A 64,521-nucleotide genomic window follows, 5' to 3' on the forward strand; every position below is an offset into this window, starting at 1 on the left:
CGCTTTGTAAAATGCAGACACACAGCTGGGAAGATGTTATAAGCAAGCCAACCTCTAGTTTTATTTGAGATCCAGTCCTGAAAGCTGATCTGTTTGAGTGGACTGCTGGTCTTGCATGTATCCCGCTAAAGACCATGGGTCTCCCTGCCAAGAGAAAAGTCCACCCACCTGGAACAATTTGCAGAATTGGGGCCTTTTATATCTCCAAGAAAGAAAAAAAAGTTAACATCTGTGTGACGGGGTTGGGACTCACCACCTGGCGCCTCCTACTGGTTGTCTCAGGAATTAGCTCACGGCATCCTCTTCCAGCCACTGCCCTCCAGCAGTGCCCCTTAGTCCATCCTCGCCCCCTTCCGGGGGGGGGGTCAATCAGCTGCCTCTCTATGTCCTGGCCGATGTGTCCAGCTGCACCCTCAAAGTCACTCCCCTCTTGACAGAGGGTTGGTGCAGCTCTAGATGGCCGCTCCGTCGGCTGGGTGCAAGGCAAGGAGGAAAGGGGGGGACCCAGGCCTGCCCACTACTCTGGGTCCCAACCCAGGGACCCTCTAGTGGCAGCCGTCCTACCCACCTTCTCTCCCTCCGTCTGTCCACATCCCTGGGCTGCTTCCCCTTCGGCCCCTCGCACCGGCTAGGCCCTTCCCTTCAGGGCCTGCAGCCTGACAGACTCCGGGCTGGAGTTACCCTCTGCTCCCCTGGGACTGCCCAGCACTGCGCTGTCATGGGTGCTAGTTTTCCAGCCTGGAGACAGACCTTCCCCTGTCAAAGGCCTGGGACAGCCTGACTCTCCTCTCCCTGAGCAGCCTTCTTATAGGGCTGAGCCTGGCCCTGATTGGCTGTCTCCAACCTGGGCCCTGATTGGCTCCCAGTAAGCCCTTCTCCCATTAGCTCCCTGTCTGTGCAGGCCCACTGGCCTGCCGCAGCTCATACTCTCAGGGAGTGGGGCAGCCGCCCCACTACAATCTGAAAATAAAAGTTACTGGGAATAAGAATCGGAATATGCAGTCTGATAACGCCAGCAGGTTTGCCTCTAAAGTAAGTAGCCCCAAAGAGAAACATTTGAGAATTTTCCCTATCTTACATTAACCGTCTGGATCAGACAATGTCTTTTCTTAGTTCTCCCCATTTCTACATTGTAATTAATCTCTTGATATATGGTTCTTCCAGGAATGACTAGTGCTGTTAGACTATGCTGAGCAATTAATGGTTTACGATCATTCTCAGAAGTAATGTGTTGGTTTTGAGGTGTTGAGACAAGGTAAAGTCGTAAGTAAGCATTATAGACAGTATTTCCCTCCCATCCACTAAAGCTTATCAGATCTCTCTCCCTGCACACAGAAACCTAGTGTTCTTATAAACTTTCCCCGATAATTAATATAGTAAAACATTATCTGAAATACTGTATGGCCTTTATCCAAGGATCTCAAAGCAGTAATTAAGCATGACAACACTCCAGTGAAATACATAGGTAGCGACAAAAATTACATACAACAATACCTTCCAAATGTCTTTGCTTTTTCTGGTTGTGTCTCAGACCATTCATCATATCTTACGTTTTGGGAGAAGGGGGAAGGAGTAGCTGGGAGCATCAGGTTTGCATTCACATACTTTTTTTTCATTTTTGCCTTTTGGCTTGTTTGTCTTTGTATAAACCTTCTGAGAGCTGATCAAAATGTATCAAATAATTTTTTATAAAAAAGAGAATGCTCTGGTTATTGATGAAACCCAATACATAAAATTTTGTTACCATTTTCCCATCAACTCTAAACCATATATTTACTTTTGCTGCATACGTTTGTATCAAGGTCAATTGAGTTTGTGTGTCTGGTTTAGTGAAGAATATTTCAGTAACAGCTCAGCTTATAAAGAAGAAAGTACATTTTTTAGGAATGTTTTGCAGTTGAAATGGTTAATATTACCTTGCTACCTTTATGAAACACATAACAATGCATTTTTTAAACAGTAGTCAGACTAGATTTAAACCAAAAAGTCAAAATGATATTTATATAAAAGTATTTATATACAGGCAAAATGATATTTAAGTGTGTCTGTGTATATGTGTGTGTATATATATACACACACACACACACACACACACACACATTATATATATATACACACACACACAAACACACACACACACACACACACGTAAACCATTCCAAAGAACCTTTATAGTGCCCTTAGGTGAATACTTTTTTAAAAAGTAAACAGACTATTATATAGCCATTTTTATTGTACTGATGTCATTTGCAAAACTATGCTGGAGACAAATAGGGAAATGTATGCTATTTTAAAACCAATGAGGAAGTCAAGTAAGATGGATTACATTTTAGGTGCAGAATACACAACTTTCTAAAGGCAGCTGAATGGACATCAAATAATGTCAGAATGGATAGTTTAAAAAATATTTATTTCATGTCTGCCTGAATTGTTTGATTATCAAGGAGATGCAGGTTTGGGGATCATGGATCAGATGAACCTGGAAAATGCATAAATAGTTTTCTTCTTTTTTCCCTTGATACGGAAGAAAAGTGACAGGTTCAAAATAGAGCCATTGGGGTTAATCAGACAGGATTTGCCCCCTAATATATGCCTGTAACATAGTCACTGAGTGATTGGTTATAGGGTGAATGAAGTACAAATTCAGAAGCACACTAGCCTCACTATACTACTACCAATAATGACTGTTCACCGTTATGTCTCTCACTTCCAAGTACCTCACTGTTCTACATCACTCATTTGGATCCAAGTATCCTTCATCATCTCCATGTTAACTCACTGCTTATTACAATACAACCCAACCATCAGAAAACCTCAGTTTTAAAACAGAGTTCAAAAGAAGCAATACACGTGATAACGAACAGAGTCCACATTCTTCATTTCTATCCTCCAATTCCTTTGCTATTTTTAGCTCGTTTCCTCTTTCTATGTTTTTCTCAAATGTGCACACAGCTGGACTACAGGAAAGTGTACTCATATCACCATCTACCTCGTCCTTCCTTTCCCCCACCTCTAGCCATGCAGTTGTTTCATCCACTTGCTGTGTATTATCAATGGCACAGATTGAGGGCAGGGATTGACTCTGACCACATTTTTGTACAACACCTAGCACAAGGAATCCTAGCTGTTACTGTAATATAAATAGTTAAGAATGTAAATGCACCCACTGCACTTAGTTTACCTCTAAGAGCATTACAGAATTTTCACATCCAACACATCTAATGACAAGGGATCCCCCAAATAGGACAATACGTGAACTCTAGATGTTACAAAAGAAAAACAGCAATATTTTTAACCTCTTAGACTAAACAACAGTGCCCAGCCTAGCCTCTCCCATCTCCTTGATAAAATCATTTGGCACTTCGCTTCTGGTCCTGCCTGGAAACTAGAAATTAATAAACTTTCACCTGAACATTTCAGAGCCCCAGAAAATGTTGGGATCCAGTTTGGAGAAGCACATGAAGGTACTGGAGTGGCAGGGGGTTGTAGGGCAGCATCTTCTCTCTGAATCAGTTTGTCCAACCTTTTGTGGGAACAAGTTTGTTTTGTTTTAACAATATTTCCAGTGCAAAAGACTTTACAGTGTCTACCTAAGGGGCCAACCCCCTCAGCTAAGAGGAGCAATCTGAACTTTGAGGAAAGTTTGGATCCAAACTTTGCAGCTCAAGCCTATTTCTAGTTTTCTTTTTTCCCCATTTTAAGAGTGGTAATGGTCTTCTTTGCTCTCACTCACAAATAACATGGCATAGCTTGAGGAGTAACAATACGACATGGCAGTAATTACACTCATCCATGCCCTCAAAAAAGGGGATATATAGTAATTCCTGTCAACCAGCTTTCCTCCAGTCTCAGTTGTGCCCGCTGCTCGGAGTAATCCTCAAAGTGTGCATTCCACAAGTCTTTCAGCAGCTTAAAGGTTGGCATTTTCTAAGAATTCTGTTATTGAGAGAGCAAAGCTGTTTGGACTGGCTTAGTTACTGTTGGGCCAATACTTCCATTATCAGCCCTGTTTTCCAGGGGAGTTATAACATGGTCATAAAAAACTGTCCCATGGCTAAACATGTGCATTTAGGATGAAATCTTGACTGCACTGAAATTAATGGCAAAACTCCTATTGACTTCAATGGGACCCCGTTTCATCCACATTACTGGATGTTTTATCATTAATATTTCGGCTGTTTAAGTTTTAGTGGCACACTCAGCTGCTAGAGTCTGGTGGTTTTGCAGGTATGAAAAGCTCCTATATCACTTGCTCTTCAGGGTCGTCCCAAAAATAGAAATGCAAACCAAGCCCTGATTTGTAAAAAGACACAATGCACAAATCCATGTACATTCACATGTATGATTACGCGACCACATGTAGAAATCAAGGATTTGCATCGACCAACGGCCACATATAAGCAGCTGGCCAATTATATAGTCCCGCATATGCTGTGTACATGCTTTCAAGGTAATCACACACACAGACTTGGACTGTTAATGCAGAGTCTTTAATTTATTTATTTATTTATTTAGATGCACGTGCCTGGTCTTTTGAAAATCAGGCCCATGCTTTTCAAATCACTCTGGAAAGTGCTGATGTGGTATCAGGGCTTGGCTACCATGCGTCTCCCTTTGTGTTGCGCAATAGCAAAGGACAGCGGCTTTTACCAGCTTCCTGTGGATTTCTCTGGCCCTATGCCACCCTCCCTAGACCCAGGACAGGGGGTGCATCAAGGGCATGGCTACAGCAATGCTCTATTCTGGTGAAATCCGGCTCCTTGAAATCCTTTCGAGGCTGTTATAGCCGGATTCATTAACTGAAACCCTGAGGTCGCTCTAAGTTGCCCTGCTGACCAGACTGGTCCTTAGCAAGCCCAGAAAGGAAGCATAAAGCCACCTTTGTCGCTCCCCACAGTTGCACAGAGCAGAACTCAGCCACAGCTGAGCATTAAAGCTCAATATTTCTGTCAAAACAAAGGCCTCTTTCAAAATAGGAGGCAGGTGGTCAGAACAACTTGTCTATTTGCCTTCACTACAGAAAGTTAAATGAGTTTGAGCAGTCACCTATCCCCTGCTTCATTGCTGAGGGGGACCTGCAGCTAGAGCAGAGTTTAAAAAAAAAAAAAAAGATTTTGGCTCCCATGGTTTCAGCAAATTCAAACCATCAGGTCTGGTTACGCAGCTCCATATGCTGAGGTTCACATGGCACTTAACAATTTCCACCTGTTGGCAATCAGGAACTCATATAAGACATTGCCTAAGTCAATAATGGCAGTAGGGTCTATTCATCTTTTGCCATTTGATGACTAATTGCTAGGAAAGGCCCTAGGACCCAATAGTTCCTGATTAATTAAAAAACAAAAACAAAAATACTACATGTTCCAGCTGGCATCAGAGCAGAGCCAACACTTAAGTTTATGTATAAGAACATACAGCACGTAACTGCAATTCCAGCCTTTTGGCTTAAATCAAGTGTGGAAAAACTTAAATCCCTACATGTCTTCAGACGGGAGGCTGTATCACACATTTGCAGGAGGATTAACTCTGTGATCTAATATGTCATTGTCATCTCTATCTTCTATGACTTGCCTTTACGACTTCAGCTTAGCTAAATCAGCAAAAAACCTCAAACAGAGACTAGATGTGTTTCTAATGATCTCCTCTTGTACAAAACAGTAATGTCCTCAACTGTGTTCCCTCTAAGCTGCGGGGTTGATCGGCCATCCAGGAGAGATTCAAGTGTTGCCCAGTTGATTAGCAGCCATGTTGCTCTGTCCTGCAGCTGCTCCCGGGACCCTCCTGCTGGCTGTGCAGAGCAGGAGGGGAGGGGGGTGCTGATGTCAGGGTGTCCCCCTGCCCCTGTACCCCATCTCTGCAGAGCAGGGGAGAGGGGACAGCCTGGCTCAGGACTCAGAGCTGCTGTGGTGTGAGGTCTGAACAGTAGGTGAGTGCCTTTCTTAAAGAGACAGTGCATGGTTTCTGAGACTTCCCCAGTAGCCAGCTCACAGTCTCTGTCGGTCTCTCTCACACACACACACACACACACACACACAGACAGACAGACAGACAGACACACAGACAGACACACACACACAGACAGACACACACACTCTTTCTCCCTCCCCCCTGCCCACATACCCCATCTCCATGGAGCGGGAGTGGGGAGACAGGCTCAGGACAGAGTAGGAGCTTTCAGTGAGTGCCTTAAAGAGACAGCACACGGCATCTCTCAGAAACTTCCCCAAAAGTCAGCACACAAACAGTCTCTGTGTGTGTGTGTGTGTGTCTCTCTCTCACACACACACACACACACACACACACACACACACACACTTACCTCCCAACACATTATTACTGTTGTTGTTACTTCTTGGTGCTTCCTGCACATATATTCTCTGTAATTTTATTCTTTCAAAGTGTGTTATTTTAGTGTTTGGACTGCTCTATGCATTTCATAATTATTATTTCTCTTACTCTTAAATTTAATTCTTTGAGTAGAGAGTTCTAAAATGCCTAACCTGTCCTGGCTGGAGTAATTATCCCTATGGTAACTTTTTAAAAATATATAATACATCTAGGTTTTTTTGTTTCTACTGGTGGCACACATCCGCACATGCCTCGGTGCACATAAAATTTATTCCGCACATGGATAGAAAAAAATAGGAAACATTGGTCCTCTGTGATGGAACTGTGCAGGTAAAGAAGGATAATCCTGTAAGGCTAGCACTGAACTGGGGACTGGATTCATTTCCAAGCTCTACCACACAGCTCCCATTTAAACACCAAAACACGTGGCCAGAGCTTCAAAAGAGCTTAAACCCTTTGGGTGCTGATAGCCTTTGAAAATCTGGCCCTACATCTGTGTTTCAATTCTGCCTCTGTAAAATGGGACTACTACTACATCTCTCCCACGCCTTCTCTATCTCATCTATTTCTGTTGTAAGCTCTTTGGTACAGTGACTGTCCTATAGTATGCATTTATAGATTTGCCTATTGGCTGGAAGAGCTGTGAAAAACTGCAGAACCCTCCCATACTGACCCTTGCCAAAGGAAGACGACTTGCAAGGGACCATTCAAGATGGAAGCCCACTGTACACACACCCACAGCTACATCATAGCTACATAAAGTCTCTTGTTATTTTCAAATGGCTCCTTGACTTCTCTGACTGACAACATGATCCCAAGAGCCTCCAGGAAAAAAGCAGACATGCCAACTCTCGCAAACTGATTGTGAGAGTCGCAATTTCTAAGTAAAATTAAGCCTAATTCCTGATCTTGCAAGAGAACTCTCAAATGTTAGGACCCCTTTGGGGTTTTTGGGGGGGGGGTTTTTGCGCAGCTGCAGCACAAATGTGTTTGCAGTCAAACAGGAGTTATCCCCACCCTAAACAAAGGAATATGGTCTCTCCACGGGGTAGATACTTCCAAAATACTGTGAAAGACAATGAGAATTCATTTATATATTAGAGAAGCAAAGCTATCAAGCTCACAAGAGATAGCATGGCTACACCCTAGCCAGGAACAGAAACTTCATCTGAGAGAGAAGTGGGGGCTGGCCAATCCTCAAATAAGCAGTTGAATCAACTGGGGAAAAAATCCTGACATTTAAGAGTTCTAAAAGTGAGGGTTAATTTTACTCAGAAATCCTGTCAGACTCCCTGAGAAGTGGGAGAGGGGACCCCACTGTAGTCCCCTCAGGCTTGGGGAGGGTGAAGAAACCTAAGGAACAGAGGTGAGACTGTGGGCTGCAGAGTGGCTGAAGTGAGGAGGGCGGGGCTGATTGGGGTTGGAGGGCTGTAGTGATGGTGGGTTCTGAGCAGATGGAGTGAGTGCTGGGAGGATAAACTGAGGGTGTGGGGCAATGGGGTAGAGGGGCTGAACATGAGGGCTGGGGGACCGAACTGAGGGAGGTCTGAATTGAGGGAGGGTTGGGTGGAGAGAGAACTGATGGGGGACTGAGGAACAGGATTAATTGCTATGCAGGAGATGGGCACATGTGGGGGTGAGAGCTTCTGTATCAGGGGCCAAAAATCACCTTATCCAGTACACACAGAAGAGTGGGCAACGTTAATTGTCACATGCACACACCCTGGGGAGGGGGGTGTTTTTTAAGTCAATCTCTTGATTTTTGAACACACTATAAACTTTTTTTAAATGTCATGATTTGGGGGTCAAGCTCATGATTTTTGGGAGTCCGATTCCTGATTTTTTCTCTTTTGAAGTTGGCAATACTGAAAAAGTTAACAGAGAAAAGAGTGTAAAGGCAAAAAAATATTTGCCAAACTCTTTCAAGTCAGTAACAAGTGTCCCACTGCTTTCATAATCCTTGCTGTGTCAAAGGCCATTCATGTTTAATTAATTAAAAGTTAAGCCAAGAAAGAACAAACCAGTACAGAAAAAAAGAAAAGGCTAAGGGAGCGGAAGGAGGGAGAGCAGGAATAAAATGAAGGGGTGGGAAGCATAAGCAAAATGGAGTAAATGAGAAAAAAAAATAAAAGACTAACATGACTCAGCGGCACAGCTCCCAGATGGACTCAAGACCCATTTCTGGAGATGGAAAAATGTGAATGAAATCACATTAAACAAATGTTACCCATGACATTTTTCACTCATCCTCTCACACATTTTCTTGAAATTTTCCATACCAGCTGTAGTTCATTCTGAAGCCTAAATCCATCAGCAACTTGAAAGATATAAATGTTTGAGCCTATTCCGTTTTTCTAAATAGATAAAATATAGCCCTGCTGGGAGGAAGTAACTGCCTCATTTGTTAGGGAACGTTCTTCATTTGAAGCGAGTAGCAGGTCCAAATGCTGTATTTCAAATCATACAATAAGAAAACAAGACTATAAAAAAAGAAAAGGCTTCTGTTCATAAAGCTACATTTTTCAATAAGAGATTTAGAAAGAATTTGAATTACTTCTCAACTGAAGCATCATCAAGATTAGATAATTCATTAACTTGCCAATAGACCACACTGATATCACCCAAAGAGAGAGTGCAGGGAAAGGAGAATGCTAAAGCTGCAACCCTGATTGATTCCTACAGAAAGGAATAGCGCCTCCAAGTGAAATGCTGAAAGAATGGCCAGGCCAGTTTCTAGCAAAGTAGGAGAATATAGAGTCACACAAAAGCTTGAGAAGTTTCTACTAGAGAGATGTTCATATAACAAAGAAATTTCCATAGCAGATCAGGCGAGCATTTAATATACTCCAACAGTCTGACCATGAGTGGAATCAAAGAAAAGCCCATAATGGGTAATTATGGATCATCATCTTTCTCACTAACCATCACAATTTAGCAGCTGGCTTGTGCCCGGAAATAAAAGGATTCATATTGTGTTTTTCCCCTGTCTAATCTGATTGAGACCTTCTCGTTATCCAGATAAATATCCAGTCTTTATTTAAGCCTACTCAGCTTTTGGCCTGTAGGATATCTTGTGGTACTGAGTTCCATAGGATAATTATGTTCTAAATAAAAGTATTTCCTTTTGTTTAATTCAAGTCATTTCTGGGGTATAAATCTTACTTTCGTTACTGTAACTGAAGTCAGAGTGAGGACAACCTTGCACACTCCCCTAACTGTACATGTAAAAAAATAATCCATCTTTAGTGCAAGCACCTCTTTTTCAATATGTTATGGTGAATTCCGGTCCTACTCACATTCACAAAATGCTTTGCTTCTATGGAGAGCAGGAGGGAGCATGGTTATCTCAAAACAGTGCCCAGCACCGATCCATGCGTTGTGGGGTTTATGATTGCATCAGTACTGCAACATTGGTATGCCCCAAACTTTTCCATCATGGTGCAACATTATTGTAATTCCTGCCCTATCTGCCTGGCCCACAATAGTGGCAGACCGGTGCGGGCCAAATCAGCTGCTCACCCAATACCATGGGGACCTTTTGTAAATATCCAGATTGATTTTATCAATATGCTGAAATGTTGTTCTTATGAATATATTCTTGTCTGTGTTTGTACGTACTCTGGATGGATCGAGGGCTATCCCTGTGTTAAGGCCAATTCACTCACCGTAGCAAAAAGATTGTTAAAGGATTTTATTCCCCGGTTCGGTCTACCAGTCTTTATCAATAGTGACCGAGGCACCCATTTCACAGGCCAAATCATGCTGCAAATTTGCAAGGCCCTTAACGTCATGCAACGTCTGCATTGTGCTCACCACCCCCAAAGTGCCAGGGCAGTCGAACGAAAAAACAGGGAATTAAAGAATAAAATTGCTAAAATCTGTGATGAGACTAGCCTAAAATGGCCTGATGCCCTGCCCCTTGACCTCATGTACATGAGGGGCACGCCTAGGCGAAAACATGGCCTATCCCCACATGAAATCCCTATGAGGATGCCAGTATCCCCTCTCCCGCCCCCTCACCAACTGGATTTGCAACTGAATGATGACACTGTTATGACCTATTGCAAGACTCTAATGCGGTGCGTTAGATCTATTCACTCACAGGTCCAAAGTGCCCAACCTGAACCAGCCGATACACCGTGCCACCCATTGCAGCCTGGAGATTGGGTCTACATCAAGGTATACCAGAGAAAGTCTTCCCTGGAGCCTCGCTGGAAGGGCCCCTACCAGGTCCTGTTGACCACCCACACAGCAGTCAAGTGCAAGGGACTCACCAGCTGGATCCACGCCTCCCACTGTAAACAGACAATGCAGCCCTTGGACCCAGACGCTAAAGGATTCCATCCTGTGGACTCTGCTCTAGGAAGCAACCTGAGTGACAGCAACGGTGACCTCGCTCCAAGCCCTGAGAAGGAACCCAGAGATAACCTCAGGAAACGGAGGTAGACCCCAGCGCCTGGACCCATTGGTCAACAGCAGTCGGGGTCACTGCACCCCCACCCCCCCGCTAGTCAGCTGGAGCTTCGGCTCGCTGACAGAAGAAATAAGAAGATAAAAGGCCAGAATACTGCCTTTAAAAGCCCAGTGGTGAGCCTAGCGCCCACTGGCACCCCAGTTGATATGACCGATCCTGCTTCCAGAATAAAAGAATCAGCCATGGTGCGAAAGTGGCTCATGCCCTCTATCTGGTTCATGTGTGTGACTATGCTTTTATTACTACTGTTAAACATCCATGACAGCTTTATGTTTTTTTGGATGTCCAAGACCACCACTGATTCTACAATGAAATCCAAAGGTGAAGATCCCTTAAGGTCACTGGACCTGGATCTGGGTTATGTGCCAGTGACCTCTTCCCGGTACAATGCTAAACCATGGCTGTTCCAAGGAAGAAGAAGGAATGCTCACGCTGCTGTGACTCCCAAAGTTCAGGAATTCTTAACAACGGAGGACATTAAAAACTGGCCCGGGTGGAAGAAACGAAGTATTGTAAAGTGGCAGGGAGGGAATTGGGGAAGCCATTCTTGGGATTGTGGTATTGATTGGATTTTGGGGTTTATTCCACAAGCTGCGCCCTGTGTTTTCGGGCAAGTACCATCAGGATGTACTGCTCTCCCTAATTGGCTTCCCGATAATGAGTGGGGACACCAGAAATGCCTTCCCACCACAATTATTCCTCCTACCATCCCATCCACCTCTGCCCCTATCCCTGTTGCTGACCCTAGAGTGTGAGCATACTCAGATGAAACCCAATGGCCAAGACCTTCACATATTAGTAACCTACTAAATTATTGTTCAGACTACATATATTTTAAGATCCAAAATGTTTCATATTGGCGGGTGATCAACTGGGAAACAAATGGAACGGCAATAACAACACCAGAGCTATCTCCCCAAATGCACCCCGTGATGCATGACTGTATGGGTCCATGAGGTTCCATGACCGGATAGATATGGTGGCCGCCCCTGGACTCTGCAGTATGACAGGTGAAAAAGGCCCTTACTGTTATCTGATCACCCAATTAGTGAATAATCAAACATATACCCAAAGGGCTTGCTCCACCATGGGAATGTATGTTTGTAGTGGAACATGCCCTGTAGTTAATAACTTAACTTGCACCTTATTGCAACATGTTCCTTCCTATGCATTTGATGCTAGTGCCTCCCAGAAGGATGTACAGTTGTTCAGCTAACAAATGTGGTACAATCCTTCCTGAAGGGAGGATGTGTTAGGATTTTGATGGACCATAGTTAATACTACTGTAGGAAATATAAGGTTCACACTGCCCTTATCTGGCTTTCAGGTTACCTCTATATACCCAAACTGCTCAAAGGGAGCCGCTATTAGGCTAGCACAGCAGAGGGCCTGGGCTTCCCCTAGGAATAAGAGAGACTTGGCCAAAAACCTATGGGATGGTGCCAACAATGCGGCTGCTGTTTGGAACATTTACAAAGGCCAACAACACGAAGAAAGATTGGGGCAATTGGAAAAGGCCACAGGTCTTATTACTGGAGCACAGCTAACTCAGGTGCAGGCTGGAGTTGGTGAATTACGGGTTATATCTGCCCTTAGATCGATGACTCAAAAATTGTTGACAACAGTGGTACTAAATATCATTGGAGCTGGGAAGGCATGGCAGTGGGATCTGGCATGTGCAGCGGTCCAAGGCTTCCTGAATGACCAGCTGATGAGCATTCGGAATGATCTTGAGCATCAGGCCTGGCCCACTGCCCTTACAGACACTTCAGGAGTACCACCTGATTTGTGGTCCTGGAGACTTGCTTGGAGATTTTCCAGGTGGAAGTGTGGGCTTTCACAATGCTCCTTCCAAGCATATGGACCGATTGGAGGAGCCTGGGCTCCCGCCCACCGAATCCTACCAGGCCCATGGGGAGGGTGCATGTGGGATTGGGTAATTCATCAAGATGAATACCTAGCCTTAACTGCAAGCATTGGGAAAGCAGTTAACCGCAAACAAACAGATCCTTAATCTACAGGAAAAGCTTGCATTCGGTATACCTTATAAGGGGTTGTTTTTCTGATTTAGGGTACTTCTGTATTCCAAATAAGGGGTTGTTTTTCTCTTTTGGGGAGTTTTGCTCATGAAGAAATGTGCTTGACTAATTGTGGTTTTAAGCTTTATAAGCCTCTGTCTGTCCGTACATCGGGGGCACTATCTTTGATGGTGACCCCGAGTATGTTCGGTAAATAAAGAGCCTCAGGCTGTTCTGGTCCAAACACAACGCGTGGTTAAGGCTAGGTATCATAAGACTGGCTATTGCGAATAATTCTACAAAAAAAAACTTTTTATACCACCCTTTGCCCTTTGGTTGTACACACAGCTAGCTGTAGCTTACCAGAATTTTAGGCCAAAGTTATCAGGCCTACTAAATTTCTTCCACACATGTTACCGTGACAAAGGAATGCAACTGTAAATGGCCTCCACTTATGCTCCCTATCGCTGAGTCCTAGCCGGCACATGCCACCAATTTACATGTAGCCAGGGCGGGTACAAGGATGTTTCGCGCCCGAGGCGAAACTTCCACCTTGCCGCTCCCCCCCCCCCCGAGCCCTGTGGCAGCTGCCCGCCCCCCCCCCCCTGCCCTGAGGTGCCCCCCCGGCCGCCGTGCGGCAGCTCCCTGCCCCAGCTCACCTCTGCTCCGCCTCCTCCCCGAGCACGCCGTCGCCACTCCACTTCTCCCGCCTCCCAGGCTTGTGGCACCAATCAGCTGTTTGGCGCCGCAAGCCTGGGAGGGAGAGAAGCAGAGCGGGGCAGCGTGCTCAGGGGAGGAGGCAGAGCAGAGGTGAGCTGGGACAGGGAGAGGGTCCCCTACGTGCCGCCCCCCCCCTTACTTGCCGCAGGCAGCCCTCCCCGCACCCCCTTGCCCCAGCTCCCTCTGCCTAAATGCCGACGACAACCAGGGTGGTCGAAGATCCGCGGTCGCCGCCGAAGGACCCAAAATGCCGCCCCCCAAATGCTAGCGCCCTAGGCAACCGCCTAGGTCGCCTAATGGGTTGCACCAGCCCTGCATGTAGCTATTGCATTTATTACAGTAGTGCGTAGAGGCCCCACTGACATCAGGACCCCCGCTGTGCTAGGCACTTTGGGGCACATAGAAACAACGCCTGCCCTGAGGAACTTACAATTTAAATAAGCAAGACAAATAAGAGGCCAGGGAAAGGATACACAGAGAGCGGAAGTGACTTGCTCATGGTCACAGCTGTTCAGTGGCAAAGCCCGGAATAAAAACCTGTAAGGATTGTGTTATGGCAAGTTATATTTTACCCAGGCTATGGCCACAAAGCTGTTAACTGTTAAATGCATTAATGCTTTCCCATTAATAAAATGCAACTGCATGCAGCTGGTATAAGCTACTGCTTTGCAGTTTCTCTCTCCCTCCAGTTGTCTGTCATTTTGAGCAGCGTGGCTAGAGAGAGAGAGGAGGAGGGGTGATGGGGTATAAGTGTAATGGCGCTGCAGCCCCCTACAACTGAAGCAAAAGCTGGGATTACAGGCTAAAACCCACCCAAATATTTCATAATATCCTTCATTATAACAAAGATGGCGGAGCACATCTTACCCAGCTGAGATGCTGCATCCTCCCCTCATTCTTCTGTGTGGGACCTGGTCAACCCACTGTGCACTTCCTAACCTAGCTCAAGGAAAAGATCTTGAGACTCAGGGCCAAGGTCCTCTCCCTCACTGGGGGTGGGGGGATGCGGTCTGTCCAGGGGTTAGGGAGGTTGTTTCCTGTTCAAGTTCCAAAACCACAGCCATTCCAGCTCCCCAGATAAATCCATGCTGAAACGGGGTTCCAGGCTTGGGGCACAGCTCATGGTCCTGCTTGTTGCAAAATGGGAACTCGTCAGAGCAGCATTAGACCTAGACTTGTTATCTTTGGCCTTCCAGTAGCTCAGCTTGAGCATCTTTACTTTCTCCATGCACTGCTGTCCAGTCTCCTGAATCCCATGGTCAGCCAGTGTCTGCCAAGGTACATCATTGTACAGAGAAGGCTCCTTTTTGAGGAGCCAAAGTTGCGGTTTTAGTTTGCTTCAGCCCAAAGATGCACAACATTTTGGTGGCAGTCTCTGGCCAGATGGCTACATGCTCATTCTTACCAGGCATTCTGCTGTATCAAAACACTGGAAATGACCAAAGCTGGAGAAACTGCAAGCAATGTGGGACTGAGGACACTGAACAAAAGCATATGAAGGTAGGCCACTTCTGGTCCGGGGTCAGACCACAGGTAGATGGGAAGACAGTACATAGGACTAGATGCCCAGGGGGCATGTGGGAATGTTTCTATTGACATTTCCTCAGGTTAGCAATATGTGCAATAAACTAACTTGGTGTCTGCCCAATAACTCAGGGCATGGTGTCTGCTTCGCCATGAGGCATGACTAGAGGCATGTTGACATGTGAAGGTAGAACATGTTCAGGGGAAAGCTTGCAACTGAACCAGAGTTAAATCTGCAGTGAAGACAAAGCTTGTGTCTCATGACTCTGAGTCCAGTGCCAGGCACTCTTCACTACGTTACCTTTCTAAGCTTATGTAACAACCACAGTGCATTTGATGGCATAGACAGGTGCCATCCCCAAGGGGACCCGTTGTGGCCTGCGGGCACCCTACCTCAGTTACCTTCCAAATTCCCAAAATAATCCACTTACACCCAGAGTCTTTAAAACAATATTTCCCTTCGCTTGGGGATCAGATTAATCAGCTCCCCAAAAGAGCTCCCCTTTTTAGATCCAGGGCTTCACAGCCCTCCCTCTTGGGGCTGGGTGCTTCTAGCTCTGCCCCCTGTAGACTCTCCCCTCAGGTTCAAGGCTTGCGCAGACCTCCTTTCTGGGGCTATGAGCTTGCTGAGTTCTTCCTCTTGGCAGCTCCTCCTGGACTGGGCTTGGTGCCTTCTTTTGAGTCACCTGCCCCATCAACTAATCAAGCCCTTGATCCTCCCCAGGTGGGTCTAATAACCCTGTCTGTGCAGGGTTGGATGAGAGAAGATCCTTGTCTCACCTGCTCTACAAGGTCCCAGCTCTTAAAGGAATAGTGGTGTGAGATGGCCCTACACCTTCTCTCTCCTAGATGCTAACTGTTCCCCAGGACCATCTTCCCCTCTCCCAAGGACTGCTTCACTTATTTTTCCAGACTTCATCTTCTTTCCCTGGACCCCTTACTGGGGTAATTGGCCTCCCACTTCCATTTCTCTCTCCTGGCCTTAAAGGACCCTCTTGCAGATGGCATAAAAACAGGACATGCGATATTCAAATGAAATGCAAATCATTACAAAAGCCTTCTGTGAAATTCAAGATGCATTTGGCCACTTTGTCAATAACTGCAGAGTATCAGAGGTCACCACAACACCCAGAACTTGCTGCTTAATGTAGAGAATTGTGATAATTCTGCCATGTATATTTCCTGCAATCTCTAGTTCTTTAGTTTGCACTTTTTAAGACACACCTTGAAAACTTTCACGGCCTTGCTTTTACAAAGCTGGGGAACTACGCACTGGATACTTCTGGAGAGATTGCACAGCTCTAGGGTGCCACCAACAGACAAAAAAGGGATAGGATTTGATTATTACAGACACTGGCCTTGCATATCTCCACATGCTACAGAGTGGGTGTGTATGATATACATATTTTCTGTTTTAATAGTGGCAGTGATCTGTTTATCATTGTCCTCACAACAATATCTCCTCACAGCAGAGCCTAGGACTGTACTTGCTATTGAGATGCCTTGTACAGAGCCCACGTTCTTATTCTTCCTTTGGGATGGAGGGTTGGATGAAGAGGCCTTAGGTGATACCACATTCAATATCCTGACCTCCCAAAGGTGCATGATTCCCCCCTTCCTCACCCAGTTTTCCTGCCTCTCTGTATATCCCTGGGAACCCTAAAAATTACATGTAGTCTGGGACTAAATACAAGTATGTTTGTGTTGGGTAGAACTTCTCTACATTGTGGACAGCAATCCTCAAATGATTTCATTAAAACAAATTATTTATTGTAAGGCAACAGCAAGAATATTTCATTGTTTTATTTTGATATTTGCGGATTATTTTTAACCAGTAACATTTACAGTAGAACCTCAGAGCTACAAACACCAGAGTTACAAACTGACCAGTAAGCCACACCTCTCATTTGGAATTGGATGTACACAATCAGGCAGAGCCAAAAAGAAAAAAAAAGGCAAATACAGTACAGTGTGGTGTTAAATGTGAGCTACTGAGGGGGAAAAAAAGGGAAAGTTAAAAAAAAATGTGACAAGGTCAGGAAGCTGTTTCTGTGCTTATTTCATTTAAATTAAGATGGTTAAAAGCAGCATTTTTCTTCTGCATAGTGCAGTTTCAAAGCTGTATTAAGTCAGTGTTCCGTTGTAAACTTTCTTTCAAAAGATCATAACTTTTTGTTCAGAGTTACAAACATTTCACAGTTACGAACAACTTCCATTCCTGAGGTGTTCGTAACTCGGAGGTTCTACTGTAAATGGCAAAGGAGTAGCACTAATAATGAGCAAACATACACAGAACAGCTGGCGCTTTTACGTTTCAGGGGTTGCTCTATTGAAGGGGGGGCAAGAATCAGACTGCTGGGCAGAATATTCTCATTGCTCCTATTTCCCACACTGCTCGGGATCCATTAGGTCTCTTTTCCTGCAGCACTAGAAGTTTGACCCCCATCCCCATCTTGCTTGCAGGCCTAATTCAGTGCAGCATCTTGCCTCTGCCCAGAAAGGCAAGAGAGTTAACTTGCTCTAAATGCTATCAAATCTTTCTGACATTGTGCATCAGGCATCTCCTAGAGCAGTGTTCCTCAAACTGGGGGGTCCGCAAGTCATGTCCAGGGCCACCAGCCCCGCTGATCAAATCCTCCCCCTCCCTCCTGGACATGACAGAACAGCTGTTCAGTGGAGTACAGGAGGAGCAAGGATGGGACGTGCTCAGGGGAGGGGGCAGGAAGAGGAGTGGCAGGGGAGGAGCAGGGGATGGAATTTCTTTTTCTTCAAATGTAAACAAACATCAGGAGGCTTGCGGGTCCGTGAAAACTTTTTAAATCAAAAACAGGGCTGCTAAAGTTTGAGAACTGCTGTACCTCGAGCAAAGCAGCTGTCACCCTCTCCTGCTTGAAAAGTCCACATGTATCAGAGAGAGATAGGTGAGGAGTTTCATAGTAAATCTTGATGTTTCACTGCTTGGAATCAGAAACCTAACTCTTCATGGGGCTAAAACACTGCTGCAGGTCCCCTGCCCCAACCTGATGCTTTGATATAAATCAAAGTGTTTCAAACTATCTGAGTGAAATAAAAATCTCAAATCCATGTATTTTTACTTTTTAAAAAATAGACAGAAATAGACAGCAACTAATAGCTTTAACCAGTAACATGCCTCCAAGGCATTCTCAAATTTTACAGGATTTTCTCTCTCAGACACCATTCATTCTCTCTCAGACACTCAGTACCATTCAGAGTTCAGGAACGTTTCCAAAGACTATCAATCTATTGTTACCTTAGCAAATCAGGTGTTACTGTGACTGAATTAGAAGAAGAGAATAGGAAAGACTCAAGATATTCAACCACATTATGAATTATTATTCATATTTTCCTCTAATAGAAACAGTTTTAAATGATACATTGGGAGCATGGTAAATAGTGTGTAATGCAGCATAGAATAGGCTTTGGTAACTTCAAACATCCACTACTACTATAAAAAAAAGTGGAATTTTTGATGGTAAAGTCAGAGACAGCTTTCAATTTGCAATAGGTGAACTTCAGAAGGCCTGGAGGAACAGTTAGTGTAAGCGTTTAAACTTTGACTGCTTATCTGAGCTGGGACTTCAAATCTCAGGAGAGCAGATGCCTTCATGAAATTTGATACTTCCAGGTGACTGGAAACTGAAACAGTCTCTCTTACAGTGTGTTAGTCCTTTGGGCTTCTAGGCAAAGGCAGATCCCAGAAAAGGAGATGAACATTGACATGAAAAATAATGGAAAAGGGAAAGTTGCAAGAAATGTTTCAAACTTCATTAAAGTTTGGGTTGAGTTTGGAGGGAATGTGGAGACCAATTATACCAAAGCCAATTGCCTCAATGAGACCTGGCAAATCATTATAAAGTTTCTCATTAAAAACCTTTTCCTTTTCACCCACTACACTCTACACGATGGGACCTATTTTTTTGTGTCTGTAACACACTTGGTCCATTATATACGAAATAAATAATGTGTGTGTTCCTCTGGGAACTTAACAGTGCCTATGGATTTCAGCCACCAACTTTTTGTTCATGACTCTGCACTCTAAAGCTCCCCCTTCATCCAGGTTGGCATCACTACCTGCCATCCCAGTCTCTCCTCCTAGATGTCCTGCCACTTCTTCACACTACATGTGGCAAAGGCTAAACTTCACATCTGTCCTCCCAACCTGTCTTACCTCCTCTTTCTCTCTCCTCCATTGAGAAGTCTGCTATCCTCACAAGCTCACCACCTAAGGGTCATTGGTGTCTCCACATCAACCTACTCCACACGGAGATAATCTTAGTTGAATACCATCATCATTCAAAAAAAATTTTTTTTTTTTTTAATTTAAGGCAACTACCTAAAGGTATGTCTCTTTTAGGGCTGGTCAAAAACTTGGTTAAAACTTTGATGGAATATGGGGTTTTCAATTACATGAAGATTATTGACAATGAAGAGGGTCTGGTTAACTCAAAATTTTTAGTTTATTAAAAAAAAAAAATCATGTTTCAATTAAGTAAATTTTTTCCACTGTTGTAGTTTCCTAGTTAAACTTCAGTTTGCTTTGCTACATTCTAACTAACTACAATTCTTCTTAGCGTTACAATTGGACATGGTATTCTTTTCCCTCTCCCCCCCCCCCCCGTGTCCAGTTGTAGTGCAGCCTAGCTGTTCAACTACTGCCACATTTCACCCCAAAGGCAGTTGCCCTTTGGTAGTGGGTGAAGTGATCGTATAGCTTCAATGGAAGCTGGGACCGAAAATAAAGGTTAGGCATTTATATGGATAAGGAAAATCTCTAATTACTTTAGAGGAGGCAAAAAAAAAAAAAAAAAGAGAAGGGACAGAAGTCCTCATGTTTCACAACTGAAGCCAATGTCCAATAGAGAGGGGTTAGGGTAGAACTCTTCCGATGGTCTAGCTATTCTATAAGTGTCCAAAATGGGTCATCCAGTCCAGTGAGAACCCCCACCAACCTGATTCATGTGGCAATTCCTGTGCTCTATATTTTCAAGCAAGTTCTAACACAGAGCAGATTTCAAACCTCAAAATCTGTCATGTCTTTCTTTTAATCACTTACATCTGTTCCTTTTCACATATTGCATTCTGATGCAGTTTAACTACCAGGGTTGGAAACACTTTGTTTTCAAATTTCCTTGCTAAAGGAAAAATACTGTTGGCCAACTGACACATATTCCCCATGTACCCATCAGAATACACCCCTAAATATCTTTAGATAGATGCGATAGAGGATTTGGTTGCTTAGGGTATAGATAATGGAACAGAGTGACAAATCCCAATCCAGGTCAACAGTAATCAATAGCTGTTACCTTCTGATGTCCTCTACATGAAGAGAGACAGAGGTGTTAATACAGTCCACGGTAGAAGAGTGTCTGTATCATAATGAGTGCCACAACTGGCAACCTTGTTGCTAGTCTCAAAAGAAATGCCCTGGACTGTGTAGGCACAGATTGAACTACCTTCTCCCCCACCGACATTGCTGCATCAGGTCAGGGGTGAACCACATTGCCAGCACCAGATAGGGGAACTTGCACTCCAACTGCACATGCAATACCGAACAAAAGACCAGTTCACAGGACAGTGAACCAATCACCTTCTTGCAAAACTATATTAAAAAGAATTGTAAAAACTACAATGCCACAAAGCCAAAAATATATCTAACAAATAACAGGAAGCCAAGTACTGCTTGTATTCGTAGCCACAATACTTGGTGGGAGTAGCTATTCATTAGCAGGCAGGTAGTATGCCAGCTACTCCTATTTAGAGACAGAGGCTGCATTTGAACAGAAAACAATTATCGGTTGTGCTTGGCACCGCTCTTTGGTTCTCTTTTCTTCATTTCAATAAATATTTACATTTTCTGGAAGAAAAAAAAAATGTACACAGTTTTGTTCCATCTTAGATTTTCTCCCCCTGAGAAGATTGTGTAGTTAAGCAATTTCAGTGCACCAGGCTCTTCAATAAGCCACAAAGCTGGCATGGTATCAACGTCACTACTGGTCTTTGAGATCCATGTTTTAAAAGCTATTCAAACAAACAATCAAGAAAGTGATGGCATTAAAATTGTCAACATGGACTGGAGTCAGAATCTATATTACAGCTAGTTCTTAGGTCAGGACCTTAAATAAGATTAACTGTTTGTTTAAATTTATCTTTTATTTAGAGAGAAAATGTATATGAACAAAGCTAGATATAGAAAATAGTTCAATAATCCTGAGCCAGTCAATGGCCTCTGTTCAATGGTCAGCTTGAGAAGACCTCTAACTATATCCATCTGCTAACTAGAGTCAATATACTATCTTCTTTATAGGAAACATTCCAAAAGAAATATATATGCATTTAATTTTTCTGCCCCTTTCTAACCATTTTTATTGTTGTTTACCACAGCTTCTATTCCACGTGAGCTCTAAAATGGTTTTGTACATTAAGGCCTGGTACAAGTAACCCAAAGACTATGTAGTTTTATTTTTAAATTATAGGGAATGGCCATAAAGGGACGGACGGGCACACACACACTTATTAGCCCTAGCTCAGAACCACAATCAAGAACACCTATTTTCATGAGACTTTAGCAAGATGATGAAAGTCTTATTAGAAGAGTGGAGATACCAATATCTCCACCTTTCAAGATAGTAAAAATCTCAGAGGTAATAGATTTAGAGACAGCCACCCTTTTGGGTAGAACTGTCCCGAGAACTGTTATTGCTAAATTAATAAGAGGAACAAAGTTACTTAGACAGTTATATTATTTCACCAGGAAGTATTTGAGTTTTGTAGGAAGGCACCTGAATGGAAGCATAGCTATAGCAAACACTAGTCAGACTATACAAACATGGTCCTAAAACCAGCAGGACTAAAGCAAGAGATGGGGCGGGAGAAGTGGGGATTAAGTGGCCCACATTTAGGACATTGAGCTGCAAGATTATAGCTATTAAGCATCTCAGTTTCTCCACAGCCCAGATAGTGACACCATTTGTGCCTTTCCTCTCTGGCTGTGCATGCAGCTATATCTGGGAGATGGAAGGCCTGTTGCCATAGTGACACTCCACAGAGAGCAGGGTTCAGGCCAAAGCTACTATGGAGATATGCTCCTGCAGTCAGAGTGGAGGTGGACAAGAATTTAGTTATTTTGGCAAGAGTGTCCAATCTGTGTCCACTATGTGGACAGGACAAGTTTGATGCATCCAGTATTTTCTGATCAATATACTGAGTCCCCAGGAGACAGGGTGAGGAAGAGTTCCATTATCAACTTCAGAACTGAGAGCAAGAAAGCCAGAGGAGTGCTGTTCTTTGGCTGGAGTTAGAGGGATTAGCACTCAAGCTACCATAAAGTTTTAGACAGTACTGCATTATGCAGTCATGACATGCACTGTATCAGATGTCAGTCTTTTTGGACTTTAGAGCTTATGAGTAACTCCTAGGAAACTTGATTCCCCATCACCCTTTAAAAAAAAAAAAAAAAAAAAAAAAGAACAAACCATTTTACAGGGTATTGTGCAAGTGCATTTGTTTCATTTCAAGGTGTTTTTTTTGCATGGGGAGGAGGGGGAAGAAAACCACCCACTTCCCCAGGAATGAAAGTGGCTCTAAAGTAAACTGGTTCTCCCCCCACCCACCATTTCAAGTGGTCAGAAAATTAAACCTGGATTAAATGTGAAAAGGTAATTTCCATCTAAAAAACGATCCTGACCAGCACATCCAGTTAACCTAATTATACTTGCTACTTTGATTCCCCCTCTCTCATAAAAGAATCCCATTATTCATTAAAACTTCCCTCCTGCCACTCAAAATAGGGCCTAAATTTGGGAAAGTTGTTCAAGCCTTCTGTTTTACTTCAGGCTTCTTTGCCCACCATGCATCAATATGCAGAGGAGTCCTGCTGTTCATTTACATCCACAGAAGCTTTTCATACTATTAGTGTCAAACCTTTTCTGAAGTATCCCTTGTTACCTAAACAAAGCCATTCAGCATGGCCATGTAGTCAGAGACTTAGCAGCACTAGCTGCTGAGAGAAGAGACAGATGCTGGCAGCCCAGCCAATCTAACTGAGCATTCCCTACAGCATCCCCCTCTCCCATGCCTTCTATTTGAGGAACATAAGAACAGCCATACTGGGTCAGACCAAAGGTCCATCCAGCCCAGTATCCTGTCTGCCGACAGTGGCCAATGCCAGGTGCCCCAGAGGGAGTGAACCTAACAGGTAATGATCAAGCGATCTCTCTCCTGCCATCCATCTCCACCCTCTGACAAAACACACTACTCATTTTCCCTACTGCCTAGCAGACACCACACCAAGCCTCTTTGCTTTTGTACTAGACAACTCCTGCTATGGTGAACAGGACTAGAAATGGTGTTGTAGCAGAGCAGACCCAAAATGTCTTAGCTCATCATGTTGCCTCTAACAGTGGCCATATGCTTTAGAGTGTATTTGTCACAACTGGAATTTTGCATGTGGGAAGTGCTGGAGGAAGAGTCAATGACAGTGTTTTAGCTATTGTAACAGCTGATTAGACTTTTCATGGTCTATTAAATTTAACGATGAGGAAACCAAGTAGCTAAAAATAGCTTGAAGCTAAATTTTATTCACCATACTGAGGTGTTAGGCAATGGATCTTCTGCGGTCTCCTAAAGGAGAGGTCCAGGGTTCTTACTGAAGGACAAAAGTAGTGAAGAGTTCAGCTGCTCTCCCCTAAGGTGTGCTTGTCAGACAGGCATGCTTCCATGCCGTTCTGGGGCACTCCCAGGCGCTTCAGGTTGGTGAGGTGGCCATCAAGCACCTGGGAGACCTTTACCTGCTCCCCCCGGGGACGGACACACACAGTTTTGTTCATTCCCTCTCAATCTGTCACTCTGTGCTGTCAGAGAGAATACTGGGGGTAGATGGACTATTGGCCTAATCCACTAAGGCCATTCTTATGGTCAAGTCTGAGAACAGTGATGTGTTCACAGCACAAAGTTTAGAGCCTTCTTTATTTGCCACACAGACAGGTGAGTCCCATTTGCGTCAATGCAAGCAAGGGGACATATTACTAGGGCCCTACCAAATTCACGGCCATGAAAAACACATCATGGGCCATGAAATCTAGTCTCCTCCTGTGAAATCTGGTCATGTGCTTTAACCAATACTATCCAGATTTCATGGGGGAGACCAGCATTTCTCAAATTGGGGGTCCTGAACCAAAAGGGAGCTGCAGGGGGGGAGTCACAAGGTTATTTTGGGGGGCTCACAGTATAGCCACCCTTGCTTCTGCACTGCCTTCAAAATCAGGCAGCTGGAGAGCAGCAGCTGTTGGTCAAGCGCCCAGCTCTGAAAACAGTTCTCCACCAGCAGCAGTGCAGACATAAGGAGGACAATACCATACCACCCTTGACTTCTGCGCTGCTGGGCAGACACGGACATGGACATACTTTTTTTGGGTCAGAACCCCTACAATTACAACACTGAAATTTCAGCTTTAAATAGCTAAAATCATGAAATTTATGATTTTTAAAATCCTATGACCATGAATTTGGTAAGGCCCTAATCATTATGTAAGAGTTAAAGTAGTTTTTGTACGGATTTAGGAGAAGTTTGCAGAAGACTAGTATTCTCCATTTGTTATAAATTGACAGTCAGCAATTGACAGTCAGCATCTAGTTTTGTTTTTCAGAAAGCAGCATTTTCCATTGCTCTGTAAACATGCCACACATTTTAGGCAGGGTAATGTTTGTTCTCCGGTTTATATAGTGGTCCTGAATGGTCCCTGGTTAGTTTATTTTTTTAGTGGAGTGACACCAGGGATAAGTTCAGTTCAACCACATTCTCCAGAAGCTTGTTTATTAGCTTCAGTGATTGGCTTCTACACAACAGTCCATGAATCAAGAAGGAAGTTACTTCACTGGTTTGATATGGTAAAAGGGCAGTAGCTAGACTATCCTCTGCAATCTATGCAAGACCCAGCAATAGCTTATTGTAGGTCCCAATCAATCCACAACAGGTAGCTTGGGAATCTAGCAAAGCTCATACTGTCAGTTCAGTTGCTAGCAATCATGAGAGCTATTAGGGACTGGATAACTTAGAGGCACCATATGCCTAGCTAAGAAGAAACTAAGTCACTGCTATGGCTCATCATTGACCAATGTTTTTTCCCCTTGTGTCCACTCAGAGTCAGGCCAATATGGCCATTAAACTGTGTGTTCACAAACGCCTTAACATCTCCACAAGCTGGATTTGAGGGCAGCTGCATGATTACCCACATGGGGATCACTCTTCTCCATAGCCAGCTTGTGCAGGTCCAACAGGGCCTAGTTCACAATTTTCTCCAGTTGCAGGGCACACTGCACAGCCTCCAGGCTGTTCCCCCACTCATCCTGCTCTGGTTTCTGCAGGAGGGAACAAACAAAAAGGTATGCTAGTAGACCTCACCTTCATGAGGATTGTGGGACCACATATATAGGGTACTCTGCAGGAGAAATAGGTAGACTCCAAGGAAAGTAACAAGGGGCACTTTGAGGACAAAGGACTAATCTGACACCTTCATTACAGCATATCCTATTACTTCAACCAGGAGTAGGGAATGGCGTTGAGAGCTCCTTTGAAGCATTCCACTCACCTAGTGGTCTAGACTGCTTCTCCCTTTCCCTGCCACACAAGGCAGACTGCAGAAGTAAATACAAAGGAGCAGGCTGCCACCTCCTCCAGGAAAGGGGGAGTAGTGGTATGGCACGAACATAATGATTTAAGATGCATCAGGCAGACTGAATTTGTCTTTTGAGGCTCAGCTGAACAGCTCTGCCTGCTGAATCTGCCATAAGGTCCCTCAGCCCACCAGTATTTGGTGAAGTTGTCCACTTTACTGCTAGCAGACTTTCTTCAGGCAGCCCTGAGTACACAGAAGCCTTTAGAACAGAATTAACTCGATTTGTTTTTGTCAATGCTATTGTAGAGGAAGGAGCAATAGCACCGGCTACAGCTAAGCGTATTGCATGAAAAAGACATACAGGCTTCCCACACAATTTTTAAATGCAGATCCACAGCACCCCTTAGTGTTCCAGTGCCAAGTTACAGAATATGTATTAACAGATGGGTCATGTAATGACTCTAAAGAGAGATTTTTCTCTACTGAGAGAAAAGGAGATCCACTAAAATTATTGAAACTGCTCATTTGTACAGGAATATAAAGCAGTAATACAGCAGTAGGGTGACCAGATGTTCCAATTTTATAGGGACAGTCCTGATTTTTGGGTCTTTTTCTTAAATAGGCTCCTATTACCCCCCCACCCCCTGTTCCAATTTTTCACATTTGCTGTCTGGTCACCCTATACAGCAATAACCTCACATTATAGCTTATCTGAAAGCACTGAATCTCATATGGTTTTAATTATCCCTTTCCTGGATACATGAATGGATTTGTTTTGTACCTTGATGTTCTGTAGGACAATGCACCTTCTTGCCCCACCCCCACTTGTTCTGGTGACAGAAACCTCTCTGCATGCTCCTTTGCCTCATAGGACTTCAGGAACTGAGTCACATGCCTCAGAGCCACATCAGCACAGTCAAAGTAGCACAACTGTGGAAATACAAGAAATGAGTGTAGTGAGATTATACATCACACCTGGGGTTGGTTAAGGAGCCATCAATAGTTAAGGTCACCTGTTACATATAGCCTACAAAGTAACTAGCTCTTAACACCTTCAAGAACACCTTCCTTCCTACTGCTTCTGCAGCAGTGCTCCAAAAGCCTCAAGTTTCTGTCTTTTCTGGCCTTTACCCAAAGCCGTTTTGGAGCCACAGCACCCTGAATAACTCCCCATTATTTTCATAGTAGTCTTTGTACCTCCAACTTAATGTGTTACTACAGTGTCTGGATAAGACACCAGCTAGTAGTTCTTCTCCCCTCCCCCACAGGAAGAAAAAAAGGACCACCACACACACACACAACCCTCAGCAAAAAAAGTTCAGGAGCATTTCTAAATTAAGCCTTGGACCTCTAAAAAGAGGCTAAGAAACACAAACACTCACCATGGCCTGATATACATAGCTAGTATACAGCTCCATGTTTACCCTGCAATTCACAGCAGCCTCACATTCAGCATAAAAGTTCTGGCACACCTGGGAGTCCATTTGGGAGACGTAGCACTACAGTATCTGTAATAGTTTAGACCCTAGTGAGGTTATAAGCAAACTCTACTGAAGCACAAACACAACCCAGAGCAAATGTAAAAATCTTGCCTCACATAGTTGCTATTAATACTGCTCAGACAAGGGTGTAGCAGATGCTTCTATCCAATAGAATTCTTCTTCCATCCCAATTAGCCTCCTGGACAGTGTCTGGCAAACATTCCACAGGTAACAGCATTATTCAGCAATGAGGCACTGCCCCAAGCAGTTTCCATGAATAATGGACATACTTTCTTTGAACAGCCCAGGTAGGCACCTTTTGGCTCCTTCCTTTTGATTGACTGTGAAGAGTATGATACAATAAGTGCAAAATGAGGAGAAAATTGAGTAAAGATATACAGATTCTATCAATCAACTTCTAATGTGCCTCTATATCACCAATCACTGTAATATTTAGCTGTTGGTACCTCACAGTCACTTCTAGTAGTTCCAGTAGTGGTGCGCCTAAAGTGTACACAGTTTATCAGTGCATATTGAATGGCACCAGCAACCATCTCTATGGTCTATTAGAAGACCACACCTTGCCTGAGGCATATGCCTATTACAACATACAGCAATCTCTGCTCTGTAGTCTAGTACTCTGAGTGTGACATTAGAAACCAACCATTCCTGTGTTCTAATCCTACATGTTACACTGACTACCTCTGCAGCTCTAGGCAAATTATTTCACCTTTCTGCCTTATTTTTCCCGTCTGCAAAAGACGAATAATCATGCTATTTGCCTGGTTCAAAGGGGAGCTGACTGATTTAATTAGCTTTGAAGTTGGAAAATGCCATGTAAATACTCAATATTATTTCAGCACTCTGAGATGACTCATAGCCAAGACATGATAAGGGGTGACCTTCCCCCTTCACTATGGGGGAAACTGGAAAGAACAAGCTATGACATCCTTATAATCATTGCAATTTAAATATTTAGGAAACAATATCTTCCTTTATTGGCTTTTGCTCTGCATTTGCTAAGCTGTGTGTACATTTAGTGCTAAAATGTTACAGTGCTGGTGTGGCCTACCAGAATTAACCTTGCAAGGGGAGTCATGAACTCCTGGGTTCCAACTCTGGCTCATTCTAAAACAGAAAATCCCTTAGACTAGACCGTGAGCACCTCGGCACGGGGACTGTGCAAATGTCCTAGCACGTTATGGGCACCAATGCAATTAAATAAAAATAATAATAGGGAGTTCATTGCAGGATCAGGGCCTAATTGACTACATCCTCAATCTTGCAAACACTCAGGGTACGTCTATACTTACCTCCGGGTTCAGCAGTAAGCAATCGATCTTCTGGGATCGATTTATCGCGTCTTGTCTAGACGCGATAAATCGATCCCGGAAGTGCTCGCCGTCGATGCCGGTACTCCTGCTCCGGGAGAGGAGTATGCAGAGTCGACGGGGGAGCCTGCCTGCCGCGTGTGGACCCGCGGTAAGTACCTTGTAGTTCGAACTAAGGTACTTCGACTTCAGCTACGTTATTCACATAGCTGAAGTTGCGTATCTTAGTTCCAACTGGGGGGTTAGTGTGGACCAGCCCTCAGGCTCATGCTTAACTCGAGACACTTAAATATTTCTATTGATGTCGGTTGGACAGCTCATGTGTACAAGGTCAAACACAGGAGTGTCTGTAGAAGTGTGGCCTTGCGCAAAGCACTCCACAGCTTTTCATCTATAAAATGGGGATAAAATTGACTGAACTCCACCAGGGGTCCTTCGAGGATAGTTAGGTAAAATGCGTTGAGCATGCTATGCTTTGAGCATGTGAGGTTACAAGTATTACATCAATTGTGCTACGACTTTGTCATCTGTTATGAAGTAAAAGCAAATCACAGTCCCAGCTCTGGAGCAGTCCCCTTAGTGGGCTGCCCTAGAGCCAGGGACCCCAGAAACCTTGGGGGGTCCATGACTTTGAGCCAGCTTGGCAGGCCACTGAGCTGCCAAGGAAGTGGGCTGGGTTATGTTGTACCACTGTCTAGGTTACATCAGAGCTTCACTGAAACTGAACAATCTCCACAAAACGTTTCCAATTAGACAACTCAGCAAATTCAGACAAAAATGTTTTGTCAGAATTTTTCTAATGAGAGCTAATATGGATATTGTCCCTCTTTATACTGTGGGGGGAGAGGGATGGATTTTGGTATAGGACATTCACCATTTGTTACTGTAACTTACACTTGGGTTAATACCAGAAAATTGTAACCTCACACTGGAGCCAAGATCAAATGTGTCTCAATTCCAAACCTGGACTGACAAGGTTTTGCAAAAGGTAAAACACTATGATTTTTGCCAGTGTTCGGGACTAGTGAAAGGCCAGAACTGGAAACAGAAGGAGTAAAGCATGGTAAATGCATTACTTCAGTAGACGTTACCTTCAGATTATGTGGTGGATATCACAGTCAGGAGTGGCTCACAACTGTGAGTGCCTACCTCCGGGCAGACTGTCAGAAAACAGGGCAGACACCCCAAGCAGGTGGCATGTTCTGTAATTAGATTTCACGAAGCCAGTAACGAATGTGAATTCCTGGATCACTAGAACAGTATTTCTATAGAATCACAGACAGTCCCCTAAGATTCTCCAGTCTATCTTGCCCCCCAGACAAACTGGACTTTATGATAAAATGGTTAATTACACCAAAAAATCACATCAGTTAGGTTGCCTCCAGTCCCAAGAGATCAGTCACTTACCCCAGATCAACTGGCACTCTAGATCTTACACCAAAGATAGTTTACTATAGAATTGGCTGCCAGAATTAACAAATTTTATTAGCTAAGAAAAGGAAATGGCAGAGGTTAAAGCAGGTAACCTATATGTACAGGTGAATCACAGCCTACAATTCTAAATGGTAGCAGTGATGTAACAAACCCAGTTTCCCAAAAGTCTTTTCAGGGTACCCAGATTGTCTCTGGGGATCTCCACTTTGCATCTGGTTCACTTTCCTGTAAGAGTCCAAACTATCCAGAGATGCAGGATCCTTCCTTGAATCTATAATTATAGCTTCTTCTCAAAGAAGACAAGCTGACAGGGTCACTACCCTCATGGGCTTTTCCTTTGATGATGGAGAGCAAGGAATGCAATTTGAGTCTTTGACCTTCGCTCATCACACACAAGGACCACTTGCTTTGAAGTTAGCAATTTTCTATTAAAGTTCTTCGTTTGCATTCCACAAGGCTTCTGTCTTGCTGAATGGGTTATTTATTTACAGGGATACACAAAATGTAAATGTTTGCTACTACATTGCAACAGGATATAGATAAGTGAAAACAATACAAGTAACATCCCATTAGTTTTCATAACATTTAAACACCAAATACACTCTTGTACATTTAACAATCACTTTGCTCTATACTAATACACAAATGAATTGGCCTGGGGCTTCAACCTAAGCTGTCATACAAAACAAAATCATGTTTACACACGCTGCTGTCTTGGTCCATGGTATTGGCTCAGATGACATCACAAAATTGATTTTCAGGAAGTTTGGGCACAATCTGCCTTACATTTTGCTCAGCTCCTGCTCTGTTTCTTTGGGTTAATCTAAATCTCTTTTTAGAGATCCCATGATGACGACTTCACAGAAATGTCTTACCCCACCTGCATTAAAAACAACTATGTCACATCTCTGGATTCGCTGCCTACCTCATTCATACAAATGAAGACTAGGGAGGTACGAGAAAGGGCCCTGCTCCAGAAGTAGTTTTTAAGAGTGGACATGTGTGGGAAAGGGAAATTCATGCAAGCAGCTGGAACAATTGGATGACTACTATGAAATTCATGAAGTCTTATCCCCCCCCCCCTTTTTTTTTTTTTATTTTATTTATTAAAAAGAACACACACACACCCCTCTGAAGGAAAACCTGGAAGAATCCCTATATTATCCTACTATACTTCTCAAAACCCCAGTCACTGTTCACCTATTAGCCCTTTGTCCTGAATATTCAAATGACCCCCTTGTTATAGGTACAGCCACCTCAAGCAGGTATTTGGGAAAAGCAATTGAAGTTTTGCTTGCAGTGTTTGTCTCCATGCAAAATTGAAGAGGTTACATTAACAATTTTCAGACACTAAGCTGTATTTAGTTCCCATTAGCCAACACTATCCCCACTAAGATTCTCAAGCTGCCAGACAGAACTGTAGCCTGATTTCAGGGTCCTGAGCTGCACCTGTATTCATGAGCAAACTCAAGTCTATATACACCACTTGATGTACAGAGGTGGAAGGAAAAGAGGCCCACATTTACTGCCACTGTGGGGATGTTTTGACAGAGATGCTATTCTCCATTTTGGATAAAGTCATTTTGTTGGGGCAACATGAGTGACAGCCTGGTCACTGCTCATAACTTAGGAGCAAGAGGAGTTTCTGCTCCTAAAATATGCTCTTGGAAATCATTAAGTAACATGGGGAAGTGACTTGGAATTATGAGGATTCTTACCCTCAGACATGATGTCACCCCATCCACAAGGGTTCTCCCCCACCTCCTTTGTTATTCAAGCACTTATTACTCCCAAGTATAGGACACCAAACCAGAGGTCGGATCAAGGCTTTTAAAGGTGTATAGATTAGAGACAATGCTAATATTTCAATCTAAAAGCAGGTTAGGCTGGGAGGTACTTGAACAATGTTATTAACTGGAAGAGAGAGAAAATTCAAGGGCATGCATAGTATTGCTTGGTCAGTTATTCTTGTTGCTTAGAGATACTGGAGTAGCGCCTAGGGCTCTGCCTTATAGGAAGTGTGTTTGAAGAGTGCCTAACTGTTTTGAATGCTGTTGCAATTTTAACTAAATGCATAGGATGGTGTTTAGAGGGCCTGTTTTTGCCAATATCCATGCCAGTGCAAGTCTAGGAAGGATTAGTTTTCTTAACCACTTCTTACATCAAGACCCAGCCTTTTCTTCTCCACACCTACTTTACCCACTGCTGAGCATAAACTACTCGAGGGACCACCCAAGTTTAGATCTACACTGCAAGATTGCTAGCAAGGGGAACAATTCCTCATCCTTACTTTTCCATCTGACTTCCTGCACCCTCTGCTGAGGCCTGATCCCCTCCCCCATACAAATAGAGCAGATACCAGATTGCAGCTGAAAGTCAAGTTTTATTCAGATTTATAGCAGCCAGCATGACAAGAAGCCCTAGTCATAAGTATTCAGCTGTACTCCCCCAGGGTGTGCTTGTCAAACAGGTACTCTCCCATGCCACTCTGGGGCACTCCCAGGCGCTTCAGGTTGGTGAGGTCGTCTCCCAGCTGCTTGATAGTCTTCACCTGCTCCTCCAGGTAGTCAGACTCCAGGAAGTCACAAAGCTGCAAGGTAAATTGACATTTTGTTTCAATCTCTCAGATCAGAAACAGATCTTAGATTGTTACCTGCACACATCATGATGTGTGACCAGAAAGGACTGAATACAAGTATTTGAAATCCACTACCTTTAACTGGAAAGAATGGGTGTTCAAGTTTTAGCCAGGAGATATTTTGGTGGAGCAGTCACTCAAGTGTAACATTTACCTACAGTCCATATTCCCCACACACCCCTTAAATCTATAGCTACCCCCCCCCATGCATTTTGGGCTTTAGCCTAGAGAATGTTAGCTAGGAAAGAGCTTCATACTGGTTATGGTTTTTTTACTTCATCCAGGAACATTCTATACTGTATGGCTAGAAATATCCAATAGCAGATGCCATTCACCGCAGGTTAAGTGCCTGCTAACAGGACCAAGGAATACAGAAGACATCACACACAATTCTCTGAGAGCATGTGTTTTGCTGCCTCTCATCTCAATTCAATACTGCCCTTTCTGCTAGTTTTATACTGCACTGAAGTTTACATGTTCACCCCTTAGTTTAAGTTGCTTTATTTAGTTAGCAGTATCGCTCTTCCAGGAAGGCTCCTTTCCCATCATTCCCTTCCTCACCCTCTTGTATGGCCCCAGTTAATCCACTGAGAAACAAGTACGGCCCTATCAGAACATTTGGCAATAGTGGGAACTTAACCCATGATAGCTTCTGGTCATTAGCAGTCCCCTGCCCAGTTCAGGAGTGCCTCCTTTCAAGGCTCATCTTAGCTGAGCCAAGTACAGAGACTGCTGCTATATAAAGCAGTGGCATGAACTAGGCCCTCCCTCAGAAGGGGCTGCTTTAGCTGATCAGTTCATAACTCAGTTAATTACTCCCCAGCAGACCTTTCACCCAGACACCTCCAACCCCCAAACACTTTTCTTGTCTCACTCCTTTTTCAGAGACGAAGAGCTTTGAAGGTGTTTGAGTATAAAAAGGGGGGGGGGGACCTAGACAGCATCCATTCTATTGCTTTCAATGGGGGAGGGGGCGCACAAGGAAACCACAAGTGGGGAAAACAAAGAAAAATACAGTTTTAAATTTTCACTTAAGTTGTGGATGTGTAAGTTTTCAAACTTTTTTGGGGGGGAGGGGGGGTTGACACCCTGTTTTAAAAAAAAAAAGCCACCCTGTTTTTCCATCAGGGAGACTTGTTGGTCAGAGTTCCCAGCTGTGAGAGGCAGCTTCCTTAAAAGACAAGTGGACTTGGCACAAAGTGAGATTCATGTACAATCTCAAAATATTGCAGTGAAGTGAATGGATGAACATCAAGCTCAGATGACCTGTCGTCTATATACACCACAGTTTGTTAACATTTGCACTACAGCTCCATTGCCTCAGAACATTTCTTCCTTTTTACAAAATGATTGGCCAGTAGGCCAATAACCCCAAGATATTCTTTCCATGCAGTTGCCGAACATGCAGTTGCCAACTTATCCCCTTTCTTCCCACTACCTTATACTCACATGGGGGTCATTCTTCTCTGTAGCCAGCTTATGCAGGTCCAGCAGAGCCTGGTTCAGAGTCTTCTCCAGCTGCAGGGCACATTGCAGGGCCTCCAGGCTGTTCCCCCACTCATCCCGCTCTGGCTTCTGTTCAGCATTGACCAAGAAAACAAGCAACATTCAGTCTGAACCAACTTCAAACACTCACTGAAGGTACATGGTGACCCACTGCCTACTCACCCTGACACTTCGCCTTCCCCATGCCCTCGTGTGCAAGGAAGAAGTACCCATTTCTTTTGCTAAAAATTGCTTCCTACAGAAATAACATCTTTTTGCTCTACTCAATGGGAACTAGAGCTTTAAGTAACATGTTAATATACAAAAGAGGTAAAGGGCCAAGCAGGATACCATGACTGTAGAACTGCATGCACCTGTATTAAGTAGATGATTTATGAGAGCTGTCTGTTATACCTTTGGGGGGGAAAAGGCTTGGCACATAGATAATTAACATGGTCTAAAATGAAAACCCCAGCCTCTGATGCCTCTAGTTGTCCCCCCCCCCCCAATCCATCCACAGGGCTCATTAGTTTGAGAGAAATTTTTGGAAGAAACCCTGTTTTATATAGTTTCTCACCTTGATGTCCTGCAGGACAATGCGTCCCCCTCGCTTGTTCTGGTAAGTCAGAAATTTCTCTGCATGTTTCCTCTCCTCATGGGACTGCTCCTTCAGGAACAGGGCCATGTGCCTCAGGGCCACATCGTCACAGTCAAAGTAGCAAGACTAGGGAGAAGGACAAACCCATTAGTGAAGACAATATTTTTAATATGGCTACACCAGACCCAATAGCAGGCGATTCAGAGCCATGGAATCACAGTAGTGCAATACACACATATCCCCTAAGATTAGAGCAACTCTGGGAGAAGCCCACTACCACCAGCCTGTAGGAAGAGCAACTTCCCACAGCTGTCTTTAGACAGACCCCCACACTACTACACAACTTGTTTTGTGTGGAGAGCCTTGCCATTGAATCAGTTACCATCATATCTGGCATTCAGTTTGCAGCTCAGTCCACTGCAAAGGAGAGACTGCCTGGAGGAGATGCATGTAGAACCTTCATAAATACAAACCTGTTAGTGTTTTTTTTCTGAATAGGGGAGAATTTCTGTAGCAGCAGCCATCATCCAGAGACTAGAAGTCTCTAGAGAAAAAGGAGCACAATTCCTTTTGAAATATGGCTGCAGCTTACATCAGCATTTCATTGCCTTGAAAGAATAGGAGTAGGTCTTTCAGCAAAAGCACTCTGTGTTTTCCAGACTAGGAAACCAAGTTGGGCAGAAGTCACACCTGAGCAAGAAAACGCTCCAGCAATGCCCATTTGCAACCCTAAGCCACAATTACCTTCAAATAGAGAGCAGCAGGAGAAATAGAAGCACTCACCATGGACAGGTAGACATAGCTAGCATACAACTCCAAATTCACCATGCGATTGACAGCAGCCTCACAGTCCAGATGGAAGTTCTGACGCACCTGAGACTCCATCTTTGCCAATCCAACAAAAGCTTCTAGATAAGAATGACACACAGTTCTCCCCAAACTCTGTGAATACAGAACCTCCACCCAAGCAAGAGAGAGAAACTATCTTCCCCCCAGCACAGCTGCTCTTAATAATGGTCAGAAAGGCTGTAGGCATGATTGGCAGTTGCTGTTGGCCAATGGAAATTCCCTTCTCCAGCAAGGGGCTAGTTAACATTGTGGGCGTGGCTATAGCAGCATTTCCACCAGGGCAAGGTTCATTTTGTGACATTTCTTCTCTTGCTCTGAGCCCAGCTAAAGGAGCTGGGGATTGTAGATATTCTCCAAGAGGACTACAGTGAGGTCACTCCATGGTTCCTTTATGTCTGATAACTGAGGAATTGGCTGTGATGTGCAGAAAACAGCCAATACGTCAGATTTCCCCACCAAGAGCTGCTCTGAAGAGATAAAAGTGGCATCAGGAGTCTGGGGCAATGATGCCTATTGTGCATAGAATGACCATAGGGACAGTCCTGATATCTGGGGCTTTTTTTTATATGGGTGCCTATTCCCCCCCACACCCATCCCAATTTTTCACACTTGCTGTCTGGTCACCCTAATTGTGCACATGAGTCAATGTTTCCTTTGAATTCTGCCCTTAGGTGTCAGAGGTTTGGCATGATACATGTGACTGTTATGCATCTGACAGTCCCTTCTCTGTGTAGTCAGACTTCTCTTTTGGATCCCAAGTGTAGCCCAGCACTGTAGTATGGACATGGGGGAATCACAAGGAGTGTGGTGAACATATGACAGAGAGAGGTTGCTGGGACAGGAACACCAGGTTGAGGGCAGGACATATTTCACACTATTGCCTTTGCAGACACCAGAATTAGGGAAGCGATTGCGGATCGAGGTCCCACCAGGAATTGTCATGGTGTGTACATCTGCAGGGGGTGAGATGGGCAGCTCATGGGGCTGAACAGAAGCAGCAGGTGAGGTCACATCTATGATCTAGTATCTGAAAGAAAGAGAAATTTTGGCTTCTATACCTCTGTGACAAACACCCCTGCTGTCATTAAAAAAAGATGTAGGGGTCCAAGAAAAGGCAGCAGTGCATTCTTTTTCTGCCTTTTATTGAGGACTTATTTAAATTGATACCAACTGAAAATATTAACCAAACTCTGTCCCCCAGGCACCTCCCTTCTGTCTAAAAGAGCTGGGTACAGCTAGAATGTCCTGGCTTTTGGCCTCTGGCGGCTGCAGAATACAAATAATAGTTGATAAAGAAATTCTTTCGAGCAATTGTCTCAAATTGAGGAAAAAAAGATTGGCTAGTTTGCCCCTTATGTCTCCTAGGGCAGTTTGCTTCTTCTCCACCCCACCCCCCCCCCTTTGGTTTAGTCCCTTTTAGTGTCATTGGATTACAAGCTGTGCCCCCCACCTCCCCCGCTACAGCTAGTGAAACCATTCAAGTGTTGTCCATGAGGTGCCAGTAAGGAGAGACGTTATCCTTGGTACTAGGGGCACTTCTCTGCAGAAATCATGATGGAGGGGAAAGTCCTTGTTAGAAGAGCAGGGCTGTGTTCAGCTTGGGTCATTACATTTCATGCCTCTCAAGTTCTCCCTACTTTTTCCATTAGCACAATTATACAGCCTCCAGCCTGTCTTCAAAACTGACAGTGCTGCTGGTAGGCAACCATTAGCTTTCACCCACTGGTAAGCAGCATGTTAGTGGCAGCTTAGCACTTCTTCAGAGCTTGGGGAAGACCTTTGGGGTTTTGCTGTGTGAATGGGGCTATCTAAAGATTAATGCTCTTGCACTACTAAATAGGACAAATCAAACAATGGGCAATGGCCTAATATTTTCTCTTCTCCCAGAATAAAATTAAAAGTGCAAACCTAACTATCTTGGGACTGAACTTTAGCAGAGCTGCATAGAATTACATCTGCTGCATACCTGGCTCTTTGTTTACAGGTAAGACTTTCCATTGCCTGTGACCTGTAGTACCACAGTCCCCATGGGGTCCTGTAGCAGCTTCTTGTTTCCTCCACCCCCCCCCCCCTCTTGCCACTAGAGTAGGATCAGGCAGTTACAGCAAGAGATAACCAGGCACAAAGTTGTGGGACATTGGTTCACTTATTTGCTCTTGTTTGGATGTGCCCTAACTCCCCATCTTTAGTAATATGAAAATAAGTCACCCTAACTTGACTAAGCCCACAGCAGGCTCCCATAGTCATTTGGTTAATAACATGGCCCACTGCTGCCCTAAGCTGACCCTCATTGATTACACTAACTCTACAGTTGTTTACCCCTACTCCCCCCATAGGGCAGGTTTCCAACATTTTCTAACACTGGGGTGGATGGTAGGAATGTTTCCTGCTTTCTTGACTCCTGGGGGAGTGAAGGTTGTCATTGGGTGGCTCCCTGAGAAAGAACAAACAGCCATGCAGTGTCCTTCACCCAGGCTCTCTGAATAACCTCTTAGCACCACAGGGCAGCACTACAGTTGGAAGCTACTCTTCAGTTGGCACACATCAGTAGGTAACCCCCCTGCCCCAATCTGAATTTCATTTGAGCCCAGCTGTGTGCCTCTAACAGAAGCTGCAGGAGGAGAAGGACAGTTGGAGTAGCTGAGGGGATGTGAGGCAGAGGGAGGTGAACTTCTTGCTAAAGAGCTGTGGCACCTAGCTGACCCTTCCTGGGGGGAAAGAAAAATGAGTCATTAAGCAGGTCCCTTTGTAGAGGATGAGGTTACTTCAGAGACCTAGTAAAGGATGGAGGGGATGTAGTGGGAGAAAAGTGCAGTGGTGCTACACAACCATCAGGAGGCCCTGTCACAGTGGTGTTAGACCACAAAGTCCATGGTAGTACCTGCTTCAAGAAGAGAGATTTCTCCTATTCTGATGAAAGCCATCAAGGGAGACTAACCCCAGCATAGTCTAACTGTTACTACAGTCACCTGGGGTGGGAGAAGTCACAGTTGAGGCCTAGCTCTGACTCAAAGCTGAAATTTTAACTGGGTTTCCCTGCCCCCCATCCCAGCTAAGATCAGTAGCTACTGGGGTAGTGCCATCTTTGGGGTAAGTTGTTGTGAGAGACACTATTCTATGGCAACATGGAACGTCAAACCTTGGGTAGTCTCAAAAATTTGGGAGGCAGGAGAGCATTTCACACCCTGCTCTTGCCATCAGAAGAAGTGGTGACTAGGACCCTACTGCCATGCCCCAACATAACAGTCATCCCATCTGCACAGAGCATGCAGAAGAGGAATTGTCATCTTGACCAAATCAAAGACACAGGATAGTGGATGCACAGAACATTTTATTGTCAGCACCTGGCCCTAGGTTGCTACACCTGGTCTATGAAGACCTAGAGATCTGCATGGCACTCAGCTGGTAGTGTGTAGTTCAGCTGCTCTCCCCCAGGGTGAGCTTGTCAAACAGGTACTCTCCCATGCCATTCTGGGGCACTCCCAGGCGCTTCAGGTTGGTGAGGTGGTCTCCCAGCTGCTTGATGGCCTTCACCTGCTCCTCCAGGTATTCACACTCCAGGAAGTCACATAGCTGCAGCCAAGCAAGGGAAGGAAGAGGAATATTCATTCCAGTTCAACTATACACCATTACGTTTCAGTGCAGAATTTTAGATTCAAGTAAGAGTCTCAGTGAGCTAGGGGGAATCAGCCACCTCTCCCCAGCACATGTCAGTAGGGTGTGAAACACTACTTTTCAGCGCTATGTGGACAACTCCAGTTGTTAATATTGCTTCTCACACCCTCTAAGCAAGGAAGCTCTGTAGTCAAAGGATGGAAAGCATCATTGCCAGCAATCTAAGGTATAGATCCAGTAAGAGACTGTTGACAATTGTAACCATAATTCCCTCTTCCAAATATTTGACACCCCCTGCCCCCCAGCACAGAGACAGAAGCCTGGAGGCAAAAGAAGAGTAGAGGGCTCTCTCCTGCTAGAGAAGAGCATCTCTGGGCAGATTAGAAAACTGAACACTGCATCAGCTGGTTTACATTTTCATCTCCCCCACCCCAGAAAAAGGGAGGGGAAGGGGAGTCTCTAGGCTTCAGGAGCCAGACTTCCCCAGAGGAACAAGTGCTTCCAAACATTTACTCCAACGATTTTGTATTTGTCTGCCATACTCACATGGGGGTCATTCTTCTCTGTAGCCAGCTTGTGCAGGTCCAGCAGGGCCTGGTTCAGAGTCTTCTCCAGCTGCAGGGCACATTGCAGGGCCTCCAGGCTGTTCCCCCACTCATCCCGCTCGGGCTTCTATACAAACCCAAACACAGCCATGTGACACTCACTTGTTGACTCCCACTGCAGGTAGGGAATAGGGTCTACTCTCCATGGAGAGGAGAGTAGGCTTCCTTCATTTAAGAGGTGAAGTGGGGGCTGGAAAAAAAATTCTGCTACCCTTGTCTAATAGACAGCAGTAATAAGCATCTGAGATCTGTGATGCCAGTAAGCCAAGTGCCAACTCTAACAAAAGCCTTGTCAGCGGAGACCTCAAACTCACTGCTGAAAATCAGGCCAGTTCATTTGGGTATTCGTATAGATCAAAGTCATTGTTAATGTAAACTTCATGAAAACTAACATTACATTATCTGCCTTGTTCTCACTTATCTGTATGTTAGATGAATAGCAAACATTCACGTGGTATACACCCCTGTAACTAAAAAACCCATCCAACGAGAAAGAATCCTTGTGGAATGCAAATGAAGAGCTTTCACAGGCAAGTACTAACCCTTGTGATCATTGTGTGGGATGATCAGTGATCAGAGACTAATTGCATGCCTCTCTCTCTGCCAGGTAAAGAGCCCATGTGGTGGTAATGACGCTGTCAGCTGGTTTTCCCCTAGCAGCTACAGGTATGGACACAGGGGGGGAGAACCCCCACACACCTTCATCTCTGGGTTGTTTGGAGTCTAACAGCAGAATAACTGAATGAAAGGACAGATTCCCAAACGTCTCTCAGGGCTACTTAAAATAATTCTGGGGAACTGGCTAATGGTAACAGAGATTACTATTCGGAATTCTAGACTGGGACTCACCTTTACATGTTGAGAGGTTAAAGCAGATTAACCAAGAAAACAAGTTTAAAAAAAAAACTTTACTATAGACTTGGCTACTAGTATTGTCTGGTGTGAGATCTAGGGTACAAGTCAACCCAAGTGAGTGATGGGTTTCTTAGGACTGGATGTTTTGAGATAGTTGGGGTAAGTGACCATTCACCAGTCCAGCTTGCCTAGATGCTAAGATAAACAGGAGCATCCACTTGGATGGTCTGTGACTCCATTATAGGCTACTGTAGTGTCTGGGAAGTCACATTTAGTACTGGGCTGGTGAAATCTACTTCTAGATCACACCACCAGTTGGGGTGTCTGCCCTGAGGCAGCACTCAGTCATTAGCCATTTCAGACAGTGTGACAAGATGCGGGGACTATAAAGCAAGACTGAACAGCAAGCGCCCTTAGTGGTCACCTTGATATCCTGCAAGACAATGCTTCCCCCTCGCTTGTTCTGATAGGTCAGGAACTTCTCTGCATGCTCTTTCTGCTCATGAGACTGTACCTTCAGGAACTGGGCCATGTGCCTCAGGGCCACATCATCCCGCTCAAAGTAGTAGGACTAGAGAGACAGAAGAGAACAGCAAAGGCAATGCATCAGATGTTTACTACAGGTCAATATCAAAATGTACTTACCAAGCCCCCATATATGGGCACAAGCCATCTTGTCTCCTTCATCCTTTGCCTTTAGCCAGGTACAATGCAAGTATCTCTAACTACAATAGAAGGGAAGTCTAAGCTTCTAGAGATTACTCTTTGTGCAATCTCGAGCAAGTAGTGATTACAATCAGTCTCCCCCTTCCCCAGAGGGACATTCCAAGACATTCCCCTTCAAGAACTTCCCCTCACTACAACACCTGCCCATTACAACTACAACTGTGTTTGTCACAGCACACAGATTTAACCTGCAAGGTCACACACCGTATTTGTTCCATATTTTCACTTTCAGTAGCTAGAAATAAACTGAAGAGAAAAAAAAAAAAAAAAAACCAACCACACAGCACCAACAGACTCACCATAGACAGATAGACATAGCTAGCATAGAGGTCTAGGTTCACCAGGCGGTTCACAGCAGCCTCACACTCAGCATGGAAGTTCTGACGCACCTGAGACTCCATCTCAAGACCTAGAAAATACAGTTATAACAGTGCAGGAAAAAATTAGAAAGCTTCTAAGCTCTGTCACCACAGAATCACACCCCCAAAGGCAAGCAGAACTTGTACTTGAAGACAGGTGGCATTAATACTGTTCAGAGTAGTGATGGGCAGCTGATGCTGACCAATGGAAATTCCCTTCCTCAGCAAGGCACCAGTCAGCATTGTGGGTGGGACTGTAGAGAATGTTCACAGCTGAGAGACTGGCTCATCAAGATGACATCCCCTGTTGTCATTACAGCCACAATAGGAGGCGGGTGGGGGCTATAGACTCTCCTTGAACAAGTCACTTAGCTGATTGTTTTATTTGCTCACTTCCTTAGCATGTCCTAACCTTGGGTAACTAGCTGTATGTTTAGAACCATGTAGGAAACTAATAGTTTTACTGTCATGCTGTTTACTTAGACACTATGGGATCAGTTTTCAAAAGCACCCAAGTCCCACCTCCAAGAGTGACTGAGGCACTCAAAAGTGAGTTTCACTGAAAAGCACTGGGACATGAGCTCCTAAATCACTTTCCAAAATGGCACTTAAGTGCTTTTGAATATCTTATTCTGCCGAGACATGCATTAGTGACTTATGCTCCGGTGTTTTGGCAACACAAATATCCCCCTCACAGCCATCTTGCCCAGCTCCCCAGACTTTTGCAAAAACAGAGTTATTTTTCCCTGGTGCTAAAAAAGGTGCAATTCATCCTCTCTATCTCCCTGGGAGAGGGAACAGTTTCAGACTGAACTATAGAGCCCCTCCAACAGGAAACCTCTTTCTCTACAAAAAGACAGGCCTGCTGGCCAGTGCAAACTGGTGCCCAAGTTATCACCAACGGGGCTGCCAGAGTTTCTTTGCCCCTACTGTCACGACACAGAGGACTGAAATCTCTATGGGGTCTGCTAGGAAGTGTCCCAAAGCAAATTCAGCAAGGAACCTTAAGAGCAGAGGCAACAAGACTGACAGAAAATGTGGTTCATTTTAGCTGCTGGAGGCATGGTTTGGCAGGCGCAGGACTGTTGCCACATCCCTCATGTCAGACATAGGAGGTAGGGATGCAGCAAGAGATGCTTCTCACACAGTGGTCAGCTCCCCTCCACTCCTGAATGCTAAGAAACCAAGGCTGATATGGTCCTGGTGCCCAAGGCCGACGAGAGGGGGGGAAGCCAGTACAAATTACCAGGGCCTGGTGGTCCAGAAGGGGGCCCAGAGCCTGGCTCCCCTTCCCCCCCCCCCCCCCGTCAGCCCTGTTTAGCCGGTCCGCCCTTGCTGGGGGGCCCAAAAAATTTTTTTCACCGGGGCCCGAACCCGCTCTCAGCGGCCCTGCTGATGCCTACACACACGTAGACAGAAAGCACTATTACTCCTTCCCCAGCAATCTAGCTTTAGAACTAGAGAAGGTCCCACCTCTTGTAACTCAATTTTTCAGTTAGAAAATCCTGATTAGACAAAAGCAAGAGATAGATATTGGGAAGATATCAATTTCCTTAATATTTGAATGGGACATTATTGAAACAATTCATTCTGAAGGTTCAAAACACATTGTTTCAGTTTTATTCTTTTTCACTTCTCTAGTAAGCTTTAGTTTGAATGTAAACAAAAAAAAAGTTGCATAAAATAGTTTGATGAGGACAGAGTGCTTATCTTTTGACCCTCATTTCACACAAATTGCAAGCTTTCATTTCCCCCCTCCACCCCGGTTCAGTGCCTGAGTGTATTGAACATTTTTCCAGAAGCTGTACTTAGTCACTTGTTTTTATTTTCACACAGCATCACAAAAATCAGCAACCTCTGTGCTAGTGGCTATATTGCTAGGGAGGATCATGCTAGTTCCAGAAAAAGACAAAGTGGTGCGATTGGTTAGTACCATCTGATCTCCTAGAAGGCACTGGTGTTGAGGGTACAGAATTGAGCAGAAAGTGGTTTCACAATGGTTCTGAAATCAGGGCATTAATAGATATCCCTTCATTGATCTGTGACTCCTTCTAGTTACATCACCAGATTTTCCCTTCCAAGTGGAACCTGAGCAATAAGAATTGTAACCCAAGGTCCATCTTCAGGGGGTTCACTATCTCCAGTCACTTCTCTAAGCCAGCTCCTTGTTTACCCCCCACACACACTTCCTCCCTGTTTCAGATAGCGATACTACTTATTTGTGCACTCCTCTTACCCCAGCTTCTACACAACTGAATCTGGGACTGGATAGAAGTTCTGTCCTTCAACCCACAAAGTGACATTGTAGACCCTTCGGCCCTAGACCTGGCATAAAGGATATCACACTTAGTGTGAGTAAGTGTAGTTGGTCCATTTCCTACAATACCCAGAAAGAAATTACATTAGGGGTAATACAACTGCCAAGCCCTCCCCCAGGAGAGCACACATGGGATGTATATCTAGGCTAAGCCTTTCCAATAGCAGCCCTCCTCAATCTCTGTCATGCTCCCTGTGATTCCCATCCCCCACCCCCAGAAAGAAAGACACCTTAGAGATTTCAACAGGTTAATACATTTTATTCTCAGCACTTGGATGGCCATTGATCCAGCTTTACTATACTGGAGGAGAGCCTCCCATGTGCATTGTTCAGCTGCTCTCCCCCAGAGTGTGCTTGTCAAACAGGTACTCTCCCATGCCATTCTGGGGCACTCCCAGGCATTTCAGGTTGGTGAGGTGGGCTCCCAGCTGCTTGATGGCCTTCACCTGCTTCTCCAGGTAGTCACATAGCTGCAGCTAGAAAAGGGAAGAAAGATTAGAAGATGGATTTGTTCCATCTAGGATAGCACCTTCGCATTTCAGTACACATAGCTCACCACTGTAAGGTTATGGTGTCATGTTGAGTTATGGGATCTTTGCCCCTCTGTCCTCCAAGGAAAACCCTCAGACTGTTGCATGTTGGCACTTGTATGTTTGAGCTAACTAGTATTGTTAGTGAACATCCCTTCTCACAACCACAGCTGAGAACAACATTCTCTAGTTTGAAGGTTGTTCACCACGGCAAGGAGATAATAAGCCACTTGTCTGCATGCCCAACGAAGTCTGACACAGTTGCAGTAGAAGGGGCTTATTCCTAAGCATTTCACCATCTTAGTTCCTCATCTCCCATTCTCCCTCCGGACACCGGAGATGATTCTGCTGCAGCAAAGCAGCTGGAGGGAAGATGTTTAGCCAAAACAGCATAAGGCAAGACCGAACTGATTCTCAGCTACAGAAGAGGAAGAGGGCAGGAAAGCCCCCGGTGGACTGTAGAAGACAAGAAAACACATCCTAAGTTGTTTTACATTCTCTCCTACACAAGAAAATCCTTCACCCATCCCCAGAGGAAGGAGTTCTCCTTAAGAGAGCGATATCTCCAGACCTTTCTTCTACCCTTGCTTCTGTACAGGAGAGTTTTCCTGAGACGGAGCATAAAAGAGTGCCCCCCAGCTCCCGCCATCCTCTTCAAAGCTGCCCTGCATTTCCCTGCCACCATACTCACATGGGGGCCATTCTTCTCTATAGCCAGCTTGTGCAGATACAGCTGGGCCTGGTTCAGAATCTTCTCCAGCTTCTGGTTCACTAAAGGGCCTCCAGGTTGTTCCCCCACTCATCCCACTTTGGTGTCTAGTCACTGTTGATCAAGACACCAAACATTTAGTCTGCATCAACTCCACCATTCACTGAAGATACAGGGACGCACAGCCTGCTCCTCACCCCCACACTCCTCCTTCCCCATGCCCTGGTGTCTGAGGACAAAGGGCCCATTCCTTTTGCTAGAAATGGTGCTGTTTGTTGTTGGGGAAGGGGGCTTGTGCTTCTGATTCAGCACAGAAGAACTTTTCAAAAACCCAAAATTCCACACAGGATGGAAATGCCCTTTCCTGGGCAGCTCCAATGATTGCTTTTACAAGAGAAGCTTAACCAATTCTTGGCAGAGATTAAATTTCCACTACCAAGTGTGAAGAAGTTGCAGGAGCTACTTGGGGTCAGAACCTCAGCCACTGTAAACTAGCATAGCTCCAGAGTTATACCAGTTGTGTACATATCCCATTGACTGATCTGCAGTACCACAACCCCAATGATGTTCCTCCAGGCATGTGTATTCCCCCCTCCACCTCTTTCCTATTGTAGGATCTGCCAATTGCTGAAGAGATGTATGACAGCTTATGAGGAGGAATTAAGATATTTTCAGGAACAAATGGGTGATGTTTATACATATTAGCCACAGTCATCAGCAGGTGATGATTTGCCTGCCACAGTAGCTTAGCTAGTATTGTAGCCCTCTCCTGTCAGGTAACCATGCGAGTCACTTATGGACCCCACAATTTTCTTCTCCACTATAATAGGAGACACTGGGTCACCTTCTCCATTATCCCTGTGCAGAAACAATCACCATCCCATTTTTCCTTCTTGTGGATTTGAAGATGCTTAAGTGCAGGAAATACATATTGAGGTCACCCACTACTGATTTTGTTCAAATGCCTCCACATACTCCAGCCCTAGTTGCAGGAAGAGAAGGAGAGTTGAAGTAGTTCAGCAACTGGAGATACAGACAGGAGAGTCCCCTGTAGTTAATTCGGGGTGGAGGGCTAAGTGGTTTGTCATCCGTGATAAACCCTCCATTTAGAGGATAACTAATTTGTCAGCCCCCCCTCTCAACATAATTAAGAAGTTATTTGGAAGAGAGGTTGTCATATGAGCTGGGGGAGGGGAAAAAGGGAGAAGAGAGAAAGAGGCAGGAATAGAAGGAAGAAATAAGGATAGAGCCTTAGACACAAAGGTGCAGACCACTATTGCCTTTAGAAGTCTAGATTTGGGTCCTCTGAAGTTGAGTTTCAGGTAGAAGGTTTGAAATGTATTGCTAGCAGAGGAAAGGCTTCCCCTCCCTGGTGCACAGAACATGGGAATCACTGTACGTTGCCTCTACCCAATTCCTTGTCTTAGCATCCAAATTAGCCAGTTCAGTCTACTGGATGAATCCTATCTTTTCTTCTGGTTTGTTCCAGGACAGGTGATCACCAAGTGGTCCAAAATCCCATTGCATACACTGAAATCATACCACACCGATTCTAGATGAGGAAGTTTTATTGTCAGCACTTAGCAATTACTCTATACATCTTTTGATTTGGGAATGGAAAGGCTCATATATTCAATTGGACATTGCAGCTGTCAGTGCAGACTTCAGCTGCTCACCCCCAGGGTGAGCTTGTCAAACAGGTACTCTCCCATGCCATTCTGGGGTACTCCTAGGCGCTTCAGGTTGGTGAGGTGGTCTCCCAGCTGCTTGATGGCCTTCACCTGCTCCTCCAGGTAGTCAGACTCCAGGAAGTCACAAAGCTGCAGAAAGAAGAAACCAGGAAGACTTATTCTAGCTCCTATGTGCTTAGTAGAGAGAGGGCTGACTACTTAACTTACTAACTGTCAAGATGGGAGACAAACTGTACATGTTCTGTAGAAGCAGGTAGAATGAGTGAACGGGAAGATCCTGGAACTAGGAAGAAAGGTTGCTCTTCCTTAAAATTTTAAAGCATAAAAGAGTATAACCTCAATGGCAGTTTACATGGAATCAGATCCCCTACATCCACCCCAAGTCATCATTAAACAATGCATACAATGGAGAAGTATGAGAGAGGATTTCATACTGGTGGGATAGTCTTTGAATTCAACCAGAAACATTCTGTACAGTGTAGGCAAGAAATATCCCAGAGTGGATGCCACTCATTTATTGCACACTGGGTCACCTTCTCCATTATCCCTGTGCAGAAACAATCACCATCCCGTTTTTCCTTCTTGTGGATTTGAAGATGCTTAAGTGCAGGAAATACATATGGAGGTCACCCACTACTGATTTTGTTCAAAGTAGGTTAAGATCACTGTAAAGGACATGGGTACAGACAGACATTACACGATTTCTAAATAGATGTTTTGCTACCTCTCATTTTAGTTCTCCACATTCACCTTTCTGCTGGTTTTCTACTGTATTGAATTTTACACGTTTGCCCCCTCAGTTTAGGGCTCTCCATTTAGCTAGCCATTTGTTTTCAGAAGGGCTCCCCTCTGGTTATTCCTGTCCTGCTAGGTCCAGGAATTCCTTGGGCCCCTTTCACTCTAAGGAGGCACAACTGTGACCGTGAGAGAACATTTGCAGTAGCTAGAGCCTATCCATGAGAATTGTGGCCATTGATATTTTGCTGCTGAATTCAGAAGGGACTTCTTTCAGGACTCTGATGTAAAGCAGGGAAGAAAACACTGCTACATAGAAGTGCATGAACTAGGTCCTCACTTTGAAAGGGTGGCTTTAGCCCCCCCATCTGCTACAGGTATAACCCCATATTAATTCCCACCCCAATTAGTGCCCCTCTATGGTCTCAAAGGAGGGAGGAAAAATGGCTTCTGTAAGAGACGGAAGCCATTTTAGAAGTTGGCATGGAAAGTGAAAGAAGAAAACTGGGGAACTTAAACACTTCATTCTGTCACACTGTGTGGCCAGAAACGGAGAGAAGACAAAATGTTTGAAATAAAGTGGTTCAGAAGTTGAAAAGATGGGGGGGGGGGGGGGAAGTGTCCCTTTACCAACACCCTGTTTTTTCCAAAACAGGAATTTTTTATTTTTTTTTTAAATCTGAGTTTCCATTAACTCCCATTCTGAACTTTGCTGACTACAACCTCCATTCCTCCTGCCAACTTATACTCACATGAGGATCATTCTGCTCTGTAGCCACTTTATGCAGGTCCAGCAGGGCCTGGTTCAAGGTCTTCTCCATCTGCAGAGCATGCTGCAAGACCTCCAGGCTGTTCCCCCACTCATCCCGCTCTGGCTTCTGTGAAATAGCCACCAAGAAGGTTAGTCACAACCCATACCTGCTCTAGCTCTGTTAATGTCTAGGCCCCAGTGGGGAATCTGTCCTGCTGCTCTTCACCTCTATTCTCCAATATTGTTATGGCCAATATGCCAGCAGCCCCTTTGCAATGTAGGTCATTATTCCCTTTACTACTAGAAGTCTCTACCAACACCAATACTGCAATTCTGGAAGAGGCACATTTTATGTGATTTCAAGACATTTACAGCTAATTGATCTAGCCCACCAGGACAGGTTAGTACTAAGCAACAGCTCTCCAAGCTTATTCCCTCACTATGCCTCTCATGCCTATGTTTAGATAGAAAAGGGTTCACATGCATTCTAGTCTCCTGTCCATAGGGTACACCCTGCATAGTAAGCAGGGTAGAGCCCATCACCTAGCTGACTTGATAGTGTGTGTCCATCTATGGGAAGTTGTTACACAAAGCAGAAATGTATGATGCCAAGCAGAATTTGAACCCTTTCCCTACAATACATCAGCTTTGATTCCAGTAGTCCCTCCCCAGAACATCTTATGGATCAGATAAGACACTGAAGTGACTGTGTTCCCCGTCCCCTCACCTCTATGTCCTGCAGGACACTGCGTCCCCCTCGCTTGTTCTGGTATTGCAGAAACTTCTCCGCATGCTCCTTGTGCTCATGGGACTGCTCCATCAGGAACTGGGCCATGTGCCTCAGAGCCACATCATCACGGTCAAAGTAGCAAGACTGGAAAGAAGTACAAGATTAATATCTCAATGCCTGACTGGGTGTGTCAAAGATCTTTGCTAGTGCAGAACTCAGTCCATACAGGCCTTAAATGCCACATATAGGTGTAATCCAATAGCAGTACTACAGGGTTAACAGAGTTTTAGTCCCACCTCTGAAGCAGTCTCAGAGTTCCTTATGCTCTTGTACAACTCCATCTCTGCAAAAGCATTTACCCAGATGAGATGCTACAATCTTTGAGTAAGCATTTATAATTCTTCCTATTACAAAGAAGCCTCAGCTACCTCAAAAAAGTTTTACAGGAGTTTGTTGTAATATTTAGAGTAATAGCTGAAGTGGAAAACAGAAAATAAGATCCTAAGAACATCTCTGACTCACCATAGACATGAAGACATAGCTAGCACGCAGCTCCAAATTCACAACACAGTTGATAGCAGCCTCACACTCCCGGTGGAAGTTCTGGCGCACCTGAGACTCCATTTCAGCACTTCACAGAAGAAAGGATAATGAGCACTAAGCACTCACCAAACCCTATCCACACACTGCTGAAACAACCCACCCCAGAGAAGACATGGAAAGTGTTTTCCTCACAGCTGGTTTTAATACTGTCTGGAGCATGGTGTGGGTGTGATGGGTAGCTTCTGCCATCCAATGGAAATCCCTTCTGCCTCAAGGAACCAATCAGCAATGCATTGCCACAGCATGACTCAGCAACTGCTGCTCTGAAACAAGGTAGAGTTGCTGAGCTTTGTGGATGTTTTCCTCCACTAGCATGGTCAGATCACACCCTCCCTGGTGTTTTTGTTTGTACTGATCAAGAGATTTGAGCTACTGTGGAGAAAGCAGCAAACAAGTGTGATTTCCCCACAAGTCCCTGCTCTGAAGAGAAGCAGCTGGAATGGGGACTCTGCGGCTATGTGCCTACAGTGCACATGGCTTAATGATTTCTATGAATTCTGCTTTTGATTGTCAGTTTCTTGAATGCCAGAAGCTTTGCATGATACCTGTGATTGTTATGCTGCCTTGGAGTCCCATCTCTCAGCATTCTTCTGTATCCCAAAGCATATCATTGTAGACACTGGAGCATGGAGTAGATCTATTTGATCACAGTGGAGTGGGTAGAGAAGACACAACACTGAGAAAGACAGGAACACCAGGGTAATGGCAGGACATGGTCCACACTGTTTAGCAGACAACAGGACAGGGACAGAAGTAGAGCAGCCTAAGCTGCCCAATGTAAGTTTCTACTTGTGGTTTCCCTGGTGGATATGTGGTATGTAGGGCTGACAACTCAAATTATATTCATTCAGCTCTATAGCAGGATTAGAGGTGGAAATGCCTGTGATTGATCTTCTGCAAGAAAGAAATTCAGGTCTCTCTGATTCCTCTGACAAACTAAAAAGGCCTATTTAAAGTGTATTTAAACTGGTTCAAGAAATGGCTGCACCTCATCCTCCTTGTTCCCTGTCTTAAGCGGATATTGATATTGATACAAATGAAATGAAGTGTACAGATGTAAAAGAAGATCTGAAATCTCTTCCTCAGCTATCTCACTCCTGCCTGACGAGCAGAACAGCAGTTATCTAGACCTTACTGACTTTCCAGAACCACAGTTCAGAGATCTATTTTCTCTTCCAGTTTTCCAGTACTGGATGTGGTCTGTTCCAGCACAGGGACATCCTGTTACTTGTCTGGTCAAGGTCTTGTTTTCAGAAGCAGCACTGTGACTTCTCATGCCCTACTCATTTCATCTCTAGGAAGCGGGAGGAAATATCTCTCAGCGGTTGAATGACTGGGAAGCAGGAAAACTAATTGGAGATGAGGAAATAGATGTGCCTTACCCCCATGCTACTGCTGCAAGTAATAAAATGGGGACCGTTGAAACAATGAAATATGGAGTCTACAATCAAGTGTGTGGGTGAGAGAAAAAACATACAGATAGAGCTGGGTCTTTTGGGGCACTGAAATAATCTCTATGTTCCCATTTCAGGACCTGAGTGTTACTGGAACCAGAACACTCCTGCATAGAAGAGAATAGGAAATTAAAGTGAGAGCAGACCCTCTGGAGCCTTCTTGCATAGAAAATTAAAGATAAGGGTATTAGCCTCTCTGTTCTGTATTGATGGGTGTAGACAAACTCTGGCTGTAAAAAATCCATTGTGATTTCCTAACATCTATCTTTAGGGTCACTCAGTTCATTGTTAGAAGAGATAAAACAAGGATTTAGTCATGAAACCAGTGGATACATAATACCATTTAGGTTTTATTAATAAATAATGGCTTATGTCTGTTGCAGAGCCAGTACGGTTCTTACTAGTCCCTGAATTCACTACCAAATACCAGTAATTCATGCTTATGTGATGCATTTTACAGCAGATGAAGTCTGTGTCCAGCAACAAAGAGAGAATGGATGGTTATGTGCCTGAGTGACAAGGCCAAGCAACAGCAGCATTTATTTATCCACAGCCGTAGGAATGCATGTTGCCTTACAGAAAAATGAAAGACCAGCCCCATGTCTTCAGAATTTATGTGCTAAGGCCCTCATTCTGCAAATATAATGATGTCAGTAGAACTACTTGGGTGCTTAATCTTAAACACCCTCACACATGGAAATCTGTGGCAAATCTGGGAATTAACCCAGAACTTTTGAGTTCTATTCAAACACCAGACACACATAAACCATCCTTCCTCTGTTGCCTAAAACATAGGAAAAGGACAGCTTACTCAAGTGCCGCAATTCCCAGCAGCCAGACAAAATGAAGGGCAGGTGGTGTAGAAGAAAGATTCATGAAAATTTAGAGTGGGCAATAAGATTAATGACATTTTGCACCACATTGTGTTACTCAGCAGTGAGAGCCAGCCTCTTGGTCCTAATGTAGCTCTCCCACTGAAGCCACTTGCCTTGTTTCTTTATCACAAGGAGGAGAGAGAAGGTAGACACTGCCTATTTGTGAAAAATTGAGTAATTCTATGTTCTATAAGGTCAAAGTTACTCCTTTGTCAGACCAAAGAGAACGTCCTTTGTTGTGTGTGCAAAGTGTCTTATGGAACTACTACGCTCTAGAGCTGTAGCTGAAATCCACTATTCTCTCCAAGCACCACAACTAACACAGCAAGCTCCCATCAGTCAGCAAGAAGATTTGTTCCTAATTCTTGATGTTCAGATGGATACTACTATTTAGATGTGCAGACTGTGACTTGTCTTCATCTTACCCTCAGCAGCACTCACACTAGGGTTTAATGTCGGAAGGCAGACAGTCTGTTCACAAGCAAGGAAAATATGTGCCACTGTCTAAAGTGCACAGCAGTGCATATTATGGGGGAGTAAGGTGAATTATAGAGCACACCCAACTGTTACATGCTATCTGCCCCCACGTGGACAGCACTGGAGTGAATAAAAGGTACTTAGTTCACGTTAACAATCCTCTTTCAAACAGGACTATATTCACATCAGTTAGGTACCTTTTAGGTCACACTGGCAGTATCCACACAGGGCAGTTAGCGTGCAACATGTTGGAGTGTTCTGAAATTCACACACCACATCCTGCACACTGCTGTGCACTTGATACAAGTTCTCATGCTCATTTAAGTAGAACCACAACAGCCAGAGCTGGGACACATTTTCCTTATTACCCCACCCCTGAGCAGGCAGAACCAGATAGCCAAAGTTGTTCTTGCAGCTTTTTTTAGCTCCCTGTCTATCACCCTGCCCAGAGGATGTTTGGGTAGCTGGCTTACTTCTGAAACTCATTATGCCATGAAACATTTCCAGGGCTAACCGTTATCTCAGCTTTATACAGGTAAGTAAACCTTGTTGTCAAGATAAGGACAAGAAAGTATTAGATCAGGTTGTCTGATGTGTCACTTTGTGCAAATCAAAAGTATGAGATACCTGTGGATGTTTCCTTCAGCGTTAGTCCCTCTGCCACATTGCAGCTTTGAGACACCAGACATAACTGCTTAAAGAGCACACATCTGCCCAATTTTTGATGTGGAACAGGAGCAGATTAGTTGAGTCATTCTGGTTTCATTCCTGAAGAGCTAAGTAGAGTCACTGATTACAGTATGGGGAGAAACTGCTTATATTGATTATCTGTTAAAAAGGCCAAAGGGCCTAGCCAGAAGAGGTACTGGTCATTCGACTCTGAGGTCACACATTCTGTTCAGGCCAATAATCTTCTCCTGTTACAGAGGGTGTAGTGGGTCATATCCCACTGTATTAGCCTGCGGCACAACCTAATGCTGATAGCTCATTATGAGCCAAGAGGTTGAAGCATCATTAGGTAAGCCTCTATTGTTTAACAGTCATTCCATTGTCTCAGGTGTAGTCATGTCTGCCCTATCCTCTGGAAAGTTCAGGGTACTTACAGCCACTCTGCTTCCCACAATGTTTACTTGAGCCTTGCCCCAGGCCAGGCCCTGCCATTATTAGTCTCCAGTGCTCAGCATTACTCCGATATATTCCCAACAAGTGCCCCTTGCATCCTTCTCATGCTGAAGCTAGACTGACACATTATGTTAACAATGGAAGCTACTTCATATCTGAGAAGCAAGATTTATTTTTGGATGGTAGAGAGATAAGTCTCCCTTACATTTATCTTATTATGAGATCATCTAGCAACAGCTAAATATTGTCAAAGATAATGGGCTCCTAACCTAAGTTCAGGCCTCTCTTGTTCTTTTAATTAACTAATACACAAGAATCTGTCTCTGCAGCCCAAGCTAATGAACATTGTTTTCACAGATCTCCTGTCCTTTCCCAGAGTCCTAGTACTTTGATCGTGATGACATGGCACAGGGCCCAGTTCTTGAAGGAGCAGTTTCCTTCATAAGGACAGGGAGCTAGCAGAGAGGTTCCTGAAATATCAGAACAAGCAAGGGAAGCAGACAGGTGCAAGGTCAAGGTTCTGTTGCCTTTAAGCCCTAGCTTCCTTTTCTGATTCTGTAATCACATGCAGGAGCATTCAGACTAAGAGTTAAGTGCACTGTTACAGGGTAAATCAAGCCACTTAGAGAACTTAAGACTTCAGGCTGGTTTTAAGTGAAGCATTCAGAGTAATGGGGAATGGTACTAATTCCAAAGGGGGGGGGGGGGAAATCCATACACTACACATGGAATTGGTCTGCTGGGTTATTGGCACCAACCTGGAGGTACTGGCAGCTCAGTTCTCACCACATGGCAACATTACCAAGTCTATCACCTCTTTAAAACCACTGTAGTACAGCCAGATTGTGTGTTGGTCCATTTCTCTATTGCAGAGAGTTTCAGGGTTGCCAGTAGGTGATGTAATCAAGCCCTAATTACTCCCTTGGCATAATCACACTTCACAAGTCATTAAATAGATCCTCCACCACATATAGTGGGAGCTTTTCCCCCATAAGAAACAAAGTGGCTTATGTTATTCAAAGACAAGTCCAGGCTTGGGGATTAGAGAATTTTATTCTCAGCATTTAAGGATTTGTCAAACTATTCTTTGCCCTGGATACAAGGTTCCAGGGAAGCATAAGGCATTCTGAGTCTCTGCTGTGCCATTCAGCTGCTCTCTCCCAGGGTGAGCTTGTCAAACAGGTACTCTCCCATGCCATTCTGGGGCACTCCCAGGCACTTCAGGTTGGTAAGGTGGTCTCCCAGCTGCTTGATGGCTTTCGCCTGCTCCTCCAGGTAGTCAGACTCCAGGAAGTCACACAGCTGTAAGAGGAGACAGAGGATAGTTAGGTATATGGACTCACTCTTGCTCTCTAGTATGTAGTATGGCATTTAGTAACCCCCATTTGGGGCATTGTGCCAAGAAATGGTGTTGAAACAATGAACTACAGGACAGTTCAGAGTCTCTAGTACTGTAAATGGTGTGGAATCCACTGTACAGGTAGAAGTAGCTAGGAAACAGGGCTGTTGGCAATGAGATTAAGATTATCTCAAATTTCATGTGCAGTAAATGGCCCATGTCACTTGAGAGTGGGGGCATTCACTAGTGACCAGGGTATGAAAACCCTGTAGTGGCAGAAATTCAGAAGCTAGCACAGCTTCTCATCAACCTGGCATTTTTCCCTGGGCTTCGGAAGCACTAGAGAGAGGCCCTTTGAGGAGTGGTTTTCAAGACACACAAAGGGCAGGTAGGCACCTTACCCTCTGGCTTGGAATACAACATATGCTCCTGCCCTCACCACTCAATGTGTAAAAGACAGTGAGTGGCTGTGACAGGTTGGATCACAGAAACCCCCTTGGGAGCTGCCACCCGATGTGCAAAGACTACCCCTGTTCCGGTTTTCCCTGGTAGCTCAGGACTCCAGCACCCTGTCTTGCTGAGCCAGACATTCCCGTCTGCTCCAACACAGACCCAGGATCTGAGTCACTTGTCCCAGAGCTGCAAGTTTACCTGAAAACAGCTCACAGAAGTGTGCTCGTCTTTAATACTCAGATGCCCAACTCCCAATGGGGTCTAAACCCAGATAAATGCGTTTTACCCTGCATAAAGCTTATGCAGGGCAAACTCATAAATTGTTCGCCCTCTATAACACTGATAGAGAGATATGCACAGTTGTTTGCTCCCCCAGGTATTAATACATACTCTAAGTAAATTACTAAATAAAAAGTGATTTTATTAAATACAGAAAGTAGGATTTAAGTGGTTCCGAGTAGTAACAGACAGAACAAAGTAAGTCACCAAGCAAAATAAAATAAAATCTGCAAATCTATGTCTAATCAAACTGAATACAGATAATCTCACCCTCAGAGATGCTTCAGTAAGTTTTTTTTCCTCAGACTGGACACCTTCCAGGCCTGGGCACAATTCTTTCCCCTGGTACAGCTCTTGTTCCAGCTCAGGTGATAGCTACGGGATTCTTCATGATGGCGCCTCTCTCCCTCTGTTCTCTTCCACCCCTTTATATATCTTTTGCATAAGGCGGGAACCCTTTGTCCCTCTGGGTTTCCACCCCCCTGGAAAAGCACCAGGTTAAAGATGGATTCCAGTTCAGGTGACATGATCACATGTCACTGCAAGACTTCATTGCCCACTTGCCAGCACACACATATACAGGAAGACTAACAGGTAAACACAGCCATCTGCAGACAATGGTCCTTGTTAATGGGAGTCATCAAGATTCCAAACCATCATTAATGGCCCACACTTTACATAATTACAATAGGCCCTCAGAGTTATATTTCATATTTCTAGTTTTAGATACAAGAGTGGTACATTTATACAAATGGGATGATCACACTCAGATTATAAGCTTTGTAATGATACCTTACAAGAGACCTTTTGCATGAAGTATATTCCAGTTATAATAAATGAATATAATGTGTTTTTATAAAACCATATAGACTGCACAATGTCACAGTGGCATGTTGAATATTGCAGCATAAAAGGGATTTGTTCTTGTTAGTCCTGTGTATAAAGGGAAGACTTCTTAAACACGGAGGGGAGAGAGGGTATGTGTGCATGGTTTTCCTGACCATACTCAGGTGAGGGTCATTTCTCCACTGGGCAGCTTGTACAGGTTCAAAGCCTGGCTACCTTGTGCCCAGGGTAGGAAATTAAACATACTGCGACTGTACGATGTTGGATCTATGCATTGTTACCGCCCACAAACATCCCCCGTTTCAGGGCTGCTTCAGATGGAGAAGTAAATCCCCCCAGACTGTCAAAGCAGCAATGCATGTAATTACTGCCTTCACTCTCTCCACTACCATACTCACATGAGGGTCATTCTTCTCAGTAGCCAGCTTGTGCAGGTCCAGGAGGACCTGGTTTATAGTCTTCTCCAGCTGCAGGGCACACTGCAGGGCCTCCAGGCTGTTCCCCCACTCATCCCGCTCTGGCTTCTGTTGGAGAATAAAACACCTCAGGGTGCTCACTGTAGAGCTGTAATTTCACAACCAAGGCAGCTTTCCACCCCACCACTAACAGCACTGGGCATCCCTATATTTTCATATTCTATAAATAGAAAGCAAAGTTGTGAAGTGAGTGAGTGAGTAGATGGTCAGGTCACAGGTAAGCAAGCCTGTTCTGTGCTTTTAGCCAACACAGGCTCATGTATCATCACATGTCCATACTCACCCTTTACCATAAGATGGCCAAAGTCGGATGCTCCTGAACCATGCAGCTCTCCCTAATTTGCTACAGAGATCACTCTTAGAAGTGCTATGCCTGAACAAGGCCCATCACTTACTCCTAGAGAAGAGAATTAGAACTACACCGCAAGCACAGCTACGAACCGCATTCTCGGAAGTCCAGTTTGTGAGAGCCCTCCTAAGGGGACAGTGTTACTTTGTTGCTTACCTTGATGTCCTGCAGGACAATGAGCCCCCCCTCGCTTGTTCTGATATTTCAGGAGTTTCTCAGCACGCTCCCTCTTCTCACGGGACTGCTCTTTCAAGAACTCAGCCATATGCCTCAGCGCTACATCATCGCAGTCAAAGTAGTAGGACTGAAGAATAGCAAATGAATGTTTACTGACCTGGGCTAGGGAGAGAAAATTCTGGCATTTTATCTGGACTAGAATAGCAACCTAGAGACCTTAACCTAGGTTTTCAGCCTATTGTGTTGGTAGACTCTGTACTTGGCAAGAAACACTCCCTGTGCTTCAGGCTGTGCAGCCAAGGAGCATTCATCCCTTTTGATGAACAGGGAATGGAAACAGAGTGAAACTAGGTGGCAGGCCAGAGATGACAGGGGAGCTTGGGCCAGAGCTAGGAATCAAAGCCAGACTTCCCAAGTCTCCCTCAGATAGCTGTATTAAGTTCCCAGCATTCAATCCTGTAAGAATAAACCCTCTAAATGACATCATTCTGCAGACAACACATTAGTCTTTCCATAGTCAACTCAGATTTATACAAATGGATTTCTGTAGCCCCACAAACTACATGCTATCCTCAACTGGAATTAATTAGAAATTAGGGACTTAGAAAGTAAGCTTAAAAAAAACACACAACCCTTTTAGAAAATGAAGCCCATCTCTCTTAGAGCATAAAGAGACAAGATTTTGTGTTTAAAAAAAAAAAAAAAAAAGAGAGAAGAAGAAGAAAGAAACATTTACCATGGACAGGTAGACATAGCTAGCATACAGCTCCAGGTTCGTCAGGTGATTAATAGCAGCCTCACACTCCGCATGGAAGTTCTGACGCACCTGGGACTCCATTTCTAAATCTATCAGATCTAGCCTTAATTAACAACAACAAATATCAATAGACCCCACTGTGTTCAAACGCTGCTGGCACAAGCACACAGCCTAGAAACAGAATTCTTCTCTTAGCACAAGCTGATATAAATACTGCTCAGAGGAGGCTTTACTGTGATTTACAGATACTACTGCCCAATGAAAGTTCTCTTCCTCCCCAAGACACCAATCAGCATTGTAGGTTTGCAGAATTTGCACTGGTGAGTAGCTGACTCACCAACGTGAACTCTTCTGTTGCCATTATACCCCCTTGAAAAAAAAAAGGAGGGAATATAGAGACTCCCAGAACAGCACATTCAGCCCATTTGCTGGTTCTTGATCAATCCCCTCAGTGGAAAGAAGGTGCAGAAAGAGAAGGTGATGCCATGATAGTGGAGCTTGAACTCACTGGGTGTTTCCCACATTGACCTTGTGAGAGTTGTCCGAGGTGTTTAATCACTAAAAGCATGGCCTGCCATATCTGTAGCTGGAGTTACTTCTTGATGCATTCAAGAATCCCAGGGTCTGTTAGGACAGAAAGTGTAGCATGGACATTTCATGATAAATGGGGACTGTGACATAGAAACAATGGGAGGAATCAGCACAGATATGGTTCCCACCTGTCTGTCTGTCTTTCAGGTTCCATAGCCAATCTCACATACCCCAAACCCATGTGATTCATGCCAGTCAGTCAAGGACTTCTACTTTCCATTCTTCTACCCCTTAAAACAAATGTGTATAAGAAAACAAATTTGATCCAAAATCCATAGCAAGCACAGGCAGAAGCACAGAAAGAGAAAACACTAAAACAGTCACCTCCATATACAAGCAGCCCCATTACTGTAAGGTGGTTCAGGGAATTCCAGGGAATTTTCTATCCTTGTGTATGCGGCTGCATATTTAATAGCTGGTATGAGGGTAATACTTTTATTCAGACTCTGTTCAGTAAAGGACCAATGTTTACTTTTCTTCAGACAAGCTATGCCTATCTAGTCTCAGGCATGAGTGAGTTATTTAAAAGTAATTTAGGCAGTGTTGTCCTGTTGCGTTCCAGGAAGTGAATTAGGTAGTGTTGTTTTAAGCTGGCAGAAATCTTCATCTCATCCCAGCCTTTTTGACCAGCTTTCCAGACTTCTGTGATTGTGTAACTATCCTGTCTAGTGCTGGAGAATATGGGGTTCATATTCTTTATTCCCCTCTGAAAGGGAACAGCTTCTCATTTCCTGCTGGACTTGCTCCTTGGGGCGATATCTGCCACAACAGAGGCTGGGTGGGCAGTGGGAGCAAATGTCCAAGCACAGGCTGATGGGAAACCTCCCTGGAGCTCCCATCCACTTTATTTATACATGACGTAAACCTATCATGGCAGAAACATAGATGTGATATACAAAAGCAACGTAGCAGTTTAAATGCAGGTTATTTATCTCACTGTCTTTTCTTGGTCTGCTGGGCTCTAGAGCAGCGTTTCCCAAACTTGGGCTACTGCTTGTGTAGGGAAAGCCCCTGGCGGGCCGAGACGGTTTGTTTACCTGCCGCATCCCCAGGTTTGGCCGATCGCGGCTCCCACTGGCCGTGGTTTGCTGCTCCAGGCCAATGGGAGCTTGTGGAAGCGGTGGCCAGTATGTCCTTCAGCCCGCCCCGCTTCCAGCAGCTCCCATTGGCCTGGAGCAGTGAACCGCGGCCAGTGGGAGCCGTGATTGGCCAAACCTGTGGACACGGCAGGTAAACAAACCGGCCCAGCCCACCAGGGGCTTTCCCTACACAAGCAGTGCCCCAAATTTGGGAAACACTGCTCTACAGAATCCAATGTGAAGCTTTGCAGAAAGAATGAAGAGAATCATCCAGAGAGTGGGTAAGCAAAAGTAGATGGGAACCTGGGAGGCAGTGACCATGAGATGGTCAAGTTCAGGATCCTGACACAAGGAAGAAAGGAGAGCAGCAGAATACGGACCCTGGACTTCAGAAAACAAGACTGACTCTCTCAGGGAACTGATGGGCAGGATCCCCTTGGAGAATAACATGAGGGGGAAAGGAGTCCAGGAGAGCTGGCTGTATTTTAAAGAATCCTTATTGAGGTTGCAGGAAAAAAACATCCCAATGTGTAGAAAGAATAGTAAATATGGCAGGTGACAAGCTTGGTTTAACAGTGAAATCCTTGCTGATCTTAAACGCAAAAAAAAAAACCCCAAACCAAAAAAAACAAACACAAACTTACAAGAAGAGGAAGATTGGACAAATGACCAGGGAGGAGTATAAAAATATTGCTCAGGCATGCAGGAGTGAAATCAGGAAGGCCAAATCACACTTGGAGTTGCAGCTAGCAAGAGATGTTAAGAGTAACAAGAAGGGTTTCTTCAGGTATGTTAGCAACAAGAAGAAGGTCGAGGAAAGTGTGTCCCCCTTACTGAATGAGGGAGCCAACCTAGTGACAGAGGATGTGGAAAAAGCTAATGTATTCAATGCTTTTTTTGCCCCTGTCTTCACAAACAAGGTCAGCTCCCAGACTGCTGCACTGGGCAGCACAGCATGGGAGGAGGTGACCTGCCCTCAGTGGAGAAAGAAGAAGTTCGGGACTATTTAGAAAAGCTGGACGAGCACAAGTCCGTGGAGCCGGATGCGCTGCATCCGAGGGTGCTAAAGGAGTTTGCGGATGTGGTTGTAGAGCCATTGGCCATTATCTTTGAAAACTCATGGCGATCGGGGGAGGTCCCGGATGACTGGAAAAAGGCTAATATAGTTCCCCGGATCTTCCTTCTTCCCTTTTTTAAAGATGGGCACTACAGGCCAGTCAGCCTCACCTCAGTCCCTAGAAAAATCATGGAGCAGGTCCTCAAGGAATCAATTCTGAAGCACTTAGAGGAAAGGAAAGTGATCAGGAACAGTCAGCATGGATTCACCAAGGGCAAGTCATGCTTGACTAACCTAATTATTGAGATAACTGGCTCTGGATGAGGGGAAAGCAGTGGATGTGTTATTCCTTGACTTTAGCAAAGCTTTTGATACCGTCTCCCAAAGTATTCTTGCCGGCAAGTTAAAGAAGTATGGGCTGGATGAATGGACTACAAGGTGGATAGAAAGCTGGCTAGATTGTCAGGCTCAACGGGTAGTGATCAATGGCTCCTTGTCTAGTTGGCAGCCGATATCAAGCGGAGTGCCCCAAGGCTCGGTTCTGGGGCCGGTTTTGTTCAATATCTTCATTAATGATCTGGAGGATGGCGTGGACTGCACCCTCAGCAAGTTTGCAGATGACACTAAACTGGGAGGAGTGGTAGATACGCTGGAGGGTGGGGATAGGATACAGAGGGAACTAGACAAATTAGAGGATTGGGCCAAAAGAAATCTGATGAGGTTCAACAAGGACACGTGCAGAGTCCTGCACTTAGGACGGAAGAATCCCATGCATTGCTACAGACTAGGGACTGAATGGCTAGGCAGCAGTTCTGCAGAAAAGGACCTAGGGGTTACAGTGGATGAGAAGCTGGATATGAGTCAACAGTGTGCCCTTCGTGCCAAGGCTAATGGCATTTTGGGCTGTATAAGTAGGGGCATTGCCAGCAGATCGAGGGACGTGATCATTCCCCTCTATTCGACATTGGTGAGGCCTCATCTGGAGTACTGTGTCCAGTTTTGGGCCCCACACTACAAGAAGGATGTGGAAAAATTGGGAAGAGTCCAGCGGAGGGCAACAAAAATGATTAGGGGTCTGGAGCACATGACTTATGAGGAGAGGCTGAGGGAACTGGGATTGTTTAGTCTGCAGAAGAGAAGAATGAGGGGGGATTTGATAGCTGCTTTCAGCTCCCTGAAAGGGGGTTCCAAAGAGGATGGATCTAGACTGTTCTGTGGTAGCAGATGACAGAACAAGGAGTAATGGTCTCAAGTTGCAGTGGGGGAGCTTTAGGTTGGATATTAGGAAAAACTTTTTCACTAGGAGGGTGGTGATGCACTGGAATGGGTTACCTAGGGAGGTGGTGGAATCTCCTTCCTTAGAGGTTTTTAAGGTCAGGCTTGACAAAGCCCTGGCTAGGATGATTTAGTTGGGGATTGGTCCTGCTTTGAGCAGGGGGTTGGACTAGATGACTCCTGAGGTCCCTTCCAACTCTGATATTCTATGATTCTACGAAGACAGCAGATCATGTCAGAAAATAACATGGCTTTCAACCCAAGAAGCAGAATTCTGGAGAAGACAAGGACTCACCCCTCCCATACAGGGCAGGGCATTCAATGAAGGAATTGCTCACATTAGTCCTGGACATACTCACAAAGGTCATTCTTCTCAGTAGCCAGCTTGTGGAGGTCCACTAAGGCCTGGTTCACAGCATTCTCCAGCTGCAGGGCGCACTGCAGAGCCTCCAGGCTGTTCCCCCACTCATCCCGCTCTGGCTTCTGTAATACCATCCAGGAAAGTGAATAAGGCCCTCGGTCATCTTAGATACTGCATATACTTGCATGGAGGGGAGGAAGGGTTAGGACTGAGACTCATTTCTGCCAGTACTAGCCTCCCAATGTCTAGGAGTTTCCTAGGCTTCTGTTAATGCTGGTCAGGACTGACAGATAGCAGTATTACTACTTGACCACCAACCCAAAGCCAACCATTCAGCACCTCTGGACACATTTAAGTGGGGCTATTTATATTTTAAGTTCTCTTCTCCACAAAGACCTATTACTCTAAGGAGGTAAGCAAGTTAAGTGCCAAAACAATTATATATGAGCAATTAGACCTATCATAAGAGAAGGAAAATTCTGAGATATCTAGCCTACTCATTCCCTCCATGCATTGTCTTTTCCCAGTACACAAAGACAAGCCTTCCCTAAAAGTTGCAGTTGTTCATTGACTTTTTGTTTCTCACCCTGATATCCTGCAGGACAATGCATCCATCTCTTTTGTGCTGGTATGTCAGAAACATCTCTGCATGCTCCTTCTGCTCATGTGACTGCTCCTTAAGGAGCTTGGCCATATGCCTCAGGGCCACATCATCACAGTCAACATAGTAGGAGTGGGGGAAAACAGTGTAAACAATGTATACAATCTTGGGTTGTAGAGAGAAAGCTTCTGCATGTTATTTACATAGGCCCCCTCCTAAATTAATAGCCCTTTGTATTAGGCACTATTTAGTAAGAGTGGTTGACAAGTAGACTGGAACCTTGTCTACTCAGAGACAAAGTTAGCATGAAGGATACAGATGCAGGAGTTTAAAGCACAATAGCTGCTCTGCACCGGCTCCCTGCCTGGACTCACTCACTTCACATTACGTTTATTTAAGTGCTCATGCAGATAGGCCCATAGTTTGTAGCAAGCTGGGGTGTAAGTCGACCCCACACTAGTATGCCCTACCTCACGTGTGGGCGGTCATTGCTGCTAGAAACTAGACATTCCCTACTGCACTTTAAATCTACACCTACATTAAATAGACCTTCCCCCAAACTAAGTGCTTATTTAGACAAGCAGTGTTTGCTTAATATACTTTGTACTAAAATAATAGTGTCCACACAGAGAGCAAGTGCAAAGTATCTCATGTACATGAACTAGTTCAAGCTTCCCTCCACCCCCATGTAGAGCAGCCCTTTGATTTGTTACCCCTTTTTCAATCTGGGTTTAGATTTTTAAGTTAAGTGCCGCTCTTGATTAGGCCTCCACTATCCCCCTGGAGTCACTTGTAGGTGCCTACAGGAACAGCTTAGCAATCTTCTACTGTTTTCAAAATGGCTAGGTCAATGGCACTTCATTGACTAGTTGAGTTACATCCTGACAGGATTCGAACTCTGACCGAGACTAAGTCAGCTCCCACCCCACCTCCCCTTAGAGATTTCACGGTCTCTCCAGTTACTTAGTCACACCAGCTACTGCATAGCCCTAGTTAGTGTTTTGTGCTTCATGTAATACCCATTTCTGAATGATGCACACTAACAGCCACTCACTCCCATCCAGCCTCGCCATAAGCTGACCTATCATCTGAGCCTTGTAGTAGTTGGACAGGACTTTCTGCTATGAGAGCAAAGGGAAAGTTAGAGCCTTCAGGCATAAACTTGGGCTAAAGGATGGCACAGTTTGTCATGA

General features: G+C 44.7%; 3 protein-coding genes and 2 pseudogenes across 3 annotated transcripts; all 5 read right to left on the bottom strand.

Moving 5' to 3' along the window:
* Nucleotides 1-23,774: 23,774 nt before the first annotated feature.
* On the bottom strand, nt 23,775-27,202 carry LOC135888846 (ferritin heavy chain A-like; annotated as a pseudogene).
* Nucleotides 27,203-32,398: 5,196 nt separating this feature from the next.
* On the bottom strand, nt 32,399-35,579 carry LOC135888718 (ferritin heavy chain A-like). Its single transcript, XM_065416484.1, has 4 exons — nt 35,469-35,579; nt 34,665-34,811; nt 34,052-34,177; nt 32,399-32,554 (listed from the first exon to the last, which is right to left on the bottom strand). Exons 1-4 carry the CDS (start codon nt 35,568-35,570, stop codon nt 32,399-32,401), a joined length of 531 nt encoding a protein of 176 aa, XP_065272556.1. The 5' UTR covers nt 35,571-35,579.
* Nucleotides 35,580-38,951: 3,372 nt separating this feature from the next.
* On the bottom strand, nt 38,952-41,736 carry LOC135888728 (ferritin heavy chain A-like). Its single transcript, XM_065416498.1, has 4 exons — nt 41,635-41,736; nt 41,034-41,180; nt 39,696-39,821; nt 38,952-39,107 (listed from the first exon to the last, which is right to left on the bottom strand). The coding sequence occupies exons 1-4, from the start codon at nt 41,734-41,736 to the stop codon at nt 38,952-38,954; spliced, it is 531 nt and encodes a 176-aa protein (XP_065272570.1).
* A 5,178-nt stretch (nt 41,737-46,914) lies between these two features.
* On the bottom strand, nt 46,915-49,790 carry LOC135888720 (ferritin heavy chain A-like). The gene is made up of 4 exons (XM_065416487.1): nt 49,680-49,790; nt 49,155-49,301; nt 48,429-48,554; nt 46,915-47,070 (listed from the first exon to the last, which is right to left on the bottom strand). The coding sequence occupies exons 1-4, from the start codon at nt 49,779-49,781 to the stop codon at nt 46,915-46,917; spliced, it is 531 nt and encodes a 176-aa protein (XP_065272559.1). The 5' UTR covers nt 49,782-49,790.
* Nucleotides 49,791-54,834: 5,044 nt separating this feature from the next.
* On the bottom strand, nt 54,835-58,445 carry LOC135888714 (ferritin heavy chain A-like; annotated as a pseudogene).
* Nucleotides 58,446-64,521: the final 6,076 nt, after the last annotated feature.

This window comes from Emys orbicularis, chromosome 14 (assembly GCF_028017835.1).
Source record: "Emys orbicularis isolate rEmyOrb1 chromosome 14, rEmyOrb1.hap1, whole genome shotgun sequence".
Lineage (NCBI taxonomy): Eukaryota > Metazoa > Chordata > Testudines > Emydidae > Emys > Emys orbicularis.

What these genes read in the sequence shown, in the direction of transcription:
- LOC135888728 (XM_065416498.1), bottom strand. Translation starts at nt 41,736, where the DNA reads ATGGAGTCTCAGGTGCGTCAGAACTTCCATGCTGAGTGTGAGGCTGCT. An exon ending in TTGTCTTGCAGGATATCAAG is followed by an intron (nt 39,822 to 41,033) that starts GTGACCACTAAG and finishes GGGTTTGTATAG; the next exon opens with AAGCCCGAGCGGGATGAGTG. An exon ending in CAGAGAAGAATGACCCCCAT is followed by an intron (nt 39,108 to 39,695) that starts GTGAGTATGGCA and finishes GCTTGGCTGCAG; the next exon opens with CTATGTGACTTCCTGGAGTG.
- LOC135888720 (XM_065416487.1), bottom strand. Translation starts at nt 49,781, where the DNA reads ATGGAGTCTCAGGTGCGCCAGAACTTCCACCGGGAGTGTGAGGCTGCT. An exon ending in GTGTCCTGCAGGACATAGAG is followed by an intron (nt 48,555 to 49,154) that starts GTGAGGGGACGG and finishes GCTATTTCACAG; the next exon opens with AAGCCAGAGCGGGATGAGTG. An exon ending in CAGAGCAGAATGATCCTCAT is followed by an intron (nt 47,071 to 48,428) that starts GTGAGTATAAGT and finishes TTCTTTCTGCAG; the next exon opens with CTTTGTGACTTCCTGGAGTC.
- LOC135888718 (XM_065416484.1), bottom strand. Translation starts at nt 35,570, where the DNA reads ATGGAGTCTCAGGTGCGTCAGAACTTCCATCTGGACTGTGAGGCTGCT. An exon ending in GCTATGTCTACCTGTCCATG is followed by an intron (nt 34,812 to 35,468) that starts GTGAGTGCTTCT and finishes CCTTCTCCCTAG; the next exon opens with TCTTGCTACTTTGACTGTGA. An exon ending in TTGTCCTGCAGGACATCAAG is followed by an intron (nt 34,178 to 34,664) that starts GTGAGAAACTAT and finishes AATGCTGAACAG; the next exon opens with AAGCCAGAGCGGGATGAGTG.